At 39.1% G+C, this 51,767-nt stretch overlaps 2 long non-coding RNA genes across 3 annotated transcripts; one reads left to right on the forward strand and one right to left on the reverse strand.

Annotated features, from left to right (window-relative positions):
• The first annotated feature begins 10,785 nt into the window (after window positions 1-10,785).
• Window positions 10,786-18,379, forward strand: LOC310734883. Its single transcript, XR_014536169.1, has 2 exons — window positions 10,786-12,381; window positions 17,446-18,379. It is a non-coding gene; the product is annotated as an uncharacterized lncRNA (long non-coding RNA).
• LOC310734882 lies at window positions 12,899-14,793 on the reverse strand. Of its 2 annotated transcripts, none has more exons than XR_014536167.1 (2): window positions 13,799-14,793; window positions 12,899-13,578 (listed from the first exon to the last, which is right to left on the reverse strand). It is a non-coding gene; the product is annotated as an uncharacterized lncRNA (long non-coding RNA). The 2 variants fall into 2 exon arrangements; XR_014536168.1 differs by having other exon boundaries at window positions 13,714-14,793.
• Window positions 18,380-51,767: the final 33,388 nt, after the last annotated feature.

Below are 51,767 nucleotides of genomic sequence, written 5' to 3' on the forward strand. Positions count from 1 at the left end.
GCTCACCACCTGCAGGAGGGACCATAAGGGACGGTGCTGTGAGGATTGGGCAGCAGTCGAAGGCGGGGGCCTGCTTAGACTGCTGCCCCCGCGACCCGAATTACGGATAAGCGGGAGTGAATGAATGAATGTATGAATAGTATAATATCTCATTAACAAAGGGAATGAGGTAAGAATGCACCATAGACACACACACACACATACATACACACACCTCTAAAAGCAAAGGCAACTTAGACTACAAAATACACCTACTGACACGCTGTTTAAGAGGTGGGAAGAAACCGGAGATATGAGGAGAACATGCACAGAAAGTCTGAACTTTCTATGTTGTAACCTGACCTCAGGATTAAACTAGGGGACCCTGGAGGTGTGAAGCAGCAATGCTATGCTGTGTCTCTGTGCTATCCTTTAATTACATAATCTCATTATAGAAATCAAGTATGTGTAACTACAGAAGATAAACATGGAAATTGCTGTAATCTGATTGCTGTTACTTTCTTACAGATTACTTAATTACACTATTGACGGCAATGAATCATATTCTATTCATTCATTAATGTTCTCAATGGCCATATGACAGCTTTTATGATGCCTTTGATGACATCAGATAATAACAAGTGAGTGGCTTTGAAAAGAAATAATTATAATGCAAATACATTTGTCAAGTGGAACCATTCATACTGACCAATCATAGTATTTAAAAAAAATGTTAACAAAACAATACAGGGGTTTAAAAATCACATTGTTGGTATTCAGTGTCATGAATCAGAGTATATAGTGTCGTGAACGGAAAATAATCAGATACTGTTTTACTATTTTTAAGTAATCTTATAGATTCCATTAGTCCTGGAATCTAAGCAGTGCCTCCTCTGTAATTTATCCAACACCGGTGCCAAAAAATTAAAAGGACCTGCCCTTCAGTGATATGTTGATTGCACCTTGGCTCCTTGAGGGCAGCTGGCAATGTGCGTTTGCACTTTAACAGTGCTAGTGGGGGGAGCTTGTGAGAGCTTTACAATGAATTTAATAATAATAAAAATATGAATAATAATAATAATAATCATCAACATTTAATATTAGTCTAAGGTCATTAGCTGTGATGTATTATGCTAGTTGCTAGTCATGCTGGAGAATACGATTTAAATTTTAATTCAATATATACAATTATGGGCAATGCTTTGGCACCAATTAATTATGCTGAATAATAATAATGATAATAATAGTAATAATAATGATGATAATAATAATAATAATAATAATAATAATAATAATAATCATAATAATAATAATAATAATAATTAACGCATATTAAACAATTAAGCTGCACATGTTATACAATTCTAGTCTATTAATTTGATTGGTCAAGTGGTGTTCCAAAAATGCATACAGTAGAAGTCCTCTATGCACACTGTCACTTTTCACTGTGTCAATTACGCCTCTCTACTGCATATACTATGTAAAATTATTTATCCTTGCCCTAAACTGTTTTCACAGTAATGTTAATGACACATCATCGTTAAATGAGGAACAAAAACTCGAAGAAGAGATGCCAGTTTTACCGGAACTACCTTTAAGAAGAACGGACGAATCACTGTGAGCTAGCAAGCTAGCAAGCCAACAAGTCAACGTCAAATGAAGTGAGTGTTTTTTTCTCAAAGTCTAATTCCATGTGCTTAGGAAAAGCAAACAGGCCATTGACTGTATTGTTTGATATTGGTTTCATGGAATGCACCCACAATCATGTTAAACTGAATATTGGCCTTTCGGTCTCGTGTTGAAAAAGCACAGCTTTAACCACACTATTGCTCTGTTGATATTGGTCAGTTGTTCAATGCTCATTGTACATTTTTCATTTGTCAATCATCGTATCTAATTTTGATGTATTTTCCGTCGGAAAACCCTGCTTTCCTCAAGTTATTTCTCAAAAATACTCCAAATAAAATGGCCAACAGTCAAGCATTTTTTATAGTTTAAACTTTCTGATGCAACATGGATTCCAGGGAGCTATGCCCCATTTAGATTTTCCTTTGCTGACACAGTGCCCTCGCTATCGTCAAGGTAAATGGAAATAAATGTTTTCAATTCATTACTGTGCATGTTCAATAAAATCAACATAAAAAAAAAGTAAGATGTTTTCAAGTACAGCAAATTATAAATTGAATGCTCTAACCAGCCCCCCAGCTGGGATCCATGCATTGTTTCTTTTAAGGTTTCACAGCTCTGATTCTGGTGTTTGGTATTTTATTCAGAATAATACATTTAAGGATTCATTTGAATGTGGGATTTGGGACCTTCTTGAGGGAGGGGAATGAGGTTGCAGGTTAGTTTTGAGTGTATGTGGTGAAGAAATGCAAATATTTTATCGATCTGTAAAGGAATATCTTTCCTTGGAAGGAAGCAAAAGTAACTTTTAGGTGAAGGCACTGTTTAACTGTGGTTAACACAGGTTAACTGTTTGGCTTCTGTTGTCACTGTTGTCATTGTTACGTTTGCTGATTTGTTATTGTTATGCCTTATTACATTTTGTACTTCCTGTTTGCACATCTAAATATTTCCGCACTATTTATTTAATACCGCTTTATCATTATCTTGTATATTTTCCTCATATCCTCTCTTATTTTCTTTTAGTTTCTTATATTTTCTCAACTTTTGTATGTATAAACCCTTTTATCTAATGCAGATTTCTGACATTTCACTGCCAAATGTTGTATTCAGGCATATAACTATGTTTATAACTATAAATAAAAATCTTGAATCTTGAATAGTATGTTGTGTCAAAGCGAGTAAAGTTTCTCATATCACTCTTTTAGCAATGCCCTCCAGCATTTTTTCTTTCTTTTTTTTTTTTCAAACTGATTGGCACAAACTTCTAAACTGCCTCCTTGCCAGACCGCATTCTCTAAGCACAAGCATCAAACCAGCCCTGGGACTTTACAGTAGACTGCCGGGCATGGGAGGTGGGGGTGTTTAAAGGGGGATGGGGGGTTTAAATATTTAAGTTAAATTCCAGCTTGCACTTTTTCAAGGTGTACTTAGCGAAAAAAGAAAGAAAAAATAAACCATTATGTTTCACTAGACTGTAGATGACTTGGCAAAATGCTCTCATGATTACAGCTTCATAAGAATTTGCATGCATCTACACTTACCTACTAAATGGTAGGGTGAAAGGAAATGCTTTCTTTCTTTCTTTCTTTCTTTCTTTCTTTCTTTCTTTCTTTCTTTCTTTCTTTCTTTCTTTCTTTCTTTCTTTCTTTCTTTCCTTAATTTATTCATTCATTCATTCATGACATCCAAAATACTGCTGGTGTTCATTAGAACGAATAAAATGTCTGCGTAAAGATTAGCCGAGCCAAATTCCAATATAAAACCCTTACAATTGCAAAGTGCCTATCAGAACATCCAGTCCATATTACTACAAGCAAACAGAAAGTATGCAGTTAGCTTCCTCTCATCTGGCACTGTGTGTACATGCCTGTTGCGCAGGGTTGCGTGACTGCAGAGAATGAGTGTAAAGGTTCCCGTCCTGCCGCAGGCTAGAGGCGCACCAAGATCTGCTACTCACTTGTAATCCTTTGTAAGAAAGACTTGAATAAAACAAACAAACAACAAAATACTTGGGTATCGAGGTGAGATGTTGACGCTGCCTGACTGCACTCAGAAGTGTGCTAGGATACAAGATACAGGATCAGAAATGTGAATCGGATCATGTATTGGTCAAATGTTTTGCAGAAGTGGAGCCTGAAATAGTGGAGAAGTGAAAACAGACACTAACATTTTGAGTGCGGAATATATATATTTTTTTGAGACCTAATGTGAGCTAGTGGTTAAAGTGGTTTTCTTCAGCAGCTGTTTACATGCAGGTTTTGTTGTGAGTCAGAACAGACATGCTGCTCCTGGCAGTAATACTGGAAGATCACACACACTGCTGATTCATTCTGTTCCAATGCAGACTCCCAACATGATGCAGAATCACGTGTTCTAGAAAAACAAAACTGACTCTAGCATCAACTTTATATATATATGTATTTATAAATAACTGGAATTGAATATTGACAGGTCCAAAACCAACTAATGCCCTTGTTTGCTCAGGATTCTCCAAAAACCATGAGTAGGTATACATACAACTGCTGCTGCTGTGACAAAGAGGAGTGCCTTGTGAAAGTTAGGGGTGTGTGTGTTTGTTTGTGTGTGTGTGTGTGTGTGTGTGTGTGTGTGTGTGTGTGTGTGTGTGTGTGTGTGTGTGTGTGTGTGCACGCACATTTATGTCTGTCAAGATGGCTAAGCAGGAAAGGAGGGAAGGGTGGGAAGCATGGAGAACCCTGCTGTTTTCCCATCCCAGGTGGAGTGTTTCAGGCTGGAGAGATTTGTAGGAGGTGGTGAATGGGGGGTGATGGGCTGGGCTTGACCCCTGCTGGGCCACTGAGACCTCCCTCACCTGTTGCGCTCGTGTCTGAACAGGCAGGACTCGGGGCCCATTGTGTTCAAAAGCTCTGCCTCTCACCAGGCGCTGAACTCCCAGAAGCCCTTGCTTCTGTTTTCCACAGTTCCAAACGCCTCACACCCAAAACAATACGCACAGCAGTGGCAAAAAAAACCTCCCATCTGGCCGCCTTGACTGGGTGCCAGACGAATCAAAGGCTGGGAGGAAAGAGAGGAAAAGAAGGATCGGTGAGAGTCAGAATGTCTGTCACTTGATCTTGGAGCAAATGCAAAACATGGGTTTATAAAACTGGCTGTTTATGTAACTGTCTAGATTGGTTTAGGGTTCCAAATATCGATATCGTTTTTTTTATTTATATTAAAATTAAATATGAAACCTGCCACCAATGATAAGAATTTCAGCACTGTCAGCATGGTCCTATTTGCACGGTTATTTTTTATGTACCTGCCTTCAATATTTTTTGATCCAAATCCCCCAAAATATACCAACCTAATCAAAACCACTGCAACCCTGACCAGGCAGTTACTAAGGATGAGCACAAAGATAAGTACTGATGCACAGCTTTGGCAAAAATAAAAAAGAAATAAAAAAGAAACATCCACTTATCTGTCATATCTGTACATTTAAATAACATTTGCACTTCATTTTAAATATAATATAACAGGTATAACATACATCCAAATTTTCTGGTTGACTTCCAATATTTGAATATTTTATGAGTTTCTAGATTCTACCACTACAGAACCAGTAGAAAAACACTTTAAAGATATAAAGATACTCCACTTATCAGGTTTCTAAAGTGTGTACCGCATGCGCTATACTATAAGCAGAGAACAATATACAACCATGACAACCACACAAGGACACAGATTAGCTCCGAACAAGCTCCAAAGAAATATTAAATGTCGGAATGTTATTATGTGATTCTGTTTATGTCACTGAGAACAAACACATTGGTAAGAAATTGATGAGTCTACCAAGGTGCAGCCCCACCCTTCATTTACTCATGATCTGCTTAGGTTAAGCTCTCAGCTGTTATGGCATTTTAGGTGGTGTAGCATTGACCATTGTGTTCCTCCACTTTGTGTAGGTGGCAGCAAAGTGGTCCTTTTGGAAACCAAAAAAAGAAAATTAAGGAAGTCTTTTTGTTTGTGGGAACTGGCCTCAGGTGCAGGAGACCTCTAACCCCTTCCAGCTTGCAGGTGGAACAAAAGGACCCTTAAGGAGGAGACAAGTTCTTTGGAGCAAGCTGGCCTCAGGAGCTGTGGGAATTGGCCGCAGAATCGCGTTAAAGCTTACAAAAACATTGCCGTTAATCAGACGGGCCTGCTTTAGGAAAAGCAGCGATGATGTGCTTAACAGCATGGGATTAATCATCTTATTCATATTATTATAAGCAATGATTTCTTAACACTTTTTTGACACAAGCTGCCAAAGAAGCGCTGATTACACATCAACACCAGTGAATCTTGGCTTTATAAACTGCTGATTGATCATGTATGTCTTTCGTGATGATTTCTTTCTGCGACGGCCCATCCTTCATCCCAGTCAGTAAAGACCGAAAATGGCTCGGTGACAGGCAACTCTACTTGTTGAGTGGAGACGCACAATGCCTTCTCTTACTGCTGACTAACAATAGAACTAGTGAGGCATAGGTTACAGAACCAGCTGTGATGCTGGCCACTGTTTTATGTCATTTTACAGCTCTGGCCTGACAAATAGCTCAGGTGAGCATCTAGAAACTGCTATAAATGTGCACCAATGTACTGTGCACCAATGCGTCAGAAATCAGAGGTTGAAGTTACTGTTCGTTAATGAAAAGATGTTCAGGAAATTCAGTTGTTGCTTGTGCACTCCAACTCCTTTTTGACCACATTTACAGCGCTTAGACTGATACTGACTCAACACTACCACCAAGTGGTCCTCTCTTTCACTCATTGACTTCATTCCACCACTTCTAGCCTTTTGGAGTTAGTGAGCGAGTAGAGGATAGGCTGGAAAGATGACCTTACTGCAAAAAAAAAAACATCCACTGGGATAAGATTTTCCATTGCACACTTGCTTGTTATATTCAGACATTCTTTTCACATCACAAGCTGACAAACAGTAGTTAAAACATTTTTGAAATGGGTTCATATGCACTATAAGGACTTTTTTTTCCCAGTGAAAAAAGCTGAAAATCTGCTCAGAAACCAGAAAAAAAAAAAAAAAAAAAAAAAAACAGACAAGAAAATATCGCCCCCGAGTGGTCCGCCCAGTGAAACCGATGACATGCAGAACTAGTACTGTACTTGGTATTGAATTTCAAGTGACTCAGAAAGTTGCAAAAGATGGACAATCTGCAAATCAAACCTTAGCATTTATTTGTGTAAAACAAAAATGTAAAAGATTATAATTTAAAGAAGACATTTGCAATTATAGGGAGAGAACTGAAAGAGAAGGACAGAGCACTTGCATTTAAAATAAATATTGATCTTTGTTTTTCAAGAAGCCATCTGTCCACAATGTAGTAAGTAGGTGTGGCGGAGAAAGTTTTCGAGGAAGAGCTGTGCAACAGATAAATACATTTAGAAAAGAATCACCAGTGAATCATTCTGAATAGAATTGCTATTATAAAGAAGTACGAGAAACAAATCCAGATTGTATTATAGAGTGTAATCATTGTATAGTGGGGTCACAAAATATGAGACTACACTGAAAGACTAAGCTGATTTCTTTAGTGAAAAAAAAACAAAACAAAAAATAGAAACTTGTATGTATGTATATAGGTCGCTATTCAAACTGAGGCAAATTTGCAACAACTATGCTACTAAGTAAAATTTAATTCACTTGTATAATTTTTGCTGTTGCACTGTTCATATGATTAGTTTATTTCTATAGAGCTTTTAACAATGGACATGGTCTCAAAGCAGATTAGATTAGATCTGAATTAGATCATCAGTTGTAAAGGTGGTACAAATATGCGGTTTGAACGCAAAACAAAAGAGGAAAAGTACCAAATGCTAAATTAAAAATTCATCTGAAATTCATGTCAATATTGTGAAGACTGAACTTTCATTGGAGGTGGTAAAAATATGATTTACACTAAAAATGCAATTAAATCAATATATAATTTTGGTGTAAAATCTTCACTACAGGTGAACTTTCAAAATGTATTTGAAAAGATCACATGTGGTCTGGCTGAATGTTAAAGTCAATAATCCCAAAACATACAGCAGCTCAAACTACAGAACAGTTGAATATATATATATATATATATATGTTGTATGAGTGTTTGAAATGTATTTAGCATATGCATGTACAGTAAGAAAGAATGGCTCACCGCTGCAAGCGAGCGCTGATGTCATGATCTTACTCACGTATAAGGTCGCTCAAGGACCTAAAAGTTTATTTGTACGTCGCAGAAACCTGAGCCTTAATGGGAGCGGTTATATCGCCAGTGTCACGGAAACTGAATTATTCAAACAGATTCATAGGTATCACTCTAAGGCTCGTTGTCTACTAGTCATATTTACACAAATGCTCCTATATTAAAAACCTATATCAACATGGAAACGCAGTTACAATATATACTTGAGGGCAACAATACAACAAAGCAAAAACGACCGCAAAACCTATTGGGACGGTACACAAAGAAACACAAACACGTTTGCATAAACCTCTTCGCATGTGCAAACAGACACACACAAAAAAAGTGTGAGCATAAACGGTGTTGGCTTTCTTTCCGTTGTGCAAGGGCACGCTCGTGTTGGAAACTCGATCTCGCTCAATAATTCACAGTAACGCTGGGGTCCAATGCCGCTCACCATTGAGTGATCTGATGCCTCTAAATTTCATTGTCTCAACTGGTATGCCAGGTTTTCCCATTTAGATGGAGAACCGAAAAAACTACAATCTTATGACTGGTCTTAAACGAAATGGCTGGGATTGGGAGCTACTTTTTCCAGGTATATATTTGAAAAATAAGTTGTGGTGTTTTGGTCTACACCATGAGTCTTCTTTCTAGTCTCCTTTAAAAGGAAAGATGTTTTTGTTGGGGTACAGCATGAGGAGAATTGACACAGGAAGCAGCACAGAGGACTCAATCCAGGTGATGCATCTTTGTCTCCATTTCCTTAATTGAGCCAGAGAGAGCAGGTTAAGTGAGGCATAAATCTTTCGCAACTGTGGCAAAGCATCCAGCTAGTCATCAATAATGAATGCCAGCTCCTTGTGCGTGACTGATTATCACACATCACATATATTTTGACATCACAGCCAAAAGCCTGGTCCTGTTCAAATTGCTTCATGTTTACAGGAGAGTAGTGAGTAGTGAAGTCATAGGCTGAAATCAAGGGGACTTTTATTTACACCTGGGTAGAAAGATCTGGATGATGAATTTAGTAGCAGATCTATCAATAAAAGTTTGCTGCTCTCTGAAGCATCTTGGACATTACTGAGGCCAATAATCCAAGCTTAATGCTCAAGTAGACAACTGGAAATCCAAACTGGTGGGGCTCTAAATAAACCTTTAACTAGAACACAATGCTGGACCAATTCATTACTGAATCTTTGAGTTGTTTTTGTCATGTAAAAAAACACATTACTCTATCCTGGCAGTGATGCCACCTTTGTTGACTCGCTACAAAGTGCCACTTTCGTTACAGCTGGTTTCAGGATGACTCAATTGAAGCGCTGACCAAATGTCCTGAAGCATTTTGGCACTGAGGCATTAAGTCCTTGTAGCTCAAGAGTCTGAGCTAACAACTAGCAGAGTGAGTGATGGCCTCAAGGACAGCTCTAATCTTCACAGTAGCTTAAACCTCACTTGTAACTTTGTATAAAGTTCTCTGTCTTAATAAGTAAATATAAAATACCTGTTCTAATAAAACAACATAAAAATAACTAAACACTAATCACTCTTCTGAGAGGGTCTCATTGGAGGACAGACATTCCGAAGGTTGTTCCAACCTGTAATAATGAAAAGCATTTACTTTTAAAAAAGATTTTAAAACTAGTTACTTGGGAAGAAAACACTAGACAGTTGAGAATCCTTAAATGCTTTAAAATATTTATATGAGAAAATGGAAAAACAGCTACATAAACAGGCCAAGCCAGATTTCCTCTAATTGTGGGTCAAGTCTGAGTAAGAATAATAATTAATAACACCAAATTCAGTACCACATTAATTGAATAAACCACTGTTTAAGGAAACAGAATCTTTAATGCAAGTTTAATGTATTTATAGATGCCTCAGATGAAAGCTATAACTCGGCTAGCTAACTAGCTAGCATTTTGTTTCAGATTACTAAAATAAAAATCGGTCAGTGTTTTAGTAGAATATAGTGTTATTTGCATTCATGCTCACAAGCTCGTTAAAGCCTGACCATCATATACATATGTCCAGTATTTGCTGTAATAAAAAACCCACTCTTCTGGGAAGGCTTTCCATGGGATTTATGCTCATTCAGCTATACCAGGATTAGTAAGATTAGGTAGTGTTTTATACTTAAAGAGACCTGGGGTTCTGTTTGTGTTCCAATTCAGCAAGGTGTTCAGTGTAGTTGAGGTCAGGGCTTGGTGTAGTTATGTTCTTTGACAACAGCAATGGCAAACCATTGTCTTCACGGAGCTTGCTTTGTGCACAGGTGCATTGTTATGCTGGAACAGGTTTGGGCTTCTTAGATCCAATAAAATAAAATTGTAATGCTACAGCATATAAAGACTTCATATGCAAATGTTTGCTTCCAACTTTGAGGCAAACGTTTGTATAAAATGGCTGTTATGTTCAAGGGTCCACATACTTTGGCAATATAGTGAATCTGCATAGTTGGATACTCAGTATATGTTAACATACAGATATTTTCAGTAGAATACTTTATAATTGTGGAAAAGCTTTTCTTCTAAAAATGTTGTGAAATGTTATAAAATCATATTAGTTTTGGTTGGAAAAATAAATTATGGTACAATACAGTAATATATAAAAAGGCAAAAAGGAACATATCTATAATGATTCATCCTCCAGACACAGAGAAAATGAGTAATCTTAGAAGACCTTTATAGACTAATTAAATATGTTTAAATAATAATTGCTACTCAAAGTGCATTATTATTATAATAATACTAATTATTATTATTTGCTTTAGTAATAGTAGTAGTAATAGTAGTTTTATTGGTATTATTATTATTATCATTATTACTGGTGGTTTCTAATGTTTTAATGCTTTATTCTGTTTTATTTGTCTTTAATTCCAATTTGTTTGTATACCATTGTTACAACTATACATTGTACAGCTATACTTGGCAAAACAAGACCAATGAAAGGGAACTACCCTGAGATGACACGTGAGCAAATCCTTGAGATAAAACTAGATGATGTCATTCCTAAAATGTTTGCCTTGTATGTAAATGCATTTAGGGGTGGAGTTAAATATAATGTGTTACCTGTTATTGTGATCATATGTATTATGATTTTGTAATGTATTACTAAAATAAAACACGTGAATAATTCAATGAAGGGAATAAAATGGATCCAGATATCTGCCAAATATGAACAAAAAAAGGGACGCATGTGTTCTGCCCATGTGCAGCCCAGTTAGGTTTGTTTTGTGCTTTTTTTTTAACCCAGCTCAATTTACAGAGTGACAGAAACCTGTCAGTGAGAGTAAAATGCAATTAGCAAGACTTTAGATTTCTCTAGCAACTCAGCTCTGGAAGAACCTGCTCTATGTCAACATGTATGGAGACAAACTGACCTGGGGTCTCACATTTGCCTTATCTTAATTGTCATATCAACTGTCCTTAGTTAGGGATTACCTTAATGGGCGCATCCATTACATTCATGAACATGAGAGAAAACAGAGGTTAATGTAAATTATTGACACCTTACAGGCAAGCAATTACAACTTAATTATAGCTTTTGTCAGGCAAATGGTACAATTGGTAAACTCAGTCTGTGACCTAAAGCTAAGAAAAGCTCCACCTTAAACTTTTGCACGCCCTCTACAACTTCCCACCTTTTTTATTCCTTTTTTTGTCAAAGAGGTATGACAGTAAAAAAAGAAAGTGTAAAAGTACAAGGTGGAACAAAGCATAGAAATGTGTCTTCATTTAATCACATGCAATCACAGGCATTATGTATTAAGCAACATGACAAATAAAGCCCACCTCCCAGCTTTACTTTTCTATAAGCAGAGATCCAGTAGTTAGGGAAAAAAAAAAAACATGCCCATATTGGGAGCGAGTTCGAACAGAAAGCTGGGTGGTAACTGTACATTCCTGGAGCATGTTTGAATTGATTTGAGATGGGTTAAAGCAATTTGAATTCAGAATCCTATTTAATCGTTAACATGTGTTTTAGAGGAGTATATAGCAGTTTTGCTTGCAATGTTAGGAAGAGCTAATTCTAATGACTCGAAATTCCTGTGAAAACCTGGCATCAATTCATTTATCTGCAATAAACCTGGCAGTAACGATTTCACCAGACGTACTGGGGACTTTGACATATTACGACCCGAGCCACTGGGACTCTGTTGAATATTTGAGGATTTAAGTCTTATTTCGGAAATAAAAACGTTACTTTTTCCCACATGTCTGAGGCTTAATCCAGATAAGTTTGAGTCATTGTCAACGTGACAATGTTTTTTTTTTTTTATGTATTCTGACTTAGTGTGCAGTGTCTTTGCATGGACTCTTTTTTTTTTTTCCATCACCCACAAGCTCATGGGAAAAACAAGGCATCTGCCGAAAGCCGCCATCAGTGGTTGCCCACACACAGGGCAAAAAAAAGAAGTGGGGAAGGTAGGAACAATGTGAAGGTGTTGCTGGCTGACGCCGCTGTAAGCCAGTGTGGCTCAGGTGAGGCGGGTTCTCCTTTCAGGTCCGTCGTCTGCACTCTTCCCGTCATACTCATGAGAAACTCCCAGCGTGCCTTTAGGGCCATCTCTCGCCAGTAACAGGTAAGCCTGTTGACACATGTCAAATCCTTCTTCTTTCTCGTGTGTGGTTTTTTTTTGGTTCCCCTCCTCACCTCAAAGTTTTTGTGAACGTCGTGCAACGCCCTGTCTAAACCGCAGACATCAGACAAAACCGCCCGAGCGAAGCCGGGACTTGTTTGATTGCGCTGCCTCGCAACCTGGGCTAGCACACACACCCCTCTCAACCTCACAAAAAAGCACACACACAGTCACACACACCTCAACCGACGTCAACAATGCCACATGTCCTTCACCTAACAATCCCTGAGGCCTGATCCGAGCTTGGGCTAAAGCCATAGCTAGGAAAAAAAAAAAGGTGAGATGCTGATGGATAAAGGAGTGTGTGGATTCCTTGGACAGGTGTCGGATGCAAGGACTATTTGATCACTTTACATGTGTAGAGCGAACAGGAAGATGGAGAAAGCTGAGGTGGCAAAGGTTAGATGTGCTCTGTCGTCACATCAAGAAAAATATATAATAATTGAGGCCCAGGACATAATGCGACTTGTGCAAAGGGTTTTATAAATTGAACAGTTAGATAAATAAAATAAACATAATCCACATACACCACCGTGTTCAAACACAGTCCTTCTATTAGGAGACACTCTTTCAATTTAATTTGTTCATCATTTTGTTTTTTTTTAATACAAGAAAATGGTAATTATTTAGTGATGCTGTAGTGAGCGGGGGCTCGAGTTTTGTCGCAAAATGTCGCAAAAGCCAAACATTGAGAAAACACAGTGAGTCAGTGCACATCACAGGTTTCTTCACTTATAATAGGCTAACATGTCATGACTTTTAAAAGCAGTGTGTGAAAAGCTGGTAATCAACACAAACACGTGCTGCTGTTCCCCCGACATTTCCACTACAACTGCTTGCCGAAATATCGGTTTCAGTTTTGAGCTGTGATTCGTGTCTGGGTTTTCTATCAAATGATTAATGCTTATCATCACAACCATTATTATCGTTGATTAACATGACTGCTGGGGCAGGGGATTAAAAGTTTCAGTACTGCCATGAAATAAAGGATATCTTGCTAGAAGGCACCAGTTGGTCCAGTCTAGGCAGCACTGCATCAGATACTTGTAAACAAGGTCGTCTTGTATTTCCTGTTGCTTTGCACGACAGGCTCTTGGCAGCAACAGTACACGCTGGCCTGGCTGTAGCAATGCTTGGCTGCTGAGGTGTAGGAAGTAGATAGAGAGAGTGGGAGGGAGGGAGGAGAGTCAGGAGGTCAGAAATATGGAAAACACCATCATGATTGCTAGCAATCATAGGAGATCTCCAGTAGCATAAAAAAAGAAAACAATTTACCCGCCATGTTGGTAGCTTCAAGCCACTGGGAAAATCTAGTGCAGGCAAAACATAGGTAAGTGTTACACGCAAAAAGGTTACACACCTCCTCCCAATATCTCCTTTGCCTCCAAGACCCAGCTTGGTTAGATGTTTTGTACATCTAACAGACATCTTGAGGAATACATCAAAGGAAGCTTCCAAATAAACAAATCCATGCAAGAAAAAAAATATTCTGGATCTGAAATCCACCGAACACTGCAGTCCTCACTACATACAGAAATAATGCTGTGGCCAATATTTGGTTATTTTATATACCATGAACCACGCTTTGTATATTATCAGAACCCATGCTAATGGATAGTTTGGTTGATGACAGGTGTGGTGTTGGCAGCATCGTTATATGACAAAGGAAAATGGGTGGACAGAAACACCACATGATTTCAGTTTTGTCTACACAGAACACAATGTGCCAGTGCTGCAGCTTCTGGCAATTGGCAGCATCGCCCGTGCCAGCAACTGCAAGTGGCAATACATGCCAAAACCTTTAAGCTCAGCAAGGGCAACACCTGGTGGCAATAATAGTGGTCAACAATACTTTTTTATGATCTGTGACATCACTCAACATCCCATCAGCATCCACCATTGTCTTTGCATAAATTAAGTAACAGCAGCCAATGAACACATGGTTCTTGATGTTCTAATGAAGGACAAAAAAAGGATGTTTTGGTGACTGTACAGCCTGGCACTATAACTGCCAAGGCTTAGATTATGCTTTTCGTTATATACGCATCTGCCAAAGGAACACATGTAAACATATTCTAGTTCCAGAGAACCTTCAATCAGCTATCTATGATAGTTCCCTCAATGAAACACTGGTCCCATCCTAACCCAGTCTCCATCCAGCTATAGCTGCTTCCTTCCCTCCTTCTGGGTCTGGGGATGTGCAGTCTGTAATTTTGGAGTAGCCACACCACATAAGACTAGGATATAAATATCCATTTCTCCTATTCCTGTCAAAATAAAGGGTGCTGTGAAAGAAACAAGAGCTCTTTAGTGGCCTATTCCAGGTTATTCTAGGAAACCCGGCACCTACAGCACTCGAAGTGCTGCCTTCATGAATGGGATGCACGCAGCTATTGTGTCTATTAGTTCAACAGCTACAAAATACTAATACTAATTACCTCGTTTGAGTGATCAAATAAAAGAATAAAATATTTTCTAATTAAAGCTGAATGTTTCATTGGTTTGGTCTAGATAATAGTTGCAATAGCTGAGTGCACTTACATCACTTTATTATCATAACTGGTGGTTAAAAAAAAAAACAGAAAATGCAACAAGGGCTAATAGATGCATACTGGGGCAAGAATCATGCTGCCCCACAACTCTATAAAAATTTTTATTGCCGGAGGAGCAGCAGACAGGAAGGTTAATGGCAGCATTGGCATTGGTTGTGTATTAGACTCGCGAAATATTAGCGTCATTCTTGTTTTACAAAAAAATCAATTGTAACCAAAGGCAAAGCGTAAGTGCAGACAAGATGAGAGCCGGGTCTATTGCATGATATATTAAAAACATTATAAGAAGCATTTATTCTAATTTATTTACAGACGTCAGAAATGCGTGCACACCACCATGACAAACATCCGTTTAGTATGTTGTCCATCAGCTTCTGGATATAAATTAGCGGAATGATTTATAGAATAAATCACGTGGGATAACGTCTCAAATAGTTTTGTTTCTGACGATGATGTCCTTGATGTCATGAGGTTCTGCTGGTGCTATGCGTAATTCTAAAACCATGCAAACATAAAGCAAAGCAGAATAACATCACTTTCTCTCCTCGCCTAGTTTTAAACCTAAAAACATTATGTTATAATTATGCATAATTCTTTGCACTGGATTTCAGTGTCCAGGACAAAACAATATTTGCATAATAAACGTGATTAGTCACTCTTTCACAAGAAAATGTCATGGCATTCACACAATGACAGCACTCTTCTCACCACACACACACTTTTGAGGCACATGTGACGTCTTGCTCTCATTTTCCTTAGATGTTCACTATTGCTGTGCAACCTGTTGACAAAAATATAGATCAAAGCAAGAAGCCTGTCGTGTTGAATATCAGCGTGCCTGTGGTTACTACAGCGAAAACACCTGCCTTATGTGTTCAGCACACACACACACACACACACACACACACACACACACACACACACACACACACACACACAGACACACACACACACACACACTTAGATAAGATCTACCTATTGATTGTCAGCTCAGAAACCTGCAGCTGACTGATGGCTAGTTTTGCAGTTTCACTGTAATTGTAAGGTTGTTTACTAATGCAGATCTCTCAAGCCACAAATGCAAGTTATTCTACATTGTATGTAGAAATTAATCTCTTATAAGCAGCCAAACAAATATCCACCTTATAGAAATATCCACATACACACTTGTAAATATCATTATAATTAAAAGTATAACTGTAATTATCAGAATTTAGACATCTTTCTGCTATGCAAAAGTACCACACAGCCAAATGAGATCTTGTCTGGAGCTGGAAAGAAGTAGAATGGGTAACCAGGAGGAGGAGGAGAAGGAGGAGGAGGAGGAGGATTCTATGTGTGGAATGCTCCAAACCCAGGGCTGGTGTTGCGACTCGTCCCAGACTCTGTGCCGTCACCGCTGGGGTCTGTGGCCAGACCTCCTTATGCCAGACCTGCTGGCTCCAGATCCCGCCCAGGCTAGTATAGCTGCAGTGCAGGACCCATAATTACAGCACCAGTCCCCACCCCCCCACCACCACCACCACTGCCTCCCTCTCTTACTGTTAAAAAAGTGCAAAGGAAAGAACCTTGTACTGTTTAATATGAATATTATGCAGTGTAAAATTTATATACAAGTTAGCAGGAACTTTAATGTGCATGTGGTGAGACAGGGCAAGAAAAGATTCAGTGCGGTTTTAGGATCTACTAAAAACTTGTTTGAGGAAAACTTTATTACAGAGACATGAAGCCAAAAAAAGAGAGAGAGAGAGAGAGAGAGAGAGAGAGAGAGAGAGAGAGAGAGAGAGAGAGAGAGAGAGAGAGAGAGAGAGAGAGAGAGATTTTTATTCTGAAGGAAAGCAGTTATTCACTATATGGACAAAAGTTTGTGGACACCTGACAATTTGTATGTGTTTAATTAACATTTCCTTTTGCAATTATTCATGCAACTATTTGCTCTTTTAATAACCTCTATTCCTGCTGATTTAGCTACAAGGGTGTTAGTAAGGTCAGGTACTGATGAAGTCTGAGGAGGCCTGAGGTAGTCTGTGTTCACTAGGGTTTGGTTGTCCTAGTTCAAGTCAAGAGAAGATTGAATGCTACCCAATTCACAATTTCGAGACATCAAATACAACTGTGTTTCTACAACATTAAACCACATATGGCTGGAACAGTCAGGTGTCCCAATACTTTTGACCATATAGTGTAGGTGTATCAAGCATCAAAGAGACAAATTCAATTGTATATTATATTTTATATATATATATACCACATTATTATATTCTCACATCTAAAGATCCTTAATTTTCTAAAGCAGCAGCTCTGTATTAATGTGCTTGTCCGAGTTTGTTATTATTCCTATCATTCTGACAGACTTGTATGAAAAAAAAATGTAAAAAATCTATCCGTATTAATGAACTGATTGTAAAAAATATTTTGTCGAATAATTGTGTAAACGTTGAACCCCTCTGTCAAGCTCCTGAAGTTTGCAGACGACACTACAGTCATCGGCCTCATCCAGGATGGAGACAGGTCTGCTTACAGGAGGTTAAATAGCTGCCTGTCTGGTGCAACCACCACAACCTGGAGTTCAACACGTTCAAAACAGTGGAGATGATCGTGGACTTCAGGAGAAATCCCCCAGCACGCCCCCCACTCACCATCATGAACAGCACTCTAACAATAGTGGAGTCATTCAAGTTTCTGGGTACCACCATCTCTAAGGACCTGAAGTGGGACAGTAACATTGACTCCATTGCTAAAAGGGCCCAGCAGAGGTGGGTTTGTCAACTGAGGAAATTTAACCTGTCACATGAGCTGCTGAAACAATTCTACTCAGCCATCATTGAGTCTACCCTGTGTAGATCTATAACTGTCTGGTTTGGCTCAGCTACCAAATCAGACATCAAGAGGCTACAGCGGACGGTTAGGACTGCTGAGAGGATTATTGGTGCCCCACTGCCCAATCTCCAAGATCTTTACTCATCCAGAGTGGAGAAAAGCGCTAAGAAAATCACTTTGGACCCCACACACCGAGCCCACGCTCTCTTCGAACTGTTGCCTTCTAGCTGGCGCTACAGAGCTCCGTCCACCTGAACAGCCAGGAACAAAAACAGTTTTTTTTTTCTGCAGGCTATACTCAGCCTGTACAATTAAAATATTCATAACTACACATTGTCCATCATAACTGTCACATTTGTACATAAAATCCAAATGGTCCATTTGTAAACTGAACACTGTAAATACATCTAAACATTTATTTAACAACACTTTTACTTTGTATATATTGCATTATTTAACTGTCTGGTTAACAATTCTGTTACATTATGTCTGTACTTTTGCACCTGATGCCAAGTCAAGTTCCTTGTGTGTGTAAGCATGCTTAGTAATAAAGCTATTTCTGATTCTGATTTTGATATTGTGATGTTTTCTATTAGATGTACAATTTAGATGCTTAAAAACTTTACATTGTAAAGTTTTCAGGGTAGACTTAAAGACAGATATATGCCTATATAAGCTATGGAAGCCCTAAGAGGTCATGCAGAGGTCTTGTTTGCTTGTGACCATGAGAAATAAATGATGCATTGAGAACAATAAGAGAACGAGTGTGTGTGGACAGTACAAAGAAGTGGGGAAAAAAATGGTAGCCCATTTTTTTCTGATATAAAAAAATACATTGGCTGGACTTTGACCCAGGATTATTACTGAATCATTGTTTTATGATTTGAATAAATTCTATGAACGATTCATTTAAATGAAGAAAATTGTGAGTTTATTATTTTATTCAGCTTCTTATAAAATGGATGTTTTGCTTTCCTAAGAATTTCTCACAGATATTTATTTGCTACAGGTTTGTTTTTGGATATTGTTTGTGGGAATATAGTTTTCTGCATCAGCCTCCTTGCAATTTCTTTCACACGTGTCTTTGACACTTTCTAATAAAAAAACAAAAATAGTTTTCCCTACAATATCAACATAACAAAAACATTTCTCTATCATGATATCAAATCTCAATCATAAATAAATTTTTCTATGTACTTAACATAACAGCATTGTTTGCATTGTGATGGAGGTAGAAAAAAGCTTGGTGCAATGTTCATATTTTCATATATTTTATATTTTGACTTAAACGGAAAAGACAACAAACGATCATCAAATGCAAATGTACATATGTATTGTATATACAGTATGGACAGTGTTATTTAGCTTTGCATGCTTCACATAAAGCTTTGTGTATTGGTCGTTACTGCATTGTTACAGTGGTGTGTTGTTGCGCTAAATGCACACATTTGAACACCTGCTCTTAATGTAATGTTCTGTCTATAGATCTGTATGTTCTATTTAGTTTTTTTGTTATCTTGTGTTAATGCTTTATGTTGCACCTTGCTTCTTCAGAAATGTTGTTCTTTCACTGTGTACTGTACTGTATGGCTGAAATGACAATAAAGCTGCTTGACAGGAACTTACTTGCTAAAATTAATTTCAAATGAGTCAAATGAAATTTTAAAAAGGGGAATCTACACAATAAACAACCTCCAATAATATTATTTCATGTAAAATCATGAGAGATGTATTAGCTTGTACAGTAAAAATTTGTGATTGATATTCTGATGTATTATTTATTCGTTTAATTGGTTGTTTTTTACACTTAAAATGTTTTGAGACTTTATGAGGTACGAGTGCATTTGCTGTAAAATACAGTGCTGTATGTATTTGCATTAAATGCAATTAAACGGTTATCATTTTCAAAGATTCCAAAGTTCATGTAAAACCAGTCCTGTTCACAAGGCATCAAACAAAAATGAGGCTGTGAGAAAACAACCATTTTGTTATTCTTAGATTTAAAAAAAAGTCTGGCTTATAAAAAAAAAGAAGAAGAAAAGAAAAAAAGAAAAAAAGAGTCATGTATGGCCTCTAGGGCTTCCTTAGGAACAGGAAGAATCTCAAATTATGAGTATTTCGTAATATTTTACAACAAATGGATAAAAAGTGCAACATTATTTACTAACAACAAGTAAAAAAATGAATTAGCTTGCAGTACACTGTGGTATAAGTAAAAAAAAAACATTTCCGAATGTAGAATAGTAACTCCACATCATGTTGTGCTCCATTACACAACACCAGTTTTGATTATTTTCTTATCAAAAGAAACATGAAGCCGAATGAGGATTACAATGACAAGTCTGTACTCTAAAGGAAATCATCCATAACACATAAGTGTGTATCTCTGCATGTATTTGATATTTCAGACATGAAGGACCATGAATAGCAGCATTTGATACTGCAATTTCCGCTATTGGTATAAGACTATTTGATTAAAAATAAATGTACTCCACTGTGTGAATTTCAAGCCTGTTCACCGTGAATCCATTTAACCTGCAGGCCTGATGGAGCAGACTATAGCAATCACAGATCAAAGGATGAAATTGTGCATTTCTGAGACTCACAGCCACTTTCTTCTTAATGAACGGGTGCTTCGTTGCTCTTCAGTGAAAGAGATGCCAGGTAAATCTCACGTTCACTAAGATAACCATAATTGAAGTGAAATAAGCAGTACAGTATCTGATGATACCGAGCACTTCAAAGCCATAAAACCATATGCACAGAAAAGGTCTCTCATTTGAAAGCTCAAAGTGTCTTTTGTGGTCCTGCTCATGTAGAAATGTAACAGCCATGTTGGTAACTTTAGTTGGGTAAGTCTTGCGCTGGCAGATCGACTCTCAGTTTTACTCTATCGCCACTGCCTAAAGAAAGCCCAACATGTTTATCTGGCATACTTCATAAATCTGAAAAACTTTGCAAAAGGAATACATCATCCTCAGAAAAAAAAACAGGAAAATTATACACTGGATGAGTGGCCTTTCTTACTTTTTTTTTTTTTTTTTTTTTTTTACTACCGCTGTAATTTCCTTTTAAGAAGAGCTTCCTAAAATAACCCGAACCTAATAATCCCCAACCAAAATGAATACAGGAGTTCCTGGAGGTCCTCTTGGGTGGTTTTCCCTGTTTCGTTTGCTCACTTGAACCTATCCTGGCTTACTCAGTGTGAACACATCAATGAATGAGTGACCTTTAGTGGATTAAAAGAAAGTGAGAAAAGCCCAGAATTTTTGTATATTAGAAATACAAGGGTTGAAACTTGAGTTGAACTGTGAATCAATTTGACTGATGACTCATTGCCCGTTGATTTGATTCAAATGCCATTATATGGATTGTTCAATTATATTATCATGCTAAACATTTAGCATTCAACTCTATTCAGTAAGGAAGCTTCCTAAGAAATAGTATGAACATATTTGAAGTATATTGAAACTTTTTTTCTTTCTGAATCATTTTTTCATGATTCCCCCCAAAATTTCTTTGACATTCATTTAGCTTATTTAATTTTTAGTAAAAAATGTAATCTGTGGTTAAAAAAAGATTATGAAGCAATGCTAATTATTAAGCACCTGCTATATGGAGTCTCTCTATGGATCAGTGATCTATTACAACAACAAAAAATTTGCTTTTAACCTAGAGGTTTTGATAAAAAATAAAATAAAAAATGTATTGACAAAAGTATTGAGACACCTAATTTTACGTAGTATGTCTTTGGATTTGGTAGCATTAGATTTTCCCTTTACTTGAACTAGGAGACCCAAACCTTTTCCAGTATGACAATGCCTCTGTGCATAAAGTGAGCTTCATGAAGATATGGTTCAATAAATGAATGAATGAAAGATCTTGTGTGGCCTGCTCTAGAGCTCTGACTTCAACCCTCTTGACCAACTTTGGGTGAATTTTCGACACTGGACATTTGGACATTGGGCCTCTTTGAATTTTTAAAGGCTCTGGTATGGAGGAGTTGGTGTTGGATCTATGATGATCTAAAATGTTGAACTAATTTGTTCAGTAGCTCCTGGTTTCACAACGTCAACTGACTGTATAAGACTGTAGAAAGACCATACTCATAATCACACACTCTCCGGTGCTCAAATTAGTTCTCATTCTTCTGTATTTTGTATTGTTTTGACGATTTATAATCACACTCTTGATATCACCCAAATGAGGATGGGTTCCCCTTTTAAATCGTGTTCCTCTCAAGGTTCCTTCCTCATTCATCGAAGCGATTTTTTCCTTGCCACACTCACCCCATGCTGTTTATCAAGGATACATACACATCATAAACTTTAATTCTTAAGTTCTGTAAAGACAATGTCCATTGTGAAATATATTTTTTATATGACTTTTTCATAGATGCCCATGTATTTTGTTGAAAAATATTATTAAAAATATAATTTTTTTTCTCCATTCAATACCATTTGTTAAGTATAAAATACTATATGAATTGTAGTGTGTTATATCCACATTATTGCACTAATTAGACTGTTTATATACATATTATATTTATTAATACATCCAGAACTTCGGTAGTATATCAGCAAAGCATAATAACACATTCTCCTCAGATAAACTGTGCAATAACTTAAATTAAATATGTGCAATGTGGTACAGCAATGATTAATAGAGCGATGATATAAACTGTACATTGGGCACGTTTTACTACACTCTCTAACTACATAATGGCTGCGGCGATGTTCATTTCACATTGAGAGGTTCAAACGATTAAACATTTTTTTCACTGCCAAACAAATCGTTGTGGTCGATCGAGCTCATCAGGATGAAATGACAATTAGCGAGTTACTCAATCCTGCTGAAAAAACTTTTACCACCACTTTGCCAGAACATGAAGGAAATTTGAGTTGTGCTAAAAGTCAAATACTTTGTTTTTAAAAGAAGCCACACCATGTCATGCTTGACTGTAGGTAAATGAGTCTATAAACAATTTTATTCATCACGGTTGTTTCGAAATGTCTACAAACAGTAACACAATATAAGCACGCTTGTGTTATGATCTCGGGTTGTCACTCAATTCCGGATCTTTAAGAGTTGATGTCAATAAATTGACTTCAAACTGTAAATAATGGATAATTAGACAAAGTGATGAAACTTATTACTTACACCTTTTATTTACTACATGAATTGCTGTATGCATTTATTTATGAGTTTAATCTATAAAAAAGTATAAATTGAAATACAGGGCTGCCTGAAATTAATGGAACAGAAAGGCTGTTTTTTTTTTTTTGTTAATTATTGAGATCGAAATGTAAATATGAGATAAGAATTTTTGCCTTAATTTTCTGACATTAAATTTAGAATGCATCTCGATGCATCTCGATGCGTTAAATAGTTTAAACACCATTCTAATTTTGGTTGCAGATGTTTCAATTGAAGTACTGTAAAAAAGTAAATTATGCAAATAACATTTAATGTTGGTTGCACACCACTTGCTTGCAATAAATGCATCAAACCAGTGACCCAGTGATATCATTCGACTGTTGCATGCTTTTTTTGTGATGTTTTTCCCGGCTACAGCAACGTCTTTTAATTGTTGCTTAGTGTGTAAAATCATCAGGTCTGGTGATCGAGCTGGTCAGTCTGAAACCTCCTTTTTTTTTACCCTGGCATAGTCCTTTGGAGTCCTCTGTAGACTTTGACATTCATTCTGCTGCTCTTATAATAATTTACATCATTAATCAAGATAAGTGAGCCTGTTTCAGAAGCAGCCACGCAAGCCATATCACTACCTCCGCCATGTTTGAACCCGAAATCATATGTTCTGCATCACGAGCGGATTTGATCTTTCTCCACATTTTGGTCTTTTTTCATATTTTCAGTAGAAGTACATTTTGATAACCTGTTGTACATTTTGGCACTTCTTTCTGATTTCCAGTCGGGCCTTCTGATTTGTATTGCTGAAGAGTGGTTTGCATCTTGGTATTGTTTGCTATATTTCTGCTCTTAATGTCTTATTCCAATGCTGGAATATGATTGTGATCTTCACCCTGGTCCAGCAGAGCTTGTTGGTGACTATTTTTTTCTTCTACACAGATCTCAGAATGCATCTGTCCTCTTTATTTCTTTATTTTACCTTTTTTCGAAGTTTGGTTATTAGTTCACCCTTGGTTTTATTCTATTTCAGGGCATTCTAAATTGCTGTATCGGTTTTGCCTAAAACTTTTGCAATATCTTTCTCTTTGCTCTAATTGTCCCTCTTTTCTCAGCTTTAAAATGGCTGACCCTAGTCAGCTCTCTGGTCTTCATGTTGGTTTATTCTTTTTAACAAGAAATGCAGACTCTACAGCTGAAACCCAGGGCACAATCAGGAATAAATATTTAGGGCTAATCATTGATTAAACAGCCAACCTAACTGGCTATTATATATTCCAGCCATTTTGATCAAATAAAAATAAATGGGATAAAAAAAAAGGTTCCATGTGTCATGCAAGGTAAATGTCAATGGAAATATGAGGAAATGAAAACTGATCATTCATATTTGTATATTACATATATAATATATAGTTCAAAGTGAGCTACCAAACTTTAAGACTGCTTTAGAGGGATAGCTTTGAGCTCTATGTTAAAAAACCACTGATGTCTGCTGAAACAGAGATGCCCATGATCTCATTTGAACCAAAGTTTCCAATGGTACAGACTCCCTTGCGGAGGTCTGAATATACTCTCCATGATCTCCCCTTACACATATCTATCAACACAGCAACTAACGGCTGTTTATGTAGGCATGGAAAGGAAAAAATCCTAACCACCAAATCTAAGCAAAAGGTATGCACACTAAAAATCTGGCATCAGAAAGAAGCTAGATGCTGATTTATGTTTTATGGTTATTTGTAGAGACTGGGTCATTGGTTTTACAAATGGAGGAAACTGTGGAGCAGCTTGGTTGGTAGGTGCGATGGCATTTAACTCCAATGAAATACAGATTTAAAACATCTAAGTCTTTTTATGCACATCTACAAAATGGAACATGAATCATAGTGTATAGCCCATCAGCTCATAACATCATAGCTGACTTAAAGATACACTCCAAAGAATTCACACACACACACACACACACACACACACACCATCAGTGTGCACACACGCGGGTGGCACTGGACATGCTCTCTTTAAATAGATCAGGAGCAACCCTTCTATTTCTCAAGCCCAGATTTCCTTTTCTGAGGTCAGTGCAGGGAATGGAAGTGCTGTACAGCAAAAGTCTTGTCGCCATGACTGACCGCAACAGCTTCTCCCGGCGCACTTCAAGGAGTCGACAGCACTGACCGAATGGAGAGTACTCCAGCTTAACCTCGTTCTTCTGCCCTGGAGACGTGACAGGGGCTGCCACAGCCAAGACAGACTCTCTGTCACCATGTTTATAAGCGAGACAAAATTCACCAAGGTGGCTAGTATTGGGAAATTATGGAGACGGAACACATGCTGTAATCACGAAGACCTTTACCACTCAACTCAGGGCCTTCAACACGCTGTGTGACTTTATAACATAAACAATAAAAAGATCTTAATATAAAGAAATCGAAGAAAGCAATTAATGCATTTTACATTATAAAAATGTCAAGGCAGGAATTCTTTGGGATTAAAATAAATACAATCTGAAGTGTCAGAAGGTATATAAACAACTCTTTTTTCAAGATTTTTTATTTTTTGTTAGTTTCAAGTCATCACTGTTCTGTTTTGTTATGTCAGTTTTTAAGTCCTCTGAGAGCTCTGCATTTCCTTTTCCTGTGGTTTTCACAAGCAAGAAAAAAAGCCAAACCAAATGTGGATGCTCTGCTGCAAGCCAAGGAGTTCAGTATACCGGACAGACAAAGGCACCGGAGGCAAATCCAGCTCGTTTATTCATATTTATTTATATATCTTGGTGGTTTTGCGCTTGGCGTTCTAGACTTGCAGACCCCAGGGCGCATGTTCTCACCAGCAACATGGACAAGGACAGATGAGAAAGGCTTTATTATTTATTATTGGCAAGGCTAAGAGTGAACCATACTAGTGCACATTCCATGTGGGTAAACATGGTCATGCTGACTGTTCAAATAATGCTACAATTCTTCATGCAGTACGTGACAAATAAGGATTATTTTGTCCCTAAAAACTGATAGCATACCGTTTTTAAAAATGCACTGCAGTCATATTAAATCATATCAGTCCAGCTACATCATTTGAAAGATATGATATGCTTCAGCTTCAGTGCCCAGATCACCCATGTAGATGTTTCCCAGTGTAATGACCTCACTGTCAGCTAAGCGTATGGAACCAATTTAAACACATTCCCCTTGCTTCCTGTGTGAATCGCTCCATGTCTGGGCACACTTCCAACTCAATCAAAACCACTGAGATTACTACAGACATCAGAATATGCAGTCATCTACACTTCCTGTGTGTATGCAGTGCATTTATTGGTCAGACAGGAAATAAAAAAATGAGATTTTTCCCTGCTGGTAATTTCCTATTTTAGAAAAACCAACTGTGCGGTCAGGAGCTGCTTGCTGGCAGTGCCAATCAAAAAACATTCAGCCGGACCATTTCTGAAGTATTTTATTTTATAACATCCCTAATAAATGTGGCTTACTAATGTTAACGACACTCTGATCTATTTTATTCTATATTTATAAACTGTAAAAAGTAATCTAGTATACCTGTGTAGATTTATTCATTGCTAGAGACCCAAAGCATTTTTGTACATCGCTCTGTACAAGGTCATCTGCTAAATGTAAATGTAAAAACTTTAACATTTACTGGAAAAATATTACTAAGGCAGAAACTACTTCTCTGTCCTTGTACATACTCTAACTTACCACTATCATGGTGAATCAGAGTATGTACAAGTACAGAGAAGTAGGCTGGGCTTCTAGGTGGTGTTGGTTAATATGAAAGATTTCATAACACCAGAGCAAATGATTTTGCAATTTCAGTACATGTCCAAGGGTTTTTGTACACCTGCACATCACTCCCATATGTGTTCCTTCTTTAAACTATAGCCACAAAGTTAGAAGGACATCCTTGTATAGGACGTCTTCATATGCTATAGCATAGCAATTTCTTGCTATGCTAGAAATTGCAATAAAACCATTTTATTGGGCCTGCTCTTTTGCAAAATTTTGGCATTCATTATATATCATAACTCGCATACTGCATAATGTAAATAGTGGCTGTACCTGGTAATGCAATATATTCAAAGTAACCATAAGCAGATGGTCACAAAAGTGTATAATTGTGTAACCTGCAAGCCTAACATGTAGTCGACCACTCGTATTGGCCCTTCCTGTGAGTGTTGGCGTTGACAGTGTTGAAATCGACCAGACGTTCTGGCTATAGTTAGAAATCTGGCTTACAAAACTAAAAAATGATGCAAGAAACAGAGTTGGATTAAACATGTCTGTGATTTTTATTTTTTTTTTGCAAACGGAAAGCTATAGGCTGCTATGTTTTAAGGGCTTGAAAAAAGAGATGGAAGAATATCAACTGTCAACTTACAGTATAGAAGCTTTAAAAAACATTCGGAAGAATATCAGGATATCAAACCATGTAAATGAGAGACGGGGTTCTTTAACTTGAGTGACACTTTTGCCTGCGGGTCCACACACACAAACACACAAACACATACACAGAGCTCATTCTTTAGCCTGCTCCCACAGGCCCCTCTGGTCAGGTCTGTTGCCAATCCTAGGCCCAAACGTTGGAAGCCGCACAGAGCCTCGTCTCACGTGCTCGACCTTGCTTCTACACACACCGCAGCTTCAAGGAACAGCACTCTCAGCAGCTGGCAGAGCTGAGGTGGAAAATTCAAGCGCACTAGGAGAAGTGCCAAGGAGGTGTGCACTCAGAGCAGTTCATATGGCCGTTCACATTTTTTGGTGACTTGTGTACTCTTTAAGGTGTTAAAGGAGCAGGAAGCAGCACCGAATAAGCCACAGCTCATATTTCAAAGCACCTTCAAGGTGTGACTGTTAATTTTTTTTAGGAATTCCTCATGGCACATTGCCCAAAACTTTTCCACATCACTTGTAACCTCATTTAAAGAAAATAGCAAAAAATATACGCCACCTGACAATACAACAAAAAACCTTTCTAGCAGACGTACTTACCAACACAATCTATTGGATAATACTGACAGCAATTAAAGTGATTTCAAGCAGTGCAATCATCCTATTATGTGCGACATCCCAGTCCCGGCAACACATGTGACGCACTCAGACGGTGAACGCACTGACATTTCACCTGATGAGCTGCCGTATAATAACAGGCTTTCCCATCAGTGATGGGTCTAATGTATTTATTAACCCTGTAATTGTTTTCACTTCACTGTAATGACAGAACAATCAGGAAATATCATCAGCTCAGACGATATAAAGAGCACACAGCCAGCCATGACGTTAGAAAATAAAGGAATGTAGGTCTATGTAGATTGATATAATGTTCAGGAGTGTGATGCTGTAATGGTTCTGTAACAATTTTCACATGATCAAAGCAAATCCAATTAGACTAGCATTTTAATTGAGATACAGCTTTATCTCAATTATTTCCATGTTTGCTGTATGCTCCTTTATTGCTCTCACATTCCAAAAGTCTCCTAATTTGATATGATCATGTTGACGTAATGTGATCTAAAGCAATATTACCAATTTTGTATACACTATATGGACAAAAGTATTGGGACACTTGACTTTTCTAGCTCTATGTGGTACACAATTATATAGGGTGTCTAAGCATGGGGTAGCAATACCCCCTTCCTTAAACTAGGAGACCCAAACATGTCCCAGCATGACAATGCACCAGTGCACAAAACCAGCACCATGAAGATATGGTTGGAGTAGACGATCTTGTGTTGCTTGCTGCAGAGCTCTCGCCTCAAACACTTTTGGAGTGAATTGGACCGCTGTTTGCACCCAGGCCTCCTCACCCTACATCAGTACCTGACTTTACCAACAACCTTTTAGCTAAATGAGCAGAAATCTCCACAAGCACACTCCAAAATCTAGTGGAACATCTTTCCAGAAGAGTGGAGGAAATTTATAACAGCAGATAAGGACTGGTGAGGTGATGTTTTTTTATAGTGTAACTTCAATTCAAAATTATTCCTGATAATTCCATCCTTTTTTTTTTTGCAGTTAGTGGCAGATTAAATCCTTCTCAGCAACAAAAAATTTTCAGTAGAAATTCCAATCAGCAGAGATGACTGATTCTTTTCTGTCCTTATTTTCTTGACTTTAGTTTCTTGTTACAAGGTGAATACTATAAACTAACAGTGGACAGAGCTAGGATCAAAATTTGTGAGAATATCTGAGAAGATATGACATATGATGTGGCCAATTAGATGTGGCTCCAAGAAACGAATACGTAATGTTAGTTTAATTTCTTTAATGTCAGCTGTTGCATTGTGTAATGGTGCTCATTAATGACATAATAATGCTGAGGCATTATCGTTCATTATTAACTGTTGCATAATATAATTTTGGAAAAGAATACATACCTTGTCTTGTAAAGCAAGATATTCAAATCAATAAAAACAAAAAAAAAAGTGGAAACTGGATTTTTCGGAAAAAGAAAGGGAAAGCAAAATGTAGATTAATACATACTGGATTCAGTACACATGAGCCTCAGCACTGTGAGTTGAGCTGCAAGTAGTGCGTCACATAAAATGTTAGAAATCATCAAAAAAGAAAAAAAAATTTGTTTATAGTATTACAAAAAAAAATGGGAATTCAGACTCTCTAAAACAAGACATCACATTATAACTAATGAGCGTTAATAAAGCGCTGTGGTCTTTATGTTGTTGTCATATTGACACTGTTTATGTGAAAAGTAAAACAGCAGGCTGTGTGAGTGACTTGCGTGTGGTATGGCATCGCTCCGATCCATTAGGTCACTTTATAAAGTTAAAGACGTAATGACGTTGAGCTCCAAGAAACAGTAATTACAGGTGCAGACAACAAAGTCGAGGGTTCTGTGGTCAGTCAGGGCCAATGATTCAGCCAGATAAGAAGCTGCCCTGCACGCACTATGTAATGCTTTGTGCTTTTTGGCCTTGACGTGCACGTAACATGTCTATGACAAACTGGCTACTTCTGACAGATCCTCAGAAGTCTTGGTAAAGGTCGTCTAATAATTTGTCAGATTAGGCAGAAATTACAGCTAATCAGATAGCCACGACACAGGGCTTTGAATAGCAGGAAATTAATGACTAGAAAAAATGTCAGTATTGTATCTTTGTGTGTATATTTGTGTGTATTGTTTGCGATTGTAGGTGTACCAAAAAAAAAATCCCTCTCCTAGATGGTGATCTGGTGCATGGGAGACATTGCTCTGGTCTTGTTTGATCTCCACAGGAGGGTTTAGGGAACGGCTCCTCTCTAATCTTCCCTGTCTGTAAATGAAGGGCCCTTCAGACAGAAGCTCGGCAGGGACGTAAACACTGGAGGAGACACGCCGGTGGCACCAATACAACATGCTCTTACCCTCAACTTCACAAACACACGCAGGTGTTGGTTCCATACCCACGTTGTGCAATGTGGCATAGCCGGAATAGTGTTCAGGAGGAATGGAATACATGTAATATATGCTTGTACTAAGGCCATAGCAGATAGTAAAAATTAAGTACAGTCAAGGATCCAGAGAAAGAAAAAAAAAACACCTGTAGTAGAATATATAAACATAAACATCTGTGTACTCAAGTCGAAGATACAAACAAACGACCTACATACGCACGCCTCTACAACATAGGGACACACGCCACGTTAAACTGTGCTTATTAAATTGTTTTTTGTTTGTGCCGTAGCGTCTTTATTTACTTCAGTGTAGGTGCTGTGGGTGGGTGGATTGTCTGGCTGTGTGCGTGCGCTGTCTTTCGCTTTTGTCGGCGTATTTAAAGTGCTTTGGCATTCCAGAGAAGTTTTTTTTCTTTGAAGTGTCGCGCCATAACTTAGGTGTGGCGAAGCACATAGCTTTAGGCTGACTGTAATCACCTGAAAGCCGAGCTGATGTGTTGTTCATATCAAGTTCAACGGAATATTTGAAGCATTGTGAATGCATGTAAGAGGTGAGATTCATGAAAAAAATAAATATTAAAAATGAAAAAAAAAAATTATGTGTTCCGTGTCTGTGAGTGTTTGTGTGTGTGTGTGTGTGTGTGTGTGTGTGTGTGTGTGTGTGTGTGTGTGTGTGTGTAGTCTGATCATGCTTCCTGTCTCTGTTTCTGCCGTCCCACATAGACAGTTAGAGAACTTAGGGCGGACTGTAGGCCACATGACATTTCAGCGCTCTTGCAGAGTGATGTGCTCCCTCCCTCCCTTCCCTCCTTCCCTCCCTTCCCTCCTTCTCCTGCCCTTCAAAGCTTCGACATGTCATCTCCCACCACAAAAACAGAGGTGGGAAGACTCACTGGCGCTACTGCTGCCTCAGGGCGTCTGGCACTAAAGCTGCCTGCAAATACAGCAAGCAGAGGAGGAGCATGAAGGAAATAAAAAATAATAAAAAAATACAGGGTGTGTATTAAACAAGGCTCTTAAAGCCTACGGCACCAAACCGTGGTGAAGCGCATGTTTGTTTGAGTGCGCAAGCGATAGGTGGCAATCAAGGTAAAAGGCCCTGAATCGTCAGAGGAGAACTATGTAATACAAAAGTCGAGAACATACTAAAGCTGTTCTTCAAGGTTTGATGCCACAATTTCAGGAAAGGTGCCAAAGACATTCACCCATGATATTAATATGTGCATGTACTTAACACAAACTGGGTTTAATTAGGATCCTTAGTATGATTCTAAATGTCATACTACAACTAGAATAGTTCATTCGCAATATCATAACTGAAACACAAACAAACTCCAAGACAAGGCCGGCATTTGAAGCTCTGACACTACCTGTAGCAAGAACCAGGCTTGTGGTTTTTGCATTTCCCAAAATAGACAGGTCAGAATTGTCACAGACTCAAGAAAATAAGCAAATGCACCCATATGAATCAGAGCACACTCACTCTCAGGATATTCACATAAAAACCTAACCATGCCATGCAGCAGTTCTGGTGCTACTGAAAAAGATAAAGACGATCCAATGAAAACAGGAGTGTGTGACAGTACAGCTCCTATTGCTTTCAGGAAGTGCCCCAATTCAACCCCCTCAGGTTTACAGTATAGCACGTTGTTGGGGCTGGAGTCATTTTGCAGTCTTGACGGAATTCCCAGATATAAAACCAAATCACAATATAATTCACGATACTCACTCTCATTATCCTGGTTTGCAGTAGATCCAGAGCATGTCTGAGGAATGCCGGCCTGAGTTGGAAATAAGTCCTGGATGTGATATTAGTCCGTCACAAAGGCGCACACACGCGCGCACACACACACACACACACACCATCACAAAAGCGTTTGTTAACAAGTCCACCTATACACTTGCTTTTGGGAGGAAACCAGAGAACCCTGATGAAACCCACACGGATACAGGAAGAGGATGCAAAACATAGGATTGATGAAAACCTGAGAAAAGCATTGAACCAGAAAGACTCCAAAAGGTGTGAAGCAGGAATGCTGTGTCTGTGCTCACTGTATTAACATCTGCTGTTAGAAAATACCAAAATTGAAGTCTGACATGTTTTTTCACAAACTCTCATCTAGAATTTAACATGGCGTGCTGCAAAGCTTAGTTTACTGTAATAATGAACCATGTTTAGCTTAATGGTTTGCATAAAAGAAGACAGTAACTGTATATACGATATATACAATATAATCTGACACTTTTAAGAATTTAGCTTGAATGTATAGTTGTACCAAAATGATTTTATCAATCATGCGAGAAAAGAAACATGCTGACAACTCCAGTTAGTTAGACCAAGCTAGCATAAGCTACATCAGCTATTAGCATTAGCTAAGAGTTGGCATCCGATTACCATGTAGTTTAAAAAAAAAACAAAAAAAAAAAACAAGATGCTCCTCAGGCATGTATTTTATGTTGCTGATATATTTACGTTTGTACTGGATTAGATCAGCCACCTCATTCTTGCATTCTTGTCTTTTCCGTTATATATAGCTAGTCTTTTGTTGTCATCCGTGTAGGGTTTTTCATGCAATGTTGCACTTTTTATGTGCTTATCCGTGTAACTGTGTCTGCAAAAACAAATAAATAAATTAAAAGCATCTGATTACAATAGTCCTTTCCCATACCCGTATAATATTATTATACAATGCACCATTACTCCAGAGTACAATGCGACTACAATCCAAACAGGTCTATGTTTTTTAGCTTGAATTTATATTACAAGGATAATTTCCCCACAAGGGGTTGTTTTGTTTTGCAAAAAGCTGGAATACATCCAGCATGGGATGCATGAACACATGTACACACCCCTTGACTCCTAGGAGTGATTGAAAGACACTGATCTGTCTTGAGGTAAGTGGAAGAGGAAACTGGAGAACCCAAAGGACACCTAGGAGAAGAGAGAGGGGAACACATAGAACATTATAGAAAAAGTAAAAGAAGGGTAAATGAAAGAAAATATTTTTGCCTGTTGGTTGTTTAATGACCACTACGACCTACAGTTGCATGATAATGTTTAATTAGTTGCTAATATTTTAACTGTTGGCCTAAATATCTTGTTCTCCCGTACTACCACATTGCTACGTTCCCTGCACTGGCTTTACTACACTCAGAACATTAATGCATGCCTACAAAACCAAAACAAGACCAACTCCCCACTAGCTTACAGCATTTATCTCACACTGCACCGTACCACGCTCTCTCTAAACCTCAGCCACTGCTCGAATGATCCCACCATCTCTCAGGGTAAAAGAGAGACATACATAAAGACTCTTTTCTGTTTTGGCACTAAGGTGGTAAAATGAACTTCTGCTTGATGTTTTTTATCAGCCGAGTCACACTTAGTATTTATGATGCATGTATTTTAAATATAAAATAGAATTTTGTAATTTGTATTTGATGAAAATACTTTCGTTTTGTATTTTTGTAGTTTTAAAATACTGTACTTGTAAGAAGTCTACATGATGACATCATAAGAATGCGGCCTGTGATTGATGCCTACTCAGTACTTTTCCCAGACTTGTTGAGATCAGAACAGAAAATTGATCCATATGGAAGAAGGTGGTGAAGGTAAAAAAAAATGTGCAGGCTGCCAGGTTTCAAGCAGGTGTCTAATGACTGATAAATAAATGTTTCATTGCCAAATATTGTACCCTAATTGAAGTAGCTGTTTAGTAGGATCATCCTTTTGCATACCATTGCATGAATGACTGCCTGACACATAATATTTTATTATATTTATGATTAACGAATGATTAATTAATTAGAAACTATTTGCTATGAAAGAAGAGATCAAATAGGCTAATTGATGGAAGGTTTGTGAAGCAATTTCATGCTCCCTGGTCAAAGTTTTATAGTATTTTTTTATTTTTTTTTAAACATACAATACAATTGTAAAATACAATTGTATTATTAAAATATTTATAATACATTTTAAATATATACAAGATATAGAATACATTTACAATAAAAAAATACATTTTGATTTATCTTTGCCCAACCCTGTATAAGACCATCTGCCAAATGCCATAAAGGTAAATATAATACTATTTTGAAGGTTCAGGATGCTAACATTTGGATCATTGGCCTATCTAGAGATTTGTCATAATGAGGAAACATGCTTATCACAGTGTCTGTATTTATTCCACTGCCTCTCTTACTCTATATAAGTGAAAAGTGCACGAGTGAGTGAACCTTTTCAGATACAGCTCATGACTCACATTTGATCAAAATGGCATGAGCTCTTGGAGGGAAGCTGGCAGCTGAGCATGAATACAAATCATATTGCATAAATGAATGCCTCCAGCACTACAATAGTTACAGTTTAAAAGATATTTAATGCTACTGTAATCCCAGCAAATGACAGTTTCCTTCATTTATGTGAAAGTGAGGCCTGCAGCCTTGCGTTAGCAGTTTTAAACACTTGCTGTGTGCTTTATCTTCCGTGTCCAAATTATCCTGGTCAGGTTTGTGAGTGTACCTTGGATCCAAACACGCAGAGACATACAACTTCACATTCCCATAAGCACATTGGGAATGCCAGTTTACCCAGCAGCATGTTTGTGGAAGATGGCAGGAAACTTTTGAACTTGGAGGAGACCCATGTGAACATGGGGAGAATATTGTTGCTGGCTTTTTAATTTTTTTTTATTTTTGTACATTTTTCTGCCAAACTTGTATTATTTTCATAGGAAAAAAAAGGTCAAATTTACTACTGGGTATTTTGCAATAATGTGAACAATTTGCCCTGCACATGATTCCCACACTAATTCTTTTGAGTGAAAAATGAAAAAAGAGAATTTGAAGGAAAAACTCAATAAAAGTGTAAGAATAAGAGGAAACAGGATGCACAAAGACAAAACATGTATTTGGTGTGTAAAATATAGGCCTCGTGGGAAGGGATAAAATGCTCTGCCACTGCTCCCAGAGCTTCGACTTCATAAACATGAGAGAGAGGTGAAATGTGGTGCTCGGTGTGACACTTGATGGTTCTCTGTGATCTGAGATGCTACACCCTCTATTGTGACAAATCAGGAATTAATTTCAAACGCCTAAACGTGCCATGAGAGATCATCAACATCTCACGTAACATGGTGGTGATAAGGTTCTGGATAATATAGCAGATGTCAACCGAGGCGAATGCTCACCACAAGAAATATAAACTTCCCGCTTTCTGTGTGAGATGACTGGCAGTGAAGCAAGGCCTCGGTATGTGTGTGTGTGTGTGTGTGTGTGTGTGTGTGTGTGTGTGTGTGTGTGTGTGTGTGTGTGTGTGTGTGTGTGTGTGTGTGTGTGTGTGAGCATGCTTTTACCTTTTGATGCTATCATATGTCCCCACAACGGTAGGAATATCAGACAGTTTTGATCTTGTGGGGACATCTTAGCTGGCCCCTGACCAAAGTTCAGGTTCAGATTTATGTCTATGCATTAATAAGCATGTCACTGTAAAGATCTAGCAAATAGAGTAAGACGTATATAATTATTAATATTGCATTTATATTACCCATATAAATTATAATTTATATTATAACAACATATATATTTATATTATAACTTATAAAATATAATTTATATGAATAATATAAGTGTAGACACTTATTATTATGTGGCATACACCATTTGTTTGATTTATATCAGTATAATTATTATATATTTAATATTTGTGTTCTTTCAAAAAAAAATCAAAAATTCTTAACAGTTTAAATGCACTTGCAAGCATTAATTGTCCCCTAAGTGTTAGTTTGAGATGAACATCTGAATCCAGCAATACATTGCTCTATGCTTTGGGCCTCGGTGACGCTACTGCATTTTTAATCAATTATATGAATGACTCAAAGACTAAACTGAAACTATCTAAACAATACATTATAATGCCTCTCCAAAGCTTTACCACAAAGATTTCTCAACAACCTGGGAAAGACAGAGAGAAAAAATCAATCCAGTGCATTTCAGCTATTGTTGTTTTCCCACTGTTCGTGTCTAAAAGCAGGGTTTTTACCAGATTGCACACAGCTCAACGCATTTCAACTAGAACATACACTGAGCTACAAACAGTCATGAAGACACCAGTTTAAGATACACGATATGGACAAAAGTATTGGGAAACATACCTTCTATAGCCATATGTGTTTCTTTCCCAAACTGTTACCACAAATTTGGGGGCACTCAATTGTATAGAGTATCTTTGGATGTGGTAGCATTACATTTTCTGTTCACTTGAACTCTCACCCCCAAACATGTCCCAGCATAACACTGGTCCTGTGCACAAAGCAAGCTCCATAAATATATAGTCTACATTGCTTGGAGTGGAAGATCTGGATTGGCCTGCTGTAGAGCTCTGAACTCAACCCTATTAAACACCTTTGGGATGAATTGGAACACTGACTGCACCCAAAGCCTCCTCACCCTGCATCAGTTCCTGATGTATCGAGTGGAACATCTTCCCAGAAGAGTGCAGTTTATTCTAACAGCAAATGGAGCAAATGTGAATGGATGTTCACAAAGTAGATACAAACTTTTAGCTGAGTGTCCACATTTTTTGTCCATATTATATGTATAATCTAAATATTAATAACAAAGATTGGCATGTTGTTTATTGTATGCTTAGTGTCAGGAGATATTTATCTGATTTATGGGACTGCTTCCATTAATATCAAGGGGGGAAAGAAATGGATAATTAGGGAAATGATTATTCTGAGTAACAGGATATACCTGTAACATATACAGTGTCCTTATACCTATTAAAAGGGACAAATCACTATGTAAAAAAACCTGTTTGTTGTCACAAACTGCTGTGTAAAACATCGTTATAGATGAATAAATCCAGTTGAGGGTTGTACCCATTGGTCCTTGTTACACTCTCACTCTGTGGCATCTTTCTCTCCTTTAATAACGCACATGTCGGTTTTTATTCTTTATGTAACAGCTGCTCACAGAAGTCGTTCTAGCTTGAGGGTAAAATCACAGGTTTATATTAATGCGTTTGTTATCATATATAACTCGTCAACGTTTTTTTGGTAACAGCTTGTTCAGAAAGCATGTGTAGTGGTGATAGTTTCATGGTTAGGGTTTTATAAGATAGAACGATTGAGATCCCCCCAAAATAAAAAACTTCAATAACAATTAATATGTGATACCTGTGATGTGACTGTATAAATCTTTTCAAACACAAAGAGCAGACACTGAAAGCAGCACACTCAAAGATTCACATGCATAGCTAAGAGAAGACTGCCATCCAGTGGCGGGATAAGTCAAGTCAAGTCAAGTCAATTCAAGTCAAGTCAAATTTATTTCTATAGCGCTTTTCACAACGGACATTGTCTTAAAGCAGCTTTAAAGAATTTAAGAGTTAAGGTGAGAAATGTGTATTTATCCCTGATGAGCAGCCTGGAGGGACTGTGGCAAGGAAAAACTCTCTTAGATGTTTTGAGGAAGAAACCTTGAGAGGAACCAGACTCAAAAGGGGAACCCATCTTCATTTGGGTGACATCAAGAGTGTGATTATAGTCTTTAAAACAATACAGAACACTGGAGAGTGAGAACTAACATGAGCACTGGAATGTAAGATTATGAGTAATGTCCTTTCTACAGTCTTATACAGTCATTTGAGGTTATAGAACCAGGAGCTACTGAGCAACTCATAAAAAAGCTCAACATCTGAGATCATATATCACATGATAAGAAACCCTTTTTTTAAATCTGCATTTTATTCTTTTTCATTTATTGCCACCATAAGGGCCTTTTTAAATATCTGAACTTTCCACTCATCCACGAGTAGGGTGGAATCAATGTGCATCATGTAAAGCAGCACTTAAGGATCATATTACAAATGTTGTTCAGATAAACATGTTGAGTTGATTTACTTCAACGAGATATCTGGCTGAAACCTGCGCCCCATACTTGCACAATGCAAATAATTTTGACAGTACGTACAAACGTATGTGGGCCCCAATTAAAGTATTTAAAGATGACAATACATTAAGTGAAGAAAGTGCTTTGCTCTGAAGGAATGCATCTGAGTTAAGAAGATTTAGTTAAGGGTGCAGCGGGTCCTTTCAGAAGGCCTGCGGAATGGCTGCCCCAAGGTGTCACGGGTGGGGAGCCTGGGGCATCAGAGCTAATAAGCTATTGGCAGTTCGGGAGCAGCTAGTTAGACTGGAGTTGTCCCCGAGGACGTGCTTAGCAAACAGCCTTCACATGCAACACCTGAGAGTGACTTGACGTGGACATTTAAGGGAAAAAAAATAGAATAATAAATAAATGATTTAAAAATCCTAGCCGTCATTAATGAAAAAGTTGACTCATAAACGAATTGAACAAAAGAAAATGGGGAAAAAAACATCCAAATGCATTGAACACTGATTGGTTATTTGAATGAATCAGGGATAATCCTCTATAACACTTTGCATCATATTTTGCATCATGTCTATAATGAATGTATGATATTTGGACATCCGACAATCTGACATGGATAAATGTTCAATTCATTTGCAAATAAAGTTTCATACAGCATCTAGAGTGTATTTTTTACATTTTAAACCACACGTTTTTTGAGAAAAAAAAAACAATATCTCTCAATATCTATCCTATTTTACCTCGGACATGAAAACGTAAAATCCATAATCATTTAAAGGCTTAAATATAATTGATTGGAAATAAGTGAAACTGTGAGCTTTATTGTACATTATATGTAATAACTAATATTAAATTATGAATTACTAATGACTATTAAGTTTTGATTCTAAAATAAGCCTTAAATATGCAATATTTTTGACTGTAATATATAATAATAATAATAATAATAATAATAATAATAATATACAAGTAGTAGGCAAAGTGAATATGCTACAGAAGTTAACATTTTTTACAAATAACTGAAATATATGAAATTTTTTCTGAGAAAAGTACTGTACCCAATATCAAACTTTTGTCAAACTGAATAACACATGGGAGCATCTGAAATACTTTTATTCTCAGTGTCACTTCATGAAAATCCAGTCTTGTGGAATGGCAATATCTTAATACAATTTAACTTTAGTTTAAATATTTGTGCATGTGTGCATTTGAGTGTGCATATATATTTTATTAAGAATATATTGGGATAGTCTGTCAAACATTGCATTTTTTTTTTTTTTTATGTATTTCAACTGCCACTCTAGTATTAGTTTAGTTTGTGTCAAACTATTTGACACACGCCTTCATTAAACTTTTTGTAATTTGAAAAATACATGACATTGTGTTTTTCGTTGTCTCATTTCATTGTTCACAAAAAAAAAAAATGCCTTGGAAAACATACATAAATCGTGTTATACAGAATTTCTGGTTTATAGTTATTAGTTAGTTAGATATTAATTATCTAGTTTATAGGATCTAGTAGTTTTAATCCACCAGAAAGACTTGACCTTGATAGACATCTATGCATTTGCTTTACTTCACCAACGAATATTCGTTTTACAAGACTGGATTTTGTTTCCTTATACTGTACCTGTAGGGAAATGACTCTCTTGTGGAAACATAACTTTGATGAAAACAAAACAGGTTCGGTGATTTCATAGGTAGGTTGCATAAACGTATATGTGGCGTTAGATTTACACAGTGCTGTATTCTCTTAAAAAAAACGCCTTAGAGTCATGATACGTGGCATGGGCTCAGATAGGTAATGAAGTAATTAGTCTTAACAAGGGGGTTAACTGATCAGGGGTTAGATTTTTTTATTGAATTCATGTACATCTACACACACACACACACACACACACACACACACACACACACACACACACACACACACACACACACACACACATGCAAACATACTAAAACTAAGCCAATTCAATTTAAAAAACAGCTGAAATGTAAGACATTGGGAGAAGTGTAACACAAAGATTACATCTGATAAGTGGAGAACCAGGCCTGAGGGCTCACTCCCTTGGGTAAAACGAAATACTGTAAACATGTCCAACCTCTCTGTGTTTCATTAAGCCCCTTAGCAAACCCCCCGCCACACCCCATTATAGACACGCGCTACCTCGAGCAAGTGTACATTACCTGTGCACTTACATCCTCTCTCACGCTCCACACTGAAGTCTCTTACTTATGTAAAAAAAAAAAAAAAAGGAAAAAGGTCATTTACATTGTTATGATTCAACAGCAGAATTAAAGATAATTGACATGTTCATGACCTAAAGATTTACACACTTTGCTACATTCCTGGCATGAATGCTATTTACCACAATGTCTTTTGCTCTGTCATTCAAAATCAAACATTTTCAGACATTTTTCATGTTAGAATTCAGATGACTGAGTTTATTCTCTGCTTTTAAAGCATTATAAAAAAAAAAAACCCAATAAAAATGTATTATGTAATAATGGCAATTATTATTAGTAGTATTATTAAAATAGTAGTATTTAATGGGATCTTTGTGTATATTTTGTTGTACGGTATAATAAATAACGTTTTATATAAATTCAGATTTCTAAAAACTTAATTCATATTAGTTAGATGTTGTTTTAATTTTAATGCTATTTATTGTTCTGAATTTTCTATGTTTTAATTCTAAAGAAAATCGCATTCATTATTTTGTACAGAAAAGAGATAACCCTGTATATACCCCTTGCTTGCATTGACCACATGAAGGTGGCAACCTGTGACTATCACCAAACTGTTGCATTCCTCCAAGTGTTGCGTTTACAGAATTTTACCACAGGCACTTTCTGTTGTTTGATTCAGAGTGTTTCTCCTTTCAGTTCTGTCTTCAGTAAATTAAATGCAGTTACATTTTGTTTAGCTCTGGTGATTTATTCGGCCGGTTTCAAGTTTCCAAACTTAAGAACAACTCCTAGTTTTGCGGCAACTCAGGAGACAATAAAGCGAGGACGGATAATATATGATAGAATAATTTATTAAAATATTAGGGCATCTACTCCACGAAACCACTGTCCTATTGCCAGGCAACAGTATCACCTCATGCCAGGGACAAAAAAGGTATAAATTGCTAATGTCCAAATAGAATAAAAATCACAGTAGTACCACCTAGTGGTGTAACAAGGCATTTTTCTTACATCTGCATAAAATAAATTGTGTTATATTTATTTAAAGGTGAAAGTGTGGCCAAATAACTCTTTTTGTCGCAAAGGTTGTAAACCCTGAGAACTTTTGTCACTCATTTCTGTATTTCTGTGTGAATTACTGTCTGGCTTTCTAAATGTTTCTGCTGGAGAGTGTTTTAATTCTTAAGGTATGGCCTCTATATTTCTGATGTTGCCTGTTCTGGTTGTGAAATTTTCACCCCTGCTTTGTGGAGGTGGTTGGTGGTGGTTTTAGTGGAGTTTTTTTGCGAGCACAGATCTCACAACGTTTCTGTTATCAGCTATTGATAATTTCCGTAGGTCACCCATTCTTTGCCTGGTTGTTAGTACATATGGTTGCTTTCTTTTTCAGGATATTCCAAATTGTTGTTTTAGCTATATCCATATTCCTTTTTTTTTTTTTTTTTTTTTGTCTTTTCAACAAAGCAAAAGCTGCCAGTGATTTCATTATTATCTGATCCCTTTGGTAAATAGGTGTGGATTCAGAGGTGCCATTCTGATCTATTTTCTTATGTTTCAAAAACCAAACATCAACCCCAAATGCTTTTTGTGAATTTATCACAGAAAAAAAGAGTTCATGGTCTCTCCTTCCTTTCCTACCTACCACTCAACTTCCTTTAGACATAATTCAAATTAAAGATTTCTCCTTTGCAGTAGTAAAGCTCTTCTTCTTCTTCTTCTTCTTCTTCTTTTTCTTCTTTTAGCTCCTCCCATTATCCCCCTGCCCTCTACATCTGCCTTTTTCAACCCAACTACCTGCATGTCTTCCCCCACCACATCCATAAACCTCCTCCTTGGTCTTCCTCTTTTCCTCGTCCTACATGCGCTGTCCCTCTAATAAAATCATTTTTAATCCTGTCCATCATCGTCACTCCCAACGAAAATCTTCAGCTCTGCTACCTCCAGCTCCTCCTCCTGTCTTTTACTCAATGCCACTGTCTCTAAACCATACAACATCGCAGGTCTCACCACAGTCCAGGTACCTGAACTCCTTCACCTTCTCCACCTCTTCTCCCTGCAACTGCACCACTCCACTGCCCTCCCTCTCATTCACACACATGTACTCTGTCTTACTCCTACTGACTTTCATTCCCCTTCTCTCCAGCATGAACCTTCACCTCTCCAGGCTCTTCTCAACCTGCTCCCTACTCTCACCAAGTCAAGTCAAGTCAAGTTTTTTTGTATAGCGCTTTTCACAACAGACATTGTCTCAAAGCAGCTTTACAGAAATCAACAGTCAAGGTGAATGGTGTGCATTTATCCCTGTTGAGCAAGCCTGTGGCAGGGAAAAACTCCCTTAGATGTTATGAAGAAACCTTGAGAGGAACCAGACTCAAAGGGGAACCCATCCTCATTTGTGTGACATCAAGAGTTTGATCATAAATCTTTCAACAATACAGAACACTGGAGAGTGAGAACTAACATGAATGCTGGAGTATAAGATTATAAGTAAATGTCCTTTCTACAGTCTTTGGTAAATAAAATAGGAGCTACTGAGCTTAACATTTGTGATCATCACAGATCCAGCATCAGCTTCTCCATGCCAGAGCCTTTTAACACTCCAGGAGGTCCAATGTCAAACTCCACACATGCAGTGGGATCCAATTGGCACTGGTACGTCTCTAGATGGTTCAGGATGTTTGCGAGTTTGGCATCTACTTCTTTAAAGTCCATAATCTTCATGAGGTGGGACGTGACTGGAGCTTGGCAAACCTCAGGAAGCCTCGGGATGGGGAGAGAAAGAGAAGCAGTGGAGAGGAATTAGCGTAGCTGCTGTTCATGATATTAACAGCACAAGTTGATAATGTGCATGTGATCAGATGTTCTGGAGCACAAGGTTATGATGTTATGTGTAGGCTTTGCTAAAAATATATGTTTTTAATCTACACTTAAACTGGGAGAATGTGTGTCTGAGCCCCGAACACTGTCAGGAAGACTATTCCAGAGTTTAGGAGCTAAATGTGAAAATGATCTACCACCTTTAGTGGACTTTGCTATTCTAGGAACTACTCGAAGCCCAGAGTTTTGAGATCTCAGGGAGTGTGACGGATTGTAGTGTGTTAAAAGACTGGAGAGATATATGGGAGCCAGACCATTTAGTGCTTTATAAGTGAGTAGCAGTAGTTTGTAGTCTATTCGAAACTTAACCGGAAGCCAATGTAAGATTCACCACAAATAACAATATTATCCCCAACATCATAGAGCCATGGAGACTTCTGTCTAACCTCGTCAGTCAACCTGTCCATCACCACTGTAAACAGAAAAGGGCTCAGAGCCGATCCTTGATGCAGTCCAACCTCCACCTTGAACCAGTCTGTTGTTCCTACTGCACACTTCACTGCTGTCACACTGTCCTCATACATGTCCTGCACCACCCTCACATACTTCTCTGACACACGAGACTTCCTCATACAATATCAATATCCCTCGGCACCCTGTTGTACGCTTTCTCTAAATCCACAAACACTCCCAAAGCATGATGCTACCACCCCCATGCTTCACAGTAGGGATGGTGTTCTTGGGATGGTACTCATCATTCTTCTTCCTCCAAACACGTTTAGTGGAATTATGACCCAAAAGTTCTATTTTGGTCTCATCTGACCACATGACTTTCTCCCATGACTCCTCTGGATCATCCAAATGGTCATTGGCAAACTTAAGACGTGCCTGGACATGTGCTGGTTTAAGCAGGGGAACCTTCCGTGCCATGCATGATTTCAAACCATGACGTCTTAGTGTATTACCAACAGTAACCTTGGAAACGGTGGTCCCAGCTTTTTTCAGGTCATTGACCATCTCCTTCCATGTAGTTCTGGGCTGATTTCTCACCTTTCTTAGGATCATTGAGACCCCACGAGGTGAGATCTTGCATGGAGCCCCAGTCCGAGGGAGATTGACAGTCATGTTTAGCTTCTTCCATTTTCTAATGATTGCTCCAACAGTGGACCTTTTTTCACCAAGCTGCTGGGCAATTTCCCTGTAGCCCTTTCCAGCCTTGTGGAGGTGTACAATTTTGTCTCTAGTGTCTTTGGACAGCTCTTTGGTCTTGGCCATGTTAGTAGTTGAATTCTTACTGATTGTATGGGGTGGACAGGTGTCTTTATGCAGCTAACGACCTCAAACAGGTGCATCTAATTCAGGATAATAAATGTAGTGGAGGTGGACATTTTAAAGGCAGACTAACAGGTCTTTGAGGGTCAGAATTGTAGCTGATAGACAGGTGTTCAAATACTTATTTGCAGCTGTATCATACACATAAATAGTTTAAAAATCATATATTGTGATTTCTGGATTTTTTTTTTTTTTAGATTATGTCTCTCACAGTGGACATGCACCTACGATGACAATTTCAGACCCCTCCATGATTTCTAAGTGGGAGAACTTGCAAAATAGCAGGGTGTTCAAATACTTATTTTCCTCACTGTATTTAGTATATATTTTCCGGGAGCGGAGTTTGCTAGTCGGTTCTCGAGAGATGTCAATGACATCGTTTCGTTTCCGAGCTTCACTCTCCGAGGAGAGAGCTCACATCTCGGGTTCTGCCCCGCTTTCATTGAGGCGGAGCAGCACGGCAGTTCCTGGGCTCGCAAATGGAGTTTGCAGAGGGTTTCGAGACTGGCTTGTCCCTTTCTCCAACCTCACCCGCTTGGTCCAGCACTTGTTCGCAGGCTCGGAGGCACGCCTTTCAGCGGATTCTTCCTCCTGCGACGATAGCATTGGCTCCGCCTCTCTTCCCCTGAGGAGAAGGGTGGGGGCGCTTTGCAAGCTAGGCTCATAGAGCTATGGAGTTGGGGGCGGAGCTAGGGTGTTTCCTGAGGGATGCGGCTGCGCACATTCTGTGCATGATCTGCGCATATTGCGCTGAGCTTATTGTGCCGCGCACATTCTGCTCGCATTTTCTGTGCGATCGGTCCACTCTCGGAGAGCACAGCCCTCGTCTCCCATCGAGACGTGCAGAAACACAGTGTGGCGACTCGTTCTCCCCCTGTGAGGGATCCTGCACGGCGCTCATGTCGAATCCACGTGAGGTGACAGTTCTGAGGACTGTCATCTTCAACAGGAAGACTTCAATGAAGAGATCGTGTCACAGACCTTTGTGGGGATCTGGCCGTGAAGGGGCGTGCCACACCATTCTATCCGGTGCCCGTCCTGTCCTGGCCCCCTCAGGGACCTGGTCCGTTAACCCTGCCACCCTCGGTGCTTCAGGGCACGGCCAGCTCGAGCAAACTCTCTCCTTGGTCTCCACCCAGCATCGTTGTGGTCCTGGAGATCTCGCCACCCCTAGAGCCGTCTCAGGGTGCTCTCTTGGCTCTGGACATGCCGGAGGTCAGTTTTGAGAGACTGATAACCATAAGGCGCTTTCTGGCAACTTGGCAAGCTCTTCCAAATGTGTCTCGGTGGGTCCTGCATACTGTAGAGCAAGGCTACTCGATTCAGTTCGTGTCGCCTCCGCCCCATTTTCACGGGGTTCTTGTCACCCTGGTGGAAAGACAGCAGGCTCTGGTCATGGAACAGGAAGTAGACACACTCCTGAGGAAGGTGGCCATCGAGGTGGTCCCTCCATCAGAATGAGAGTCCAGGTTCTACACCTGGAACTTCACAGTTCCCAAGAAGGACAGAGGGTTGCGTCCTATCTTAGATCTAGGTCAGCTGAACCGCTCTCTCATGAGACTCAGGTTTAAGGTGCTAACCCTCATGCAGGTCATGCTTCAAATCAGATCTGAGGACTGGTTTTTCACGGTAGGTCTAAAGGATGCGTACTTTCATGTATCCATCCTACCTTCTCACAGGAAGTTCCTGAGGTTCGCTTTCAGGGCCAAAGCTTACCAATACCGGGTTCTTCCGTTTGGTCTTGCCTGTTCATCCCGTACCTTCACGAAATGTGTAAATGCGGCTCTGCTTCCCCTGAGGTCTCAGGGCATCCGCATTCCCAACTACATCGACGATTGGTTAATCCTAGCTCAGTTTGAGCAGTTGGCGGTCCGGCATCGAGGTGTCGTTCTCGCCCACATGAAGGTGTTGGGGTTTCGGATGAACGCTGGGAAGAGTGTGCTTCCTATCTCAGTGTCATATGGGATTCAACTTCTTTGTGTGCGCAGCTTTCCCCTGCCCGCATTGTGGCCATCCTTAAACTGCTAGGGCTTATGGCAGCTGCTTCCAGTGTGATTCCACTTGGCCTGCTGTACATGAGACCCCTTCAGTGGTGTCTCAGGACCTGTGGGTTCTCATGGAGGGGCAGCCCGCTCCGCACTATCAAGGTCATGTGGCGATGCCTACGTGCCTTAGATGTTTGGAGAGATCCCCGGTTCCTATCTTTAGGCCCTGTGCTGGGAGTCTCCGGTCGTCGCTTAATGCTAAAGATGGATGCGTCCCTCATGGAGTGGGGAGCGATCATGAGTGGTCAGAGGTCTGTAGGAGGGGCCCCATCTATGCTGGCACATCAATTGCCTAGAGATGCTGGCCATACTTTTAGCACTGAAGCATTTCCTCTCGGAACTCAGAGGTCACCACGGTTTGGTCCGTACGGACAATACTGCGGTGGTCCCGTACATCAACCATCTAGGAGGTCAGCGTTCGTGCCCCCTGTGCAGGCTGGTGCACCAGATCCTCCTTTGGACCCAGGGGAAACTCCTCTAATTGAGGGCGATTTACATCCCTGGCTGGTTGAACGAGGCAGCAGACACCCTGTCAAGGCGGGTGTTGAGACCCGGGGAATTGCCATATCTCAGGCATGGCTGAGGCTGCATCTGTACGCCCCCATACCCCACCCGTCAGGCTGCTTCCGGGAGTTTTGGAGAGTCTCCTCCTGGTAGCGCCATGGTGGCCACGCAAACTATGGTTCGCAGACATGGTTGCTCCCCTCAAGCATCCTCAATGAAGATTCCTCTGAGAAGGGATCTCCTTTCTCAGCTAGGGGGTGCCATATTTCACCCCCGCCCAGAGCTGTGGAGGCTGTGGCTGTGGCCCTTGAGGTTCTGGTCTCTCCACCGAGGTGGTAGAGATCATTCTCCGCTCCAGAGCTCCCTCCACGAGGAGGTTGTATGCCGCCTGGTGGGGTCTGTTCTGCTCATGGTGTGAGCACCACCAGCTGGATTCAGTCCACTAGCCGGTTGGTTCAATGCTGGAATTCCTCCCGGGACGGTTCACCAGGGGTTGGCTCTGTCCACCCTAAAAGTCTACGTGTCTGCCATTTCGGCCTATCATGCCCCTGTGACCGGGCCATCTCCGGGCGAGACCCGATTGTAACGCGTTTTCTCAGCGGCACCTGAAGGCTGAGGCCCCGGTGCAACCTAGAGTGCCCGGGTGGGACCTGGCCGTCGTTTTGGGGGCTCTTCCAGAACCCCCCTTCGAGCCTTTAGCCGAGGCATCGTGGAGGCACCTTTCAATCAAGACCGCGTTTTTGTTGGCCATCTGCTCTATCAAAAGAGTAGGGGACCTGCAGGCCCTGTCTGTGGCCCCCCTCCTTCCTGGAGTTTACCCCAGGTTTGGCTGGTGCCTTCCAGTACCCCTGTACAGGGGGTTACATCCCCAAGGTGTCCTCAATCGTCCCACGTCCCATACGATTACAGGCATTCTATCCTCCTCCATTCCAGGCCCCAGACCAGGAAAAACTAAACCGGCTTTGTCTGGTGCGTCCTGTGGACAACTACATCCACAGGACGGGTCCTTGGAGAAGGACCGATTAGTTGCTCGTCTGCTACAGCCCTCCCAAGAGAAGCCTGCTTGCTAATAAGCAGGCTCTGAGCAGGTGGATTGTTGATGCGATCACATCTTATGAGTCCTCTGGTCTCCTCGCTCCATTCTGGGTCAGAGCTCACTCCACCCGGAGTGTGGCTGCCTCAAAATCTCGGTCCTCTGGAGTTCCCTCCAAGACCTTGGTTCTATAACCAAAACCGCAGTGCCGCTCCTGGCCCCTCAGTCCTTCTCTAGCTGTGGTGACAGACACACACTAGGCAGGGACTGGTCAGTCTGGCGTGATTGGACACTTGTTTCCAAAGCGTTTTGACGCAGCTAGAGTTCCTGAAAGAAAACGTTTCTAGGTTACGTATGTAACCCTAGTTCCCTGAGGGAACAAGACGCTGCATCTCTATGCCACACCTCCGCCATCCCTGCAGCACTTCTTTTTCCCTTACAGAAGCTGCCGCTGTCCTTTCTCATATGCGCTTTACACTCCTGGTCATGACGTCACCTCACCGGTGACGGCCAGCTTCCAATTTTTGACTGATGTCACACATTATTTTAGAGCGTGAAAACTCAGGCCCGTTCCCAAAGTGTTTTGACGCAGCGTCTCGTTCCCTCAGGGAACTAGGGTTACATACGTAACCTAGAGACGATTGGTACCAGCACACTCCTTCTCCATTCCTCAGGCATCCTCCCACCTTCCAAAATCCTGTTAAACAGTCTTGTTAAAAACTCCACTGCCATCTCTCCTAAACATCATTATGCTTCTACCGGTATGTCATCTGGTCCAAATGACTTTCCACTTTTCATCCACTAGTAGTAAAACTCTAATTACATTAATTACTTAAGTCTGTTTACATTGCTATGAATAAGGTGTATGTGTGTAATGAAATAAAACACTGATAAATGTTCTTGCTTTGCATTGAACATTTATCTGCTACACTGGAAATGGAGCAGCACTCACTGCACAGTATATACAATCTTATAGGAAATAAATTAGTGACTGGAGCAAACTGTCTCATCCATTATGTTACACAGGTTTTTTTTTTTGTTTGTTTCTTGAAGTCTGGTTGAGCACTGAACAGTCTCAATTACAAAAACAATTATTTTGGTTCTTGCATGTGTGAGAAATAATTAAAAGTTGTGTTAGCATCTGATGGTTACAATTTCTTTACAAAAAAAATTTTTATTTTCGTTTGTAATTTTCCTGCTAACCTTTAATTATTTTGCGTAATTATATTGCGTAATTATTTTGCACCATTACATTGCATAATTATTTTGCACCATTACATTGCATAATAATTTTGCGTAGAGTGTCACCTTAAACATTGGAAGTCGCTGCAATGAGTCATTATATAACAATACATACTTTCTTCTTCTCGTGATCTCTTATGGAAAATAAATATTTAATTCATTTGTTAATGTGGAATTAGCTAACATTAGACATAGAGTATACAGCCACAGTTAGTACAGTCATGTACAAGCAATTCAAATCTGTACCACCTTACAATACAGTTTATCTTTTGACTATAATAAAATAGAAAAACCATAGTAAAGCACACAAGCACACAATACAACAAAAGCAAATAGATATAAAATAAAAAAATTTTTTACAGAGATTTAAATAATTTATTTGCTGCAGAACTTAATATATCTGTATGAGGATACCAGTTACAGTTGTTTTTTTTTTTTTTTGTATTGCTCTCTGCTGAAGGGGATGTTTTACTCTGCATTTTTCTGTCAAATTCCCTAAAGGTGTTCTGTTGGAATTTAAGACTGCTAACATATTGGACAGGTAATATCACTGATTGTTGTTCTTCTTAGAAACACTTGCATGATTTAGGCAGCGTGCTTCAGATCGTTATCATACTTGTTTTGTTTTATGATCATTATATTCCTCTTCATTAGACACAGAGTCATCTTGTTAGACAATTTGTTGGTGCATCGATAGATGTTCATGAGATATTATGTCATTAATGTCACTATTTGCAATTCATGCAGCCCCATAAGTATTATACCCTGACCTTAACTTCTAACCCTAACCCTAACCTCGAATCCTTACCCTAACCCTAAACCTAACCCTAACCCAGACCCTAACCCTAACTTCTAACCCTAACCCCTAACCTTAGGGTTAGAAGTTAGAAGGTTAGAGGTTAGAAGCTAACCCTAACCCTAACCCCTAACCCTAACTTCTAACCGTAACCCTAACCTTAAACCTAACCCTCTAACCCTAACCCAGACCCTGACCCTAACCCTAACTCTCTAACCCTAACCCTTACCCTCTAACCCCAACCCAGACCCTGACCATAACTATAACCATAACCCTAAACCTAACCCTCTAATCCTAACCCAGACCCTAACCCTAACCCTGACCCTAACTCTAACCCTTACCCTAACTCTAACCCTTACCCTAAACCTAACCTTAACCCTAAACCCTAACCCAGACCCTGACCCTAACCATAGCCCTAACCCTCTAACCCTTACCCTAACCCTGACCCTAACCCTGACCCTGACCCTAACCCTTACCCTAACCCTAAAACTAACCTTCTAACCCTAACCCTGACCCTAACCCTAACCTAACCCTCTAACCCTAACCCTAACCCTATACCCATCCCCTTAAGTATTATGTATTTGGTACTATCATGTATTATGGCTATAATGTTCCTATTATCATTGTTGTCACTTTTGCTCAGTTTATGTGAAAAGACACTAATGTTACTAATGTTAGAGTACAATATTTTCGTTTAGAACACAGTCTATTGTAGCTGAACTTTTGAAAATACCAATCTCAGTTAGTAAAGAGCACTCCACTCAATCTGCCAACTGGTTTAGCATCATTTGCTGCATGCAAAACAAGACAAAAATAGAATCTACACCCAAATATTAACAGTGATTGTCATTTCACAATATTTGAGCACTCAGCTCCGAATACTATAATACTAATAACTTCGGTAAAACAGCTAACTTAGCTGACAAAAGGAAAATATAGCTCCAGCCTGTGCATTAGTGCCACTTTGGGTTGCAGTGTTACCAATCAGCCTAACCTACTAACATATATATTATAAACAAGTACAGAGTCACGATTCTCCCGTGCTTGTGGTCAGTGGCGCGTGTCTCCTACGTGCTCCTTTGGATATTACACAGACTGCTTCTCATCCAGTTCTGGACTAGTGGACCGCACTCCCACCGCGCACCACTGGATTACTTCCCAGTTACTGCAAGTACGCGTTTTTGCAAAATAGACTTTGTTTGCTTTGACTTCGGCTCCCGCCTCTGTTTCTCGTATAACACTTACCCATGTGGTAGTGGTTGATTGCGAGTGTGAGACGCACATCACGCTCGTAACCTCCTAGGTTTCCATGGTATTTCTATTTACTTTCGTTTTCACAGCACAATCACTGATTTACTTGGGAGACATTTTTCAAGATTTCTAGTGAAATAAAAATATAAAACAAAAAAAAGTTATGTTTTTGCTGCACTGAACAACGAGAGCGACCGAGTGATACGTCATTAACTAAGGGACTGATGCGACCCTCCGCCGAAAACGGGGAACCGGCAGCGTGGGTTTGCTCGTGCCTTCGAAATTTGCTTGTAAAACAGGGTA

Source organism: Silurus aristotelis (genome assembly GCF_946808225.1).
Source record: "Silurus aristotelis genome assembly, chromosome: 12".
Lineage (NCBI taxonomy): Eukaryota > Metazoa > Chordata > Actinopteri > Siluriformes > Siluridae > Silurus > Silurus aristotelis.